The sequence below is a fragment of the Eleutherodactylus coqui genome, chromosome 6 (genome assembly GCF_035609145.1).
Source record: "Eleutherodactylus coqui strain aEleCoq1 chromosome 6, aEleCoq1.hap1, whole genome shotgun sequence".
In the NCBI taxonomy this organism is placed as follows: Eukaryota; Metazoa; Chordata; class Amphibia; order Anura; family Eleutherodactylidae; genus Eleutherodactylus; species Eleutherodactylus coqui.
In genome coordinates this window covers 22,463,665-22,535,753 of record NC_089842.1, presented here as the reverse complement: position 1 = coordinate 22,535,753, position 72,089 = coordinate 22,463,665, and the positions used below count along the sequence as shown (strand labels likewise).

The following is a 72,089-nucleotide window of genomic DNA, read 5'->3' as shown; positions in this document are numbered from 1 at the left end:
GTAACAGAGTGGAAGAACTTGAAAATTCATATACAGACATTATCATCAAAACAACCTTACAAACCATATTGCACAACAGAGGGACCAAATTGATAGAGCCCTAGTGCTAATAGAAGACCAGGAAAATAGGAGTCGGAGACGCAATATTAAAATAAAAGGCCTGCTGGAGACTCACGCACCAGACGAACTCCGAAACATAGCTCTAGCCATCTTCTCAGACCTGCTGGGAAAAGAGAGAGCAAATGCAATTACAATCGAAAGAATCCACAGAGCAGTACGCCCTAAACCAAAACAGGGGGAACCACCACGCGACAATCTGCGGCCTCCTTTCCTTCAACGATACCCACGCAATCTTATCTGCCTAGAGGGAAAGGGGACAGTCTACCTATCAAGACACTCCGATCCAACTCTACCAGGACATAGCCCCGTCTACTTTAGCAAAAAGAAGACAAATGAGACCCCTGCTAGAGGCCCTCAGATCCAAAAACTTACAATATTCCTGGCTGTTCCCCTTCGGCCTCCTGATCCATAAAGATGGAAAACGCGTTATTATCAACACCCCGGCTGACCTAGACAGAGCATGGCCTGTCCTGGACATTCCACCAATCCAAATCCCATCCTGGATGCCACTAGGGGGAAAAGAAATATTACCTAAAGGCAGCTGCCCTCACTCCATGGAATAAGGCCACCCGATCCAAATCCCCTAAAAATAGAAGATCATACAAGAGATTGGACTTCCCACAGAACCAGCCAGAACCTCAGGCAACTCCTCCTGAACCAAATTGAACTGCCACCCTAACTCGACGGTGGCGCCCCTGATCAATGTCCACATTTGGTCAGGGTTGGCCGACGTCCGGACGTGCTACCAACACCAGAACAGTTAAGAGACAAACTCTTTGAGTGCAACGTTTCTCGCTTTCCTCTTGTTTTAGTTATCTTGTAGCACTAGGATCCTGGTATGGAGTTAATCCGGTGGCGACGCGGACGTCAGGATGGACCCTATAAAGCCCTGGCTTCAGTCAGTGGGACGTGGAGAACTCTTTACCAATCGCCCTCTGATAGGACAATTACACCAATACTATAAGTATCCATTTATCTGTATATACATAATTGCCTATCTAGCCTGTGTTCGAGACCCTCCTGTTCTCACATACACTACCGTTCAAAAGTTTGGGGTCACATTGAAATGTCCTTATTTTTGAAGGAAAAGCACTGTACTTTTCAATGAAGATAACTTTAAACTAGTCCTAACTTTAAACAAATGCACTCTATACATTGCTAATGTGGTAAATGACTATTCTAGCTGCAAATGTCTGGTTTTTTGTGCAATATCTACAAAGGTGTATAGAGGCCCATTTCCAGCAACTATCACTCCAGTGTTCTAATGGTACAATGTGTTTGCTCATTGGCTCAGAAGGCTAATTGATGATTAGAAAACCCTTGTGCAATCATGTTCACACATCTGAAAACAGTCTAGCTCGTTACAGAAGCTACAAAACTGACCTTCCTGTGAGCAGATTGAGTTTCTGGAGCATCACATTTGTGGGGTCAATTAAACGCTCAAAATGGCCAGAAAAAGAGAACTTTCATCTGAAACTCGGCAGTCTATTCTTGTTCTTAGAAATGAAGGCTATTCCATGCGAGAAATTGCTAAGAAATTGAAGATTTCCTACAACGGTGTGTACTACTCCCTTCAGAGGACAGCACAAACAGGCTCTAACCAGAGTAGAAAAAGAAGTGGGAGGCCGCGTTGCACAACTAAGCAAGAAGATAAGCACATTAGAGTCTCTAGTTTGAGAAACAGACGCCTCACAGTTACCCAACTGGCATCTTCATTAAATAGTACCCGCAAAACACCAGTGTCAACATCTACAGTGAAGAGGCGGCTGCGGGATTTTGGGCTTCAGGGCAGAGTGGCAAAGAAAAAGCCATATCTGAGACTGGCCAATAAAAGAAAAAGATTAAGATGGGCAAAAGAACACAGACATTGGACAGAGGAAGACTGGAAAAAAGTGTTGTGGATGGATGAATCCAAGTTTGAGGTGTTTGGATCACAAAGAAGAACGTTTGTGAGACGCAGAACAAATGAAAAGATGCTGGAAGAATGCCTGACGCCATCTGTTAAGCATGGTGGAGGTAATGTGATGGTCTGGGGTTACTTTGGTGCTGGTAAGGTGGGAGATTTGTACAGGGTAAAAGGGATTCTGAATAAGGAAGGATTTCACTCCATTTTGCAACGCCATGCCATACCCAGTGGACAGCGCTTGATTGGAACCAATTTCATCCTACAACAGGACAATGACCCTAAACACACCTCCAAATTGTGCAAGAACTATTTACAGCAGAAGCAGGCAGCTGGTATTCTGTCGGTAATGGAGTGGCCAGCGCAGTCACCAGATCTGAACCCCATTGAGCTGTTGTGGGAGCAGCTTGACCGTATGGTACGCCAGAAGTGCCCATCCAACCAATCCAACTTGTGGGAGATGCTTCTAGAAGCGTGGGGTGCAATTTCACAAGCTTACCTCAACAAATTAACAGCTAGAATGTCAAAGGTGTGCAATGCTGTAATTGCTGCAAAAGGAGGATTCTTTGACGAAAGCAAAGTTTGATGTAAAAACAATGTTATTTCAAATACAAATCATTATTTCTAACCTTGTCAATGTCTTGACTCTATTTTCTATTCATTTCACAACGCATGGTGGTGAATAAGTGTGACTTTTCATGGAAAACACAAAATTGTTTGGGTGACCCCAAACTTTTGAACGGTAGTGTATATGGCGGGTCACGGGAGCCTGGCCTTTTTCATCTCCCTCCCCGCCCGCGGGTCTCCTCCCGGGGATCGTACTGTCCACCGGGCCCCATAGGGCTCGTTGGGGAATGTACCCCCTGGGGGGGAGCCGTGGGAGTGATGGGGCGATGGGGTGGGCTCTTCGTTGAAAACCATTTAAATGTTGGGTGTGGCCCCCATGCCTGTTTATCACTAATCACTCTTGGAGCTCATGCTAGATGAAGGGATGGGGAGACTCTCAGACAATAAGACACCCCGGAGCTCCTCTGGGGGTAGTAGTGTCCGGCTTGCAACACCTGCTGCTGTTTGGGGTTTCTTTGTTGTTTCGCGTTCCGGAACTACCCTGCCCTTTTTGGGCCCTCGCTGGCCGATTGCCTCTTGTGTTTCTGCCATTGTGTTCACTTTAATACAAATATGTTCAGCTAAGCGCACACCTGCACTATGTAGGTGCACAACAAGCTAATTTAAATCTAGTACTAGATAACTGTTGACTGTACTGCTGTACTGTTCTGTTGTACCCACTATCTGACCCGCTCCCTCACAGACCTAACCGTAGTCTATTGAGGTAGCAGACACCTAACCTCAACCCTTAAAACTTCAACTCTTAAAGCTTAATTTCTAACCCCGACCTCTAACTTCACCCCAACCTAAACAGGTACCTTACCCACTCTCCCTCCCCCTTTCTCCCCTATAAGAAACACCGAAAGATCTCTCGTTCTGATTCTCCAAAAATCACAAACTACCATTTAGATGAAACAAGACTCTAACAAAAATGACAAACAAACTCATCTTCACTTCTCTAAACACCAAAGGATTGAATACCCCTCAAAAAAGAAATAGAGTGATGTGGCTCCTGAAGAGACTTAAAACCTCTATTGCGTTTCTTCAGGAGACCCACTTTAAAGACGTGGCACCCCAGAGATTTCCCCCCAAAAATGTTTGACAGATGGTTCTTTAGCAACCACCCTAGGAGTGCTTCCAAAGGGGTAGCAATTGCACTGCACCCTTCAGTACCCTTTGTCGAGACAGGGAGACTCTCTGACCAAGAGGGTCACCTGTTATTTTTAAAGGGCAGGATTATGTCAGAAACCTTTACCCTAGCAAATCTCTACGTGCCAAATAATAACCAAGTGACCTGGCTGATAGAAGCACTAAATAAACTTTCACTTTTTGCAGAAGGCAAGGTAATTATAGGATCAGACCTAAATTTGACCCTAGACCCCATCTTAGATGCATCTTCAGGAAGATCTCAGATCTCTCAAAGAGCACGAAAAAGACTTCATAAGGCCCTGAGCGAGCTAAAAGTTTCTGACACCTGGAGGACTTTGCACCCTACAGGCAAGGACTATACCTTTTATTCTGCCCCCCACAAATCCTTTCAAAGAATCGACTACATTCTCATCTCCACTTCACTAATCCAACACCTAAAACATGCCCACATAGGAAGTATAACAGTCTCCGATCATGCCCCGGTCACAAGCTCCATCAACTTGGCCCCTCCTTTGCAGAAGTCCTGGAGCTGGAGACTAAATTAAACAATTTTAGAGAACCAAGAAGCGCTGGAGAATATCTCCACCCATTTGAAAAACTATTTTAAGGAAAATCAACTTAACCCAGAAAAATATCCCTTGGTGTGGGAAGCCCACAAGGCATATATAAGAGGTATCCTCATTTCCATTGGCTCCGCACAGAAAAAACAAATACTCAAGAATAAATGATATACTATCACAAATCTCCAAACTGGAACAGGCAGCCAAACAAAATAAAGTAATAGAAACCCATCCAGAACTAACAAGCTTAAGAGAACTTCTTAAAGATATACTAAATAGTAAATTCGCAAAATCCTTACTATATTATAAACATCAACTATTTGCCCACGGTAACAAGGGAGGCAGACTCATGTCCTCTTTAATAAAAAAAGCTAGGGGAAAAACACACATACATAAAATAACTGACTCAGAAGAAAAGACGCACAGCGAAACCCCACAGATAGCAAAAACTTTCCAAAAATTTTACTCTCAACTATATAACTTGAACCTAGAAGAAGATTAATCGAACGGAACAAAAAACAGGAAACTAAGCGAACTATTTGCCTCCATGGACCTTCCCAAATTAAAACAAGCAGAAGCAGACTCCCTAATTGCCCCAGTGACTTTGGAGGAAGCTACTTCTGTGTTGAATAGCTTCTCTCTTCACAAAAGCCCAGGCCCGGATAGATTACCCTTAATCTATTACAAAAAATTTCAAGACACACTCCTACCTCACCTAACCCTATCTTTCAATGCACTGGTAGCGGGTTCACATTTGCCGAGACAGACGCAAGAAGCCTATATTACACTTATATACAAGGAAGGTAAAGATCCACTATCATGTGGAAGCAATAGGCCAATCTCTCTTTTAAATCTAGATATCAAACTCTGGGCAAAAATCCTCTCCAAACGAATAAACAAATTTATCCCTAACCTAATAAATGAAGAGCAGTCCGGCTTTGTCACAGGAAGAGAAGGTAAGGATAATTCGTCTAAACTTCTTCACATAATTAGCTATGCCAAAAAACAAAAAAATCCCCTTAGTCTTTCTAGGTATAGATGCTGAAAAGGCTTGCGATAGGGTAAATTTAACTCCCCCCCCCCCCCCGCCTAAGCGAAGCGATTTTCACACTATATTCAAACCCCTATGCCAAAATCAAGGTAAACGACTCCTTTTCTCCACCCTTCTCTATCTCCAATGGAACTCGTCAAGGCTGCCCACTCTCCCCAACCCTCTTTATCCTCTCGCTAGAAATCGTGCTTCAATTGATACGTCTGAATGAAGACATCCAGGGAATTCATCTAAAACACCTTTCAATCAAATCTGTAGCCTTCGCCGACGATATCCTGTTTGTTCTCAGCAACCCAGAACAAGCCCTCCCAATATTAAAAAACATCCTCGACCTTTATGGATACATTTCCAACTTTAAAGTCAATGAAGCTAAGTCAACCATACTAAATGTGTCTATCTCCTGAAGTCGCCAAAAAACCTAAAAAGAACCTCAGGTTTCACTTGGTCTGAGACTTCTATCGAATATCTAGGTGTCAAAATAACAAAAAATCTAGATGACCTTTTCGATAGAAATTTTGTCCCACTCTTAGAAAATATCTATTCTTCCTTGCAAACATACGACCTACCAGTAATCTCTTGGTTTGGCCGGAGAAACCTCTTACAAACATACATAGTGCCTAAGATCTTATACAAAATGCAAATGCTCCCAATTTCCTCCCGGACTCCTCCTTTAAACAGATCAGAACAAAATTCTCCAAGTTTATATGGAAAAATAGGAGACCCCGTCTAACCCACAACTTACTGGCACAGAAGAGGGAGTTTGGGGGAATTAATTTGCCAGACATGTCTCGCCACTATAACTCAATTCAACTAACCAGATGGCTGGAACTTACCAACCCCTCAAAAAATAGAACAGTGAGAAACTTAGCGCAGGCCACCTATGGCAAATATTTTTTAAGAGACATGTGGCTTCCCAAACAAAATACTTACAAGACGACCACATTTGATCCGCTCCTAAAAGGTGCATGCAAGATGTGGGATACTCTCCGTGCCGACCTAGCGCCGCACCCATCTCCGGTGGCCCCTCTATCTCTGATACCAGACTATCTGGGATTAAAATTGGACCCCCACACAGAGAAATTATGGTTTGCCTTTGAGAAGCTTACTATCACTGACCTCTGGGTAGCTCGTATACCCAGAGGTAAACAATAGATAGAAAACTTGCTTTCCCAGACTACATTGCCACCACTCAACCCCTTAACTTACCACCATCTTTATATAACACTAGAGAAATTTAACCAGGCCTACCCATCCTCACGCTCGTACACAGAGCTGGAGCGAGTGAGGACAACTTGCAGCAACTCCAGCAGGAAACTTTCGCAAATCAAAAAGAAATTTATAACAGCGCAAATAACAAGCAAACCAGCTTACATTCTCTCCTGGGAGAAGGAGCTCAACATTAATCTCTCAGAGGAGGACCTGAGTCGTGCTGGGTAGCTCACATGGCCACTCCACGTGTGTTAGGCTGCAAGAAAATCATTTCAAGTTATTAACAAGATGGTACAGGACACCAGAGTGGCTCTTTGCCTATAAACTGGCTGACTCCAAACTTTGCTGGCGTGGATGTGGTCAGGTGGGCTCCTTATTACACATCTGGTGGACCTGTCCAGTAATAAAGCCCTTCTGGACCAAATAGAATTAAAGATCCAAGAAACCATAGCTAACTCCTTTCAACTCCTACCTGAACAAATCATATTAGCCAAACCTTCCTCAAGCTACAATCCCAGTAAGACTAACCTAACTACTCACCTCATAACAGCGGCCAAGGCACTGATACCTACAAAATGGCTAACACCTGACATTCCTACAATAAATCAATGGCTTTCCAAAGTAAACGAACTTTGCAGATTTGAGGAACTCACAAGTAAGACCTCCAGAACACACGACAACTTCCTACTAACCTGGAAACCATGGTTGTCAAAAAGACCTCTCAATCACAATTAATCTAGGGACCCCTGGTCCACTGAAGACTCAAAGAATCTTGTTCTCTCAGAGCCACACACAGTTATTGCTGCTCACACTTGAACACCTCCTTCTCAGAACGGAGATCCAAATTCTACTCCTTCCCACACCCTCCCCCTCCACCTTTCCCCCACTCATCCTATACCTCCTCTTCCTTTTTTTCTTCTTCTTACTATCTTTTTTCTCCTTTTTATTTCAATGTTCTGTTTTTTCCATGATTTTCTTTCATGATTGCTCAATTGCTCTTATATCTCTATGTTATTTGTTGTAAAAATTTAAAAATAAGTGACTATACTGATTTGCTTGCATTGTACATGCATAATAACCATCCTGATTACCATCCTATGCCATCTTAATGTATGTCAATCTTTCTTGAATGCGTTAATAAAAGAAAGTATTTACAAAAAAACAAAAAAAAAAAAACAAAAACAAAAAACAAACAGGAACACAAATATCTCAAAACCTGGTCAGGGTGTACATAAGAATGGAAAGTATCTAAACTCCATATGTCCAACTGCTTGGTCACCCGCCCCAACCTGTCTGCTTCTGTGGCCACCCCGGTTTGGAATGAATACGTTCTGAAATTGGATGCAACCAGACCTAAATGCAACCAACATGTTTTGGGTGATTGTTCCTAGCAAGAGAAGCCAGGTAATCTTGTCGATATGATACTTTTTAATGGCTAACAAAAATACATGATGTTATAGCGAATTTTTGAACCTCTCAGGATTCTTCCTCAGGCATAATGAAATAAATTCAAAACCATTAAAAAAGGTATCATATCTACAAGATTACTTGGTTTCTCTTGCTGGGAACAATCACATTTTGCTCTACCACCTAACACGATAAACTTTTCAGTAAACATATTTTGATAACGCATGAAATTGAAAATACGTCAGTGGCTGACCATCGAAATGAGCTGAAAGCTGAGAACCAAATGCTTGCCAATTTTATTAAACAAACGGGGCAAACTGATAACTAAAACTCCCTTCCGTCCTTGTCTTTGATTGATGGGTATACAACTTAATGCAGCCTTTCGACAACAAAGCATCTGAACACAATATACCAACTGACTTTTTTGAGCCTGAGATGATCAGTTTGCCCATGTGTAGTGCACCAAAAAAAAGTGAGGGCTAAATGCAGCCTTGAATAAAGAACAAAGAACATTCATAAGTGTTCATGCTGACCATTGGCATGACCTATAAGAGTCTGATTTGTAAGTCGAAGGACAATGGATGTCTCTCATCCTGCCCCTGGGCCTTTCTCTTCCAGCCTTTGAGGACCTGGTGCACCACAAACTTTGACATTATGGAAACCGCACAGTTTTAACAAACAAATTGTTTAACAGCTTGACCACTGAAGTCACCCCAGACTAACAAAAGGTAATAAACTTGGTAATCTAACGTAGCTTCAAGCTGCCAGGAGTCACCCACTGGGAAATCACTGTCTACTACAAAGTTTTTTAGCAGCTCTACAAGTTATTTTCAACAATGACCCATAAGTGCTCAGGACAAACATGCCTCTCCACATCCACTTCAGGATGTAGCTCCTGAAAGGTAGACATATAGAAATGAGACAAAGCATTAGCTGTTCCGTTGTGCAAACCTGGGGCATGCACCCCCCCTAAATGAGAAATTAAGCTGAAACATTTTATCAATAAATAGCACAACACCGCCAGCACTGGCAGAAAGCTGGAAGAAAGACTTTCATGACCTGCGCCGCTGCCATATTATCAGTCCAGAGATGGAACGCGTTTGTCTGTCATGAACTTGCCCCACCATTCTGCTGAGATGATGATCAGAAAAAATTCTAAGAAGGTTATGTTTTTGTAAAACCATGGTATAACCAAGACTCTGGTCAGGGTGCTCTGCACCAATGAATCTCAAAAATTAGAGCAAAATCAACAGTATCCACCGTATAAGTCATGATGTTGTAGCCCCTCTGTCTTGACAAACCGTTTGGCCATTGAAAGTCTCCCGGAAAACACGCCACACTTGCAGATCCTCTCGCATACTCCTGGTGACACGGATAAAATGCCCTGGATTTGGAACTTCCTTGGCTGCCAAGGACAGTCAACTAGAGAAAACCCGACCCATCAGCAAAACGCTAGTTGCAAAATTAACAAAGCCAATGAGGGATTGCAACTGTTTTGAAGTAACCTTTTTAGAACATGCAATTATTTCAACCTGTGTAAACAAATTGAGTTTTCCAAAAGCAGACAAAAAAATAATATCCAAAGGATCAATCTTGTTACCCAGAAAAGAGTTTTGTTACCGGCCCTTAAGTCTTCTCCTTCACAACTGAGACACCAAACCTAGACATAAATACGTTTAATAAAGTGCAACAACAAAGCATACATCCCATGGTCACGAAGGGCCGACGAACAAAAAAGTAATCTAAGTAGAGTATAACAGATGCCATGTCCGACTATGTATGAACCACCCACTCCAGCAAAGATGTGAAAACCTCAAAATAACAGGAAATAGAACATCCCATGAGTAAACATACAGTATGTCAAAGTAAAAAAAAACTTATCCAACATACACCCAAACAGGTGAAAACTGTCATGATTCACCGCGAGTAAACCAAAGGCTGACTCAATATTGGATTTCGATAACACACCAGGGCCTTTATGCCGTACCCATTCTATTTCCACATCGAAAGAAGTGTTGGATATGGCAGCTGCTTTCTTGCATATACAGTCATTGATAGATACCCCACAGGGAAAAGATAGATGATGAAATCAACCTAATTTTTCCTCACTCTTCTTGAGGACCAGGCCAAGAAGTGACACCCTCAAATTAGAGAAAGGAGGCTACAAAATGGGCCAGACTTCATAACCAATTCAACCTCCTTTGCGAGTTTTTCCCAGGATACTGCCAAATTTTTGTTTACCGATCTGCTAGGTATAAAACAGGTGAAGAATCACACAGGATGTGAAATCCCACCTTCACTTAGAACCTTTGCTTTTGATCTCCTGGGGCACATGGCAAACCAGAGACCCATCTCTTTGACACTCATAGATGTCCTCTGGAATGGCTATTCTAGGGGGCCGCTTGGATTTACGGAAACAACGGACACCAGATGAGAGTCAGAACAGATGGAGCACTCATGTCAAAACATGGAATTCATAAGGAATTAGCAAAGGCCATCATTGAATAGTCAGTAGGCACAGTTTGGTTGCTAGGCCACAGCTCCCTCACCTGTAGAATTTCTGGGAAAGGACTGAGCCTGCCTCAAGGTGGACATAGCAGATGTACGATTACTGCTTGCCTTATTGATCCTACCTAGATCAGGCAAAGAAGCCAATGCACAGCAAAATTCTTCATAATACCACCAAGCTAAATGAAATGGAAGTAGTGGGCAACCACATAGCATCAGGCCACATTGCAAGCCTTCTGTCGCAATCAGGCCACTTTTCAGGGCTGGGGCTGAGTCAGTCTAGTGGGTGGGCAAACCTGCCACTGTGGTCTACCTCGTGAGGGTATGGCTTGTTTCTTCTTGACTGCTGCTGACAGCTACTGACTAGAGGAAGTTCTGGATCTATGCCATCCTCTCCGCTCAGCCATTTAATGAAGTAGGTTAACTGCCATCTGCCAGAAAGAAGCTCTTTTTGTCGCTCAAGCATTTTCTCTTGGCTGGAGGCAAGAAGTGGAGGAGCGTACCAAGGGTAAGGCTCTTATTAGGCTACAAAACCCATCCCTAACCCTCTAGTAGTCCAATCTGGTTACTGGACCGCCACAAGCTTAGGAGATCATTTCAGCATCTCTCTCGCTATGCTTTGTTGGTTTGTATGTTGCCAGTGATGTTTGAAAGTGTGCAAAGGCTTGAAAATTACTGGTGGGGATAATCAGCATTAGCAGAGAAAGGAGTCTTGTGGCAAATTTCTCCTGCAGCCCACGGTTTCATGGCTTGCACACTGCACACTGGGCTCTCTGTGTTGTGGGATTTGTAGTATCCTGCCAGAGCAGATAACGCCATCTTTACTGCACAGCATGTGGGGGATTTCAAGTTTTGGCTGGTGGCCAAAAAAGAAAGACGCAGCTGGAATACCCCCTTAATAGACTTGAGCTCAAAGGCAGCAAGATCTAAGAAAAATACCATAAATAGCAGATGAGTTTTTATATTAGTCTTGAGCTGCTGACCAGAGGGGCAAATTAAAGACATTAAAGGTCCACATGGAACATTTTATATAAACTTCAGATCCATCTCAGAACATGTCAGTTTAAAATTTTATTATTCATCTCAAATATTTGCAATACTTCATCATCTTCAGTTTTATGCTACAGTCACACCTAAAGCGGTGTTTTGCCCCTCCAATGCTCCTACAATGAGGAACCGCAAATTCTCAACACAATTTGATCACAATCTTATTTACTTCATATAACGAATTACTACGCCAGATCTTCTGCTCGCCAGAACTCAAGAGAGAACTTCGAATTGTGGTTCCCAAAGACACAAGCACCGCACAGCTCTGTCAAAAGAGAAGCTGCCACCTCAATCTGTAGATCTCCTGCAGAGCTGAAAGAAATGTCCATAGTTCCAGGCTGACCGAGAACCACGAGGTCTGCAGCTTTAGAGATATACAGTTCCGGCTTCAGGGTCACAGGTAGTACCTCCAGCCGACCATTCACCTGGTGAGGACAAAAAACTCAAAAATTATAAAGAGTAGGACATAAGAACTCATCCCTCTCCATCCCTGATGTAGAGCATAGGTGCAGATAAAGGATCAAACACTTAAACCCCACTTACAAGCAAAGATGATCACTCAAAATTAATTCAAAAGATAGGGAGTTTGAGCGATCATTTTGCATATGCAGCCAATGGGCACTAATGCCCATTAGCAGCTTATTACCTTAATTTGCATGTAAATGAGCCTCCTGAGCTGTATGCAGAAAACAGCAGGTGGTCTGTTATCTACATACAGCCCCTTTGTTCTGCTGCAGGACTGCAGCTGAATCACAGTGTGTGATTTCTGCTATCAGCTCTCCGGACAAACATTGGATTTTAAACTCAACATAAAATCATTGTTTGGATGAAAAGCAAACGATTGTAGCATTTACACGCAACAATTATCACTCAAAAGACATCTTTTGAGCCAATTTTGAGTGATAATCGTGTAAATGGGGCTTTACTTGGATGGTACTTTACTGATCTAGGTAATGGGCCTTACAATTTTGCCATTAGTGTCCTTTTACATTGGCTGATTAGTTGCTTAGATTCGCGTATCCAGCAGCAATCTGAACAATGTGGCTCAATGTAAATGCATACCCGACTGAGAGTCAAACAAGAATTTGTTTGCTTCTCATAAGTCGTTCTGTTTCTGCATGCAGAAAATTGAACGATGAATCAGCCCGAGTAATCAGGTGGAAGTTCACTTATGAACAACTGCCTGTTTATTGTGAAGGTTTATTGTTTTGGGGTTTTTTTTGCCTTCTTCTGGAACATTGGTTAATAGGCTGAACTAGATGGATATAGTACGGTATGTAAGGCCGAAAAAAGACCTATGTTACTATGACCTGTTGGGCATCTGTGCCCGACAGGTCATCCCGTGTGAGAGGGCCCTTAGCCACTTGATGTAACATAAGCACTGAGACCCAGTTACCATTCTACCTGCAACCAGGTCCAGTGCTTATGGTGAGGCCATATAATGCTAATCTCTAACCTTTTACACATATCTTTAGATGTAAATGGAGACCTAGCAAAGCTTTTAGACTTCTTGTCCACATGTTCATCTGCACAGGATACAACATCCCCCTGCCACAATCCACTCACCCAGACGTCCAGCTGATAGTCGATGGTAACAAGGTTTTGCTCATAGAAGACGTAGAGCCTTGTGGGTTGAGGCTGTAGTTGTAGGGCCACCCTCAGCCATCGTGGAGCAAACTGGTCACACTTCCTTATTATATCATATACACCATCCCCTTCCAGGGGAATTGAAAGATTTCTAAATGTTAAAATTTGTTGGTCATTTAGTCTACAGACGTGACAGTCACTTTGAGATGGTGAATCAGGGTCACAGTTCAGGTACTTCGTTCCAAATGGATAAATGCTCTACAAAACAGGAAACAGAGTCACTTCAGCAGGACTTAGCAATTCATAGCATGGTTCATAGGAAGGTTGAACAGTTAAAACGACCCTCAGCCTGGAAAAACAAATATGGCCACACCAACTTCTCCAACCATCTGATGTAGACTGTGCATTAGTGCGCATCATTGGTATGAGACCCTATACCTGCTCTGATTAACCAGTGCTGCCACGTGAGCAGTGCTGCCCAGTTAGAGCAGCATGCAGTGTCCTGGACTACCAATGCATACTAATACACAGTGAGAATCAGGTAGTCAGAGAAGCCGTGCGGCCATCTTTGTTTGTCCAGAACTGAAGGGCCGCTTTAAGAGATCCCTAGTTTAGGATTTGCAGAGCAATGTCTGGGAATATGCACTTCTGAACAGCCTGGATCATTATTGGAAGTCACTACAGCTACAGGAGTAATCCCTACAATAATGGACAGCATCCATTGGCTGCCATTACAAGATAGTTCAAACAGAAAGGGCACAAATAAAATATCCCAATCTTCCTCTCTTTGAACCCCCTCTTTGGTCTCATTTTGACTCCTTAGAGAATTAAAACTTACAAATTGTTATAGACAAATGGGCAAACCATGATAAATGATAAATATAATTCTGTCTATTGTCCAGACTATCGATGTGACTCATTAGTAATATTTACAGTTGTCCAGATTGTAATTATCATATTACAGCTTAAGTTATTCCAGTTTATAGCAATATACAAATTTCCATTTGACACTGGAAATCGGCTGCTATTTTTACAGGTTGCCCAGGAATTTATGGTAACCCTGATCCTCTGGCTGAAAGATGGCTGCAGCCGGAGCCTCTCCCCTCCAGGGACAAAAACAAGAAAATCTATGGGCTTAAAATGAAGGGAAATTGAATGCTCACCTATCCCAAGAGCTATCCATACAGTGATGGCCACATTGCCTACTGCACAGTAAGAAGTGGCAGGCTGTAACAGGCCGCTCATTCTGCACGTGATCACTTATCCACTCACAGGCATGAAAGAATCAACGCTGAAGCCTGCGAGTGGTTAAGCAGTCACATGCACAATGAACATCACGTGACCGCCCACTCCTTCTGCAGCACTAGACGGAGGGCCACCGGGATAGGCAAGTATACAATTTTTCTTAACTTTTAGGCCATGTAGTTTTGTTCATGTCCCAAAAAATCCCTATAAAAAAAAGTAGTCACAACTGGATGGCTGCAAGGGCATGAATTGTGAACGACATGTATAGAGACGTGATTTATGCATACACAAAAAGTTGTGGTGTTAAAAGCAGAAGTTTCCCATGAAGTGTGCACATGGAGAGCACAAGTTATACAGAGTGGCTGCTGAATGGGCTTCTGGGAGGGCCTTCCACAAGCTACTGAGTGGGAAATGGCAAGATGGTTAATAATCCTTGAAAAAGAGCAGGTTGGCAGAGAATTAATCAGCCTCTTTGTCATGTTGCCAGGTAGGTCAGACTTTTTGGCAGTGTTGGGTTAGAAGACTTTGCCTGTATTATGTTGCCATATAAGAGTCGAGTGCCGATTTGACTAGTTGAAGAAAAATTTAGTTGGATGCAAATATGACCTTCTCCAAGTTCATCTCGCCATTTTCCTGTCTAAACTTTCCAGACTTGACAACAACCTCTGTATGTAGGTCGAAACCTTGCCAGTTAATCTTTTTACTATGGAGGAATAAAAGATTTTAAATTCATCTGATGTTGCCTGTCATTTTTCCTTCTGTGGATGGATCTGACCCAAGACCCACACCAAACTGGGACCCGACCCAAGGCCCACAGTTGCACTGGCTAAACCTGCCCCATTAAGTGAACCTCATCTCATTCTCTCAATACCACGGTTGGAAAAGTGGAACAGATCAGGGGCAAGGGTGTAACTATGGAGGATGCAGGGGATGCGGTTGCACCCGGGCCCAGGAGCCTTGGGGGGCCCATAAGGCCTCTCTTCTCCATATAGAGAGCCCAGTATTTTGAATAAAGCATTATAATTGGGGGCCCCGTTCCAGGTTTTGCATTGGGGCCCAGGAGCTTCCAGTTACACCTCTGATCAGGAGATTAACTTCCATGTTCTCTGTAGAATTCATCTACGATTCTGACAGCTTCCAGCACCTTCTGCATATTTCTGAAAACACAAAGCAAGGACCAGAGTACCCCCCGTTTACCTAATTATTCATTTCCAGGTTTAGCGTTTTAAGACTGCTCTCACACCAGCGTTGGGGTAAGTTCAGGCTTTCCGTTTCTCTGCTCAGTTTTTAGAGGAGAGAAAGTGAAATAAAACAAATCCAGTCTTTCCACATTAATTTCAATGGGGTTAAAAAAAAAAATAAAAAAAAAGTGAAGAGAAAGCACATGGAAAGGCCTCACGTTTGCTTCCATACCATCAGGTTTCCCTTCTTCTGTATGGGAATATTGCACAGTTTGTGTAGCGTTATATTCCTGTCCAAAACAATGGCAATGAAAACTTGATGGAAATGGAAGCCTGTTTGATTTCAATGAGGTTAGAAAAACAAGGGAAAACTGGAAAGCAAACAGAAGGCTTCTATTTGCCTTCATTCCTATAAACTGCACCATTTTCCCATTCAGAAAAATGGAAACCTAAATGGTATGGAAACAAACTGAAGCCTTTCAAAACATTGGCTTTCCTTTTTTTTTTCTAAACCTATTGAAATGAATGGGGGGGTGGGGGGGGGTCTGTTTTTTTCTGTTTTGTATTAGTTCCTCTCCTACAAAAATGGAGCAAAGGCACAGAAACCCTAAACTGAGGGTTTGTTCACACTTCTTGCATCAATTAGCTACTTTCATTGCTATGCTCTGTATAGGGAGCAGAGCAATGGAAAAAAAGGAGATTAACATTTGTTTTGTTCCCCATTGCTTTCAATTTAAAAAATAAATAAATAATTCCATTTATTTTATTTAATTCCTGTTACATCTTTCAAAAGCCAGAACTCAGAGACTCAGACAGATTATGGACACTGAGAAACAGACTTCACACTCACCAAGCGTCAAACTAAGACAGAACATGAAAATAGCAAAACAGACTTCACTGACGGACGGACTTTAATACTTGCCGACAGGCGAACTCAAGAGAACTCAAAACAGAACCACAGAAACAAGAGACAGACTACATACTTGCAGACAGCCAAGCGCACAAAACACTCACCTGCATACCTAGCCATATGGAATAAGTATAGCATGTACAAGGTATTCGTTTGTATTTTCAGCAAGATACTTAAGCCCGCAAGCTCACTTCCGGGTCCGTATTGTCTTTCTGGTCCCTATTCTAATGGGACAACAAAACCCATTAAACCTGCTTGAATGTGGGGTGATCATCCCGACAGGGACGACTCCGCGCTGAAACCTAGGGACCTATCGCGTTTTAGATGATAAAGGATCCACTGCAAGACACAGTTCACACTACATGAAAGGAGAACTGCACAGACACTGATCATGCCTGCTCACTCCTTATGTCCAGCCACATGCACAGACACTGTTCACACTGAACATACTGAACAAACAAAGAGAAGACCAGCAGCCACAGCAGAGGAGCTGGTGTATGTGAGCAGCAGACCTGTGGGATTGACTGACTGGAAAAACTCACACCCAGCCATCTAAACCAACTCCCACCTGTGGGGCTGAGCTGCCGAGAAAACATGTAGAACAGATCCCAGCAGAACACTAACAATTCCATTGCATTTGAAAAATGGAAATGAAACAGAACAGAATTGGAAGTACTTCCTTTTCTTCTTTTTCAAATCCATTGAAATCAATGGGGGAATAAAACTGAAACATTTATTTCCATTTTTATTTGTTTCTCCACACCTGAAGGGAAATAGAGAAATAAAAATGGTTAAAAGGGCTTAAATAATTGTAATAGCTAATTGGCAAGGGGCCCAGGCAATGGAGCCCCACCACTCTACTATTGATGACTTAAGGGACAACCCCTTTAACTGAGGGCAACGGGAGTGTGAACAAGCCCTGACATACTACATATAGAAGCTGCCAACTAGAGAAAGTCACCAATTATCTCGCATGCACTCCAGCATACTGGATGTGTAATGTATCATATTAGGTTGCTACTCACCTTAGAGCACTTATTAGAAGTAACACAAGTGGTTCCATTCCAGACGTTACCTTTCGTACATCTGCAGCCTTCTAGGCAAGGGCCTGTACACTTCATATTTAGGCAATGATCACATGTTCTTGTACAGAGCTCATATGTACCTTTTGGTGGACATGCAAATGCTAAAAGAGAAATGAACATTAGAAACCCCCTTCTGGTTAAGACATAACTGCCAATATTTGTCTACAGGTTCTCATCTATTGCCAATATGCAGAAGAATATACTGTCAGTCAACCAAAAGCCCAGTCATGATCATCACATGGCAGGTTACATTCTGATGTTACCCTTCATGAAAAGGATGGTTCGTCTGCCATTCCCTATCCAATTCAACCTTTTACTTTGCCCCTTTAAGACCTCCCTAGTTAGAAATAACTGCCACATCTTGTATCCTGATGAGAGATCACATGCATCGGCCATCAAGAATCCTTAAAGGGCATTTATCACCTACTTTTAGCCCTATAAGCTAAGCTTATTGGCTGAAAGTAGGTGACCTGCTGAGTGCAGAGACGCAAGTTTTATACCTACCTTCTCAGTCATTCCTCCAGTGTGAGCGCCAGAAGCCGCCGTGCAGTGTCCGAGCGGAGGGTGGCCGTTGCGGGTGAGACCACAGGGTACTTACGGGATCATGGGTAGCTCTGTGATCTCTCCCCAACAATGGCAGAACGTGGCCCAGCTCGGTCACGCACAGTGCATAAAGAACAGGTAGATGTAAACGATAGTAAACAGTCCTATCGATGTCACATGACGCCAGTTCCTCTTTCCAAGTAAACGGTTACTCGTTGCTAATTAAGAGTCCACAGGCAAAGTTTTCAAAACCGGGAGGTACAGTTTTCTTTCCTCACGGAATCCAACTTTGATTTTTCCCAAGGACACAGCAAATGGACAGTTTCAGACACAACACTTCTGGTAGGCTTCCTTCCGTTTCAACACACACACACACACACACACACACACACACACACACCTTCCCTATTCTAGGTGTCCTCAGTCCAAGTTATCTGATAGATGATCCATGGGAGTACACTCCTGACATGGTGGGTCAACACACAACTACACAACTCTTCCCTTTTCATGTTGGCTAATTACTCCTCTTGCGTTGGTGCTAGCAGGAGTCATCACTCTAAAACTTCACCCCGTGGAGGGGAAATATACTACGGTAAATGAGAAAGGCCCACGGCTCTGCGCAGGCAAAAGCAAAAACAGCTTCAGCCTCCTGCTGACATGTCCTCCACTACCGACTACATCTCTGCACACACCTCAGTTTTCTAGTCTCTGCCCCCCTCCCAACTACTCCTAAATTCCCAAGAAACCACAAACACCACACAAGTTAGGTGAGACAGAGTTACCACAACACAAGTACACACAAGATAGTTTACATGAAACGGGCCTATAGCTACTCTAAAGACACCAACTCTGGGCCACTACAGCCTCTCAATGCATTAAGTGGCTCACCAAGTAGACCACCTGTTCTTATTTTAGAATATGTGGACTCCTTTAGCAGTGCTGCTCAGTGTATTCAGAGGAAGAATCAGCGCTGAAACCAAGGAAACATCAGGGAAGACAAGACTTATATTCTCAGACTGTAGGGTACTTTTAGCCTATAAGCTTAGTTTACTAAGACAAGGTGACAGATTCCCTTTAATCTAGGCAATGTTGGCCAAAGTATACAGCATTCTTAAAGAAATACTGTACATGTAGCCTGCACCCATTTTAATTTCCACCCAAAAACACTGGTTTCAAAAGTGGAGCAAGTTGTTTAGCACATCAAAGCCAAATTTGGGTTGTATATGAATCACACTTTGTAAAAACCAAATACTCTCATGCTAGTGCTGATATTTATCGCATAACCTGATAAATGTGGTACAGATAAGAAAACTTACGACAGAAGCTTTCATTCCTCCATGGTTTGATCTTCGCATCCTGTAGCTGACACAAAGTCACATACTCCTCCAGATCATGACAGGCAGCGGTGTCACCATTTCCACCACTTTGAAGTTCCTGGCATACATGAATTTGGCACATATTGTAGAAAATATCAGGTTTGATAACTCTGTGACAATCACTAAATGGGCCATCATCCTCCAGAAACAGACTACAGTAGTCGGTGCTGTTAAAGTGGTCTTCGTTACTGGTCCACGACTCTTTGGCTACGCTAATAAGACATTGGTTTTCTGATTCATTTTTTGCAATTTCACCTGTGAACCTAATCCTGGTCTCGAGAGGCTCCATCTGAGCACATTGACCACATATCTGGCTTTGATAATTAGATGGGAACTGAATAAGAATAAATCCATCATAGTCGTAATTTATAACAAGTCCGGAGAGTGTGGCAAGGATTAATTTAGGGCCTTCAAGACGTATCTGAAGCTTACCAGGAATGACACTGGCAGGAAGACTAACTGGCATCCTGTTGACCTACAGAAGAGGCAAGAGATACAGAAAAGTTAAATCAAAGTCAGTAGGTCTGTAGCAGACATTGCGAAACATGGCATCCACGATTAGCATGTCAATGCTCTTTATATATTGAATACTAGTTAGTCGTACAGGGAGTCTCAAAAATATGGAAAAATCTATATAGAATTAAAATGGTTCGACAGATTGTGATTAGAGATGAGCGAACCTACTTGGCCACGCCGCTTTTTCGCCCAAGCGCCGCGATTTTCGAGTACTTCCGTACTCGGGTGAAAAGATTCGGGGGGCGCCGTAGGCGAGTGGGGGGTTGCAGCGGGGAGTGGGGGGGGGGGGGGGGGGGGGGAGGAAGAGAAAGAGGGCTCCCCTCTGTTCCTCGCTACTACCCCCCGCTCCGCCACGCCTCCCCCGCCCCCGAATCTTTTCACCCGAGTACGGAAGTACTCGAAAATCGCGGTGCTCGATCGAGTAATTACTCTAAACGAGTATGTCAGCTCATCTCTAATGGTGATGCAAGTTTGTATACAGTGTGTGTGGGACCGGGGGTAGGTGGTGGTACACCTCTGAGCCATGTCACCAACAAAAAGTTGCAAAAAAATAACAATGTGATGCCAGTCCACTAACGCTAAACCATTTGTAATGAATTGTGGCAATTAGATTAAGAATCTTATATGTACATAGGATAGGTGAAGCAAGATAGAAAGGAAAAAAAAAAATAGAGATCGATAAAAAGGAGGAATACAAAAAAAAAAAAAAAAAAAAAAAAGAAATCACTATACATCAGAATTAGAGCGAATACTTGAATTCAACATTGCGTATAATGCAATTTGGAGAGAACTGAGAGATCAAAATTCATTGCAAACTTAATTAAATATATGTTGCATACAGGATTTAATAAAATATCTTAAATATATTATATATATTTTTTAAACTGCATAAAATAAATTCACACCGTATAAAAAAAATAAAATAAATAAATCCCCACCTGCTGATAGATCAGGACTGCAGAGCTGTGGACAGCACAGAGAAGTCGCAGCTGAGTCCCGGCAGATGAAGGGAGGAGAGTATCAATTTTTTTGCATTTTTTTACACTAGTTTTTCAGGGAAGGACTTATAATAAAGCTGCGGTACGGAATTGAAGAATTCCTCTGCTGCATCTGTCACAGATGTGGCAGATGTAGCACCAGGGAATTCCTTTTACTAGCAGGGATAAAGGAAACATCTGTCTCATGTGCTCTTCATCCCTGTGGGGGTCACGGCAGTGGCGGAGGGTAAGGTTTTTTTTTTTTGTTTTTTTTTTAACACTAAAATTATTGTTTTTTCTGGGAAGGGCTTATATGTAAAGCCCTTCCATGAAAAACAATTCAGGGGTGCCGGCAGACCATGGTTTTCAGTGGAGCTGCCGGCAGTAACGGAAGCTCCATTGAAAACAATGCAAAGCATCGGGCACCTTGAAAAATGCTCGAGTCTCCCATTGATTTCAATGGGGTTCGTTGCTCAAGCCGAGCTCTCGAGCATTACAAAAAGCTCGGCTCGAGTAACAGGCACCCGAGTATTTTGGTGCTCACTCATCCCTAAAAAATAGATAAAAGACCAATTCTTTTGTCTAGTAAAAATTATACATTTGATGATGCAACGTTCGATCAGTGAGACATAATGCTGACAATAACGCAGATCATCAAACAGACACAAAGTACTTTATGAACAGTGGGCATTAGCTGAAAAACTAGAGTGGGAGTTTTTAAGCCGATGATATTGGTGTGAATTATGAAATAAACTGTTTTTTATTTACAGTTTATAAATGAATAGCATACATTTCAGTCTGACTAAACAGGTATTTCTTTTTGATTCCCAGTTATTCCAGCAAATAAAGGGTACTGCTATGGGCACGTGTTTCACGCCCAGTTTCATGAACTTCTATATGGATGAATTTGATAAAGAATGCTTAATGGCCCCACAAAAAAAACGTCATCTTGTATAAACACTATATGGAAGACTTTTATGTAGGCAGGTCCGTCTGACAAGTTTATAATGTTTTCTGATTATCTGAATACGAATGATCAGAACCGCACACAACTGAGTCATCCATTGAGGACCTTGACCTCACCTTAACTCATGAACAAGGTAGGATTTGCACTAAAACATCACCCCTGACACAATGTATCCTTCTCCCCACACAATTTATCAATCTTACACTTTAACATCTCTGCTCTAATGCTGGTCTCTGCAATTGAGGTGGTGTGTGCAGCAATGTTTTCTGCTCTGCACACATTGCATTGGGCCATACACATTGCAACATCTGTTCCACCATTCCTGACACCCCAACAGCAGTTGCAATGTGTGCAGCGGTGCCCACTCTATGCAGATCACATCATTCACTACACAAATAAATAAAGTGTTAATATACCTTATATCAGTTTCCACAATTGAGGTTAGGTGCGATTGTCAGCGTTGTGTCCCACTGATCCAGCGTTACATCAGGTCATTTTTACTAGACTAAATTAGTTTTTTTTTTCTCTTATAAATCAATTGATATCAGTGGGGATATATTGATGTATGGGAATTAATTTCTGTACATGAAGTTCACTACATAATATATATATTCTCCAATTACGAGCTATACATTTTATGCCCTGTGTCCCATTCAGACATTTTATATATGATACGTTAAGGTGTACTTGTGCTAATTTTTTTTTTTTTTGTATTTTTAGGATTCGTATGAACATCTTATAGTGATTAACTTTTGACTTTAGTGTGACTTTATTTTACGTAGTTTATAATTTTTTTTTAAACTATATTTTACTTACACACACACACACACACACACACACACACACACACACACACACACACACACACCTTCGCCTGAGTTATTTTGGTACTGGTGTTTAACTGGTCTTCACACAGAAAATCTTAAGTCGTGGTTACTTTAGAGATACCGGGAAAAACATATGTTCACCATTTTGCATAGTTCTTTGCATTACCCAGGAAACACCACGGGGAGGTCACCATGTGACGTTTCCTTTATATAAAATGACATCGGGAAGTGAGAGAATTAGATTACGCACATAAACTTTGGATGCTAATTCTTTTGCGCTAGAATTGAGTAATCGATTTGAGACCCATTAACTTTTCCTATTTTGGAGATAATCTATGCTTGTGCCAAATTTCATGTTTCTACGACATCGGGAAGTTGGAGAATTAGTGGCGAGTCAGGTCAGTCAGGGCTTTCATATATATAATAAATATAATATTTTAGGACAACCTATATAAATTTATATTAATTATCCATTTATTTATTCGATTTGCAATTAATTTTGTTGGCCAATTGTCTACATATTTTTTGAATGTAAGCTGTATTATGCACAATGCTGAATTCAAGTATACACAGTCAATGCCACCCAACCAGACTCCCCATTAACCAGTGTAGTTGCTAAACATCTTTTCAAATTCTGAGGGACAGGCTCTGTTGCTGATAAACCAAAAGCAGTTAGTGATGAAACATAAGTAACTACTGTTCTATCTTCAATCATCAGTATGGGTTTTAGTAGTCCAGATTTTTTGGAAGAAGCAGCACCCGTAGCCAGCTGAGTGATGTCACTAATAACCCAGGTGGTGCAGGAGTGCGAGAATACTACCAGCTGGAGCGGCACTCACTGTATAGCTCCTGTCCCTGCAATCTCTAGCTTGCATGCAAATTCCAGCTGTGTCTGGGAAGATTAGACCACAGGGGGAACGGACAATGATTGTTGGTGCATCTCTGTGAACATCGCAGGTAGACCTGTGGATATTGAGGCTTGCTACATGTAAGAGGTCATACTTCTAATAGGAACCTTTACTTTGTGGGGGACGGTGTTAGGGGAAGGCTTTAAATTGTACATTTTTTGCTGTGCTGGTCTGTTTCTAATGAAGTTTTGTTATATAGTTTGCACAATCGATGTGCACACTACTGAAGTAGATGGTAGATTTCACTTGTTCTATAGCAGCATTTTTAAATTAGCCCATGGCACATACGCGGCTAGGTTTTCAGATTGAAAATGCTCTGCCAGTTTGATATATCACACATCTACCTTCCCACTGGAAAAATCTAAGTTGAATCCAATATAGCAGCATTCAAAATGGCTGTTATGTTGGAGACATAATAACCTAACAGGTTTTCCCCTGAAGCTTGTTTGCAAAATTGCATCAGTTTGCCAAAAACTTTTAATTCTATATGGGTGTTTTCACAGTTTTGAGACAACCTGTGTATCAAAGAGCTTCAATAAATCTACTGTGTAGGAATGCATCAAATATGAGTGATTAATGCCCATGCTATGATGCAGATACTCAGCTTACCCATACACCATCTTTCCCTGATAAGACAATATTCAGCCCATACACCAGAACATGAAGACTTTCGGCAGTATGGTTTCCAAGAACCTCATAATGAACAGACACAGAAAAGGATTCCAATGAAGTCTTGTGGCTGCAGACTGTGGCCAAGGTCAAGCTACATTCTATGGAGGAAGACTGAAAATCCACTCCATCATACCAAGTAAAGTTTGTTGGAGCATAAAATAAACAGCTGGTTTTATCTGGTGACAGGCAGAAAGATGAGACGTTAAGATTACCGTCCATATCTATTACTGGAGCAAGTGTCATTGAAGAGGGTAGAGGAGCCGCTGGGGCCGAGCGTGAGGGCGCCGCTGGGGCCGAGCGTGAGGGCGCCGCTGGGGCCGAGCGTGAAGGCGCCGCTGGGGCCGAGCGTGAAGGCGCCGCTGGGGCCGAGCGTGAAGGCGCCGCTGGGGCCGAGCGTGAAGGCGCCGCTGGGGCCGAGCGTGAAGGCGCCGCTGGGGCCGAGCGTGAAGGCGCCGCTGGGGCCGAGCGTGAAGGCGCCGCTGGGGCCGAGCGTGAAGGCGCCGCTGGGGCCGAGCGTGAAGGCGCCGCTGGGGCCGAGCGTGAAGGCGCCGCTGGGGCCGAGCGTGAAGGCGCCGCTGCGGGGGAGGCTGAAGGCGCCGCTGCGGGGGAGGCTGAAGGCGCCGCTGCGGGGGAGGCTGAAGGCGCCGCTGCGGGGGAGGCTGAAGGCGCCGCTGAGGGGGAGGCTGAAGGCGCCGCTGAGGGGGAGGCTGAAGGAGCCGCTGAGGAGGAGGCTGAAGGAGCCGCTGAGGAGGAGGCTGAAGGAGCCGCTGAGGAGGAGGCTGAAGGAGCCGCTGAGGAGGAGGCTGAAGGAGCCGCTGAGGAGGAGGCTGAAGGAGCCGCTGAGGAGGAGGCTGAAGGAGCCGCTGAGGAGGAGGCTGAAGGAGCCGCTGAGGAGGAGGCTGAAGGAGCCGCTGAGGAGGAGGCTGAAGGAGCCGCTGAGGAGGAGGCTGAAGGAGCCGCTGAGGAGGAGGCTGAAGGAGCCGCTGAGGAGGAGGCTGAAGGAGCCGCTGAGGAGGAGGCTGAAGGAGCCGCTGAGGAGGAGGATGAAGGAGCCGCTGAGGAGGAGGATGAAGGAGCCGCTGAGGAGGAGGATGAAGGAGCCGCTGAGGAGGAGGATGAAGGAGCCGCTGAGGATAAGGGAGCCAAATCTAAGACCTTATCAACTGGAGTTCTTTCAGATTCTGTGAAGTAAATATGAAAGAGGTTAGCAAAATACCACACAAGCCAAGCATTAGACAATGCAATCTCATGTCAAGTGAACTCACCGCACAGAGACGTCTTCCATGCATGAACTGTTGCTCCAGCCCATTGACACTCATTGTCGTAATACTGTATACTTTGGCAGATTAACTGCAAGTAACCTTCATTCACAGCTGACAAGCAGTTATTATAGAAGCCTTGAGGATTTAGGATGGTATGACACTCCTGGAAAGGTCCTTCAGCTTCCATTAGCAGCTCACAGTAATGTGTCGCATTGAATGCAGGCATGGTGTTGGAGATGTGTTCCAAAGTTTCATTACAGAGGCTATATTCTACATGTGAGCTCCAAGATGACAGGAGTTTTTCAATGGGGAGATCAGCAGCGTCATCACTGGCCATTGCATCATTGCCACAGAGCCCACGAATGCTCCCTGCATAGTCTAAAGGTATTGTAAGCAAGACCACTGAAGGGTTGAAGGTCAGCTGGAGACCAAAGTCTGTTTCTAGCACTTTGTGTGAACCATTTGCATAACCAAATATCTGATTGTCTAAATTAAGTGGAAAGTTTGTCAGATTACCATTGACCTGCAGAAGAAAAACAATTGGACATTTATGTCGCATTAATCTATAAATCACATTTCATAAGTAAAATTGGAGATGAAGGCAGCAAGTTATAGCCAGGCTCATCAACACTTCAGACGTTCTTAATAAGATTGAGGCCATAATGTCAGAGTCTTATTTCCCATATGATGGGCAATAGAGTGTTTTCTTACCTCAAGCCCTTCATGGTGTAGATTTAAGACCATTGTATATCCATAAACTTTTAGAATGACCTTTTGAACATTTGTCAAGTCACCATTGCTTAAAACATTCCTTCTCAAATGGACATCAAAGCTGACCACTTTCTTGGTGCTTATTACCATTGCCATCACTAATAGACAGTTTTTATCGACCGGGTAATTTAAACCATTCAAGGTTTGATACGATTGGTCTGACACAGAGCATGTCAATGAGAGAGGATAGCAAGCTCTGACACCCATAACAACAGTACAACGCTCTTCTGAAGTGCAATTATGGCTCTCGCAGACAATCCCACCATCCAAGCAGGAACATTGGTTTTGGCATTGCTCATCATAGAAAAGGTCACCACGTTTCCAGTACCGGCCATCCACATAACATCCACAGTCCTCAGGAAGAACACAACTGTCACCACTGAGGATTAAGCCAGAATCACATTGACAACCTTCTTGACATTCAATATCACACGTTAAGGGTAAGGCGATACCACAAGTAGGGTGACAGCTGGAGGCACAACTACTGGAATTAGTATAAGTGGAGTTGGGTGGACATGCATAACCTGGAAAAAAAAAAAAAAGAATAGTCCTATTAGCAAAAGGTGCAATTAAACCTTGAAGAGGAGCTCTGTCTTGATACAAATTGGAGTACGTTTTTTTAAAGAATATTTCCCAAGCAGCTTTCAGCAGGACACTTGTCATACTAATCTTATTAGCTTCTATGAGGAGTGAAGTTCTAGATTGGACCAGAGCAGGACTAGTCCCAGAGCATTTGATACTGTGCCGCATAAGAGGTTGGTATGTAAAATGAGAATGCTTGGTCTCAGTGATCAAAAGAAGAGGGTAGTTATTAATGGTACATACTTTGATTGGGTCACAGAAGCTAGTGGGGTACCTCAGGGGTCAGTATTGGGTCCTATTATTTTCAATATATTTACTAATGACATTGTAGAAGGATTGCACAGTAAAATAGCAAAATTTGCAGATGATGCAAACCTGTATAAAGTAATTAATACAAAGAACAGAATGTGGTTGCTAGCGGATCTAGATAAGTTTAGGGCTTGAGCAGAAAAGTGGCAAATTAGGTTTAACACTGATGAAATTTTGAGTTTAGTAAAGCATTTGACAAAGTATCTCATACCATACTTATTGAAAAAAATGACCAAACATGGGATTGACAAGGCAACTGTTAGGTGGATTCACAACTGGCTGAGTGATTGTACTCAAAGAGTGGTCATAAATGGCTGCACATCCAAGTGGAAGAATGTATCAAGTGGGGAACCACAAGGCTCTGTCCTAGGCCCAGTGTTGGCCAAAATTGTTATAAATGATCTGGAGGAGGGAATTGATGAGAAACTGATCAAATTTTCCAACGACACAAAGCTAGAAGGGATAGCTAAAGGCTGATTTAGACAACGATTTTCGCTCAAAAAAAATAATTCACTCAGAGTTATCTTTTGAGCGATAATTGTTGTGTCTAACTGCACTGACCTTGTGCAGTTTTCATTAAGCTGTCGCTCATTGTTGTCTTTCAGCATGCTAAAAGATCAGTGATCAGTTATCAGGAATTCACAGCAGGATAAGGCTGATACGATTGTTTCAGCTGTATCCAGCTGCCCGAAGATATGCAGGGTATGAACACAGCTGTCCAGCTGTGTTCTTCATCCACTTCTCAGAGCGCTTTGCTGTTGGGTACTCCGAGCAGAGAACAGCTGGTTGCAGAAGACAAGCGAGTCACCCCACTTGTCTTCTGCATCCTCCACTTGGAGAGCTCGGCTGTATAACAGCCTGACACTCCGAGCAGAGAACAGTTGGATGCAGAAGACAAGCAGCCATGTCTGCCTTGTCTTCTGCACCCCCCGCTCAAAGCGCAAGGTTATCGCTCAACTAGTAAAGAGAGGGAGGAGTATTCAAAAAGATCTAGAAAAGCTTGAGCAGTGGGAGGTGACTAACAGAATGGTATTTAACAAGGGGAAATGCAAAGTCCTACATCTGGACAATAAAAGTGAAAAAAAAAAAAAAAAAAAGCACATACAAAATGGGAGGAATTGGGCTAAGCAGCACATGTGAAAAAGACGGGTATACTAATAGATCATAGACTGAACATGAGTCAACAATGTGATGCAGCAGCCAAAAAGGCAAACGCAATTCTGGGATGTATTAAGAGAAGCATAGAGTCTAGATCACGTGAGGTAATTATCCCCTCCACTCTTCCTTAGTCAGACCTCATCTGGAATACTGTATCCAATTCTAGGCACCCCACTTTAAAAAAAGACAGACACACTGGAGCAAGTTCAGAGTAGAGTTACCAAGATGGGGAGTGGTCTGCAAATCATGTCCTATGAAGAACAGTTAAAGGATCTGGGAATGTTTAGCTTGCAAAAAAAAAAAAAAAAAGGGGTGAGAGGAGACTTAATAGCTGCCTACAAATATCTGAAGGGTTGTCACAGTGCAGAGGGATCAGCCCTATTCTCATCTGCACACGGAAAGACTAGAAGCAGTGGGATGAAACTGAAAGGGAGGAGACACTAATTAGATATTAGAAAAAAAAATTCTGACAGTGAGGGTGATCAATGAGTGGAACAGGTTGCCACGGAAGGTGGTGAGTTCTCCTTCAATGGAAGTGTTCAAACAAAAGCTGGACAAATATCTGTCTGGGATGATTTAGTGAATCCTGCACTGAGCAGGGGCTTGAACCCGATGACCCTGGAGGTCCCTTCCAACTCTACCATTCTATGATTCTATGACTGCATATGGGTGGGAAAAATACACGTCACCATTACACTAAATGGGAAACCACTGGGCAAAACTGATATGGAAAAGGACTTACGGATTTTAGTCAACTGTAAATATAACTGGGACAACTAGTATCAGGCAGCTGCTTCCAAGACAAATATAATCATGAGGTACATCAAAAGAGGCCAAAAGGCACAAGGTGAGAACATTGTTCTTCCTCCTACAAGTCACTGGTCAAACTACTCATGAAATATTGTGTACAGTTTTGAGGAGCGATACCCTAGAAGGACATATCAGAGCTTTAGTGGTTTCAAAGGCGTACAACTAAAATAAAAAATGGAATGGATGGACTGCAATACCAGGGAGGTTATCAAAATTGGAGTTATTTAGTTAAAAACAAAAAAAAAAAAACAACTGACCGAGGGGTGACTTAATATTTATGTGTAAATATAACAAAAGAGAGATCTCTACCATCATCTACTTATACCAAAGACTGATTGTAACAACGGGGCGCCCTCTACATCTAGAAGAAAAAAAGGTTTCTACACCAACATAGGAGGTTCTTTATTGTAAGAGCAGTGAGAGTATGAAACTCTCTGAGGATGTGGTGATGGCAAATCTAAGTAAAGTATTTAAGAGGAGCCTGGACACCATTCTTGGGCATTACAATATCACGTTATATTCACTAATCATTTTAGAAGGGCTGGTGATCTGGGGGTTATTCAGATTGCCATACTTGGAGTTGGTAAGGAATTTTTTTCCCCCTTAAATGAGGAAACTTAGCTTCTACCTAAATGGATATTTTGTTGCCTTCCTCTGGATCAACGTTGGGGGAGAGGGGGTAATAGGCTGAACTAGATGGAAATATGGCTTTGTTCAATCTAACATACTATGTTAAAATGCCATACCCTGCCTTCAAAAGACATGCATATTGTAGTGCTAGTTCCATTCTTAAGGCGGCTTATGATGGCAATGACATTACTAGTGAGGAATACCCTTTTGTTGGGGTACTTCGATACAGGCACGAGGCAGAAAAGTAACTCTTTGCACTGGGTAGTGGGAATAAAACTTTGCAAAAAAAGAAAAGAAAAAAATTAAAGTCTAGTTGGAAGCCAAATACCAATAAGCAAACCTTAGCACATCCCTAGATGCTTCACTTGACATTTGTGACTGCTTGTCACCATATAGAACCTGTTTAAGGTTACCCAGTATCCATGCAAGTGTTAAGAAGCAATGTTGTGCCAGTGTGTTCATGCAATAGGCTTATTTAAGAGTACTGAATTTGGGTGGCTTGCAAGGTCAAGCCTACATCCAGTTACCCTACTCCTAGGAACAAAAACTAGAAAACTTCTAGATCAGGAAAAAAAAACAAAAAACATAAATGACTGCTTCTTACCACAGTCTGCTTCTTGTCTCCACTGGTAAGTCTCAGCTCCAGCTTCCCGACATGCAGCAGCATAGGCATAAAGAGTTGGACACCAAGAGGAACCAGAACACACATCATTAACACATGCCTCAAAATAAGGGTACGGGTTAATTGTTCCATAGCAATCTCTGAAGGCTCCCTGAGGAGCGATGATTAAACCGCAATACGTTGTTGCCTCATTATGATAAAGCTCATTAGAACAATTGGTACAGACTCCTTGACAATACTGTCCGCACAAAGATGTGTCTGACACCAAGTTGATTGTGGAAGCACATAGTCCACAAACTGACCCCAAATAAGAGTCTGGAACCTTAATCAGAAGGCGCTTCATCCGGTCAAATGAAACCACCAACCCAAAGTCAGTCTGCAGGACATCAGCACCGAGGTTACTCTTATAGATCTGAAGATGGTCGTCAACTACATATGGAGTATAAACCAGGATACCATCTACCTAGAAATAGAAAAAAGAGGGGAAAACTGAGGTTTAAGGCAGTGGTTTTCTGAAGGCAATAGGTTTATAATGGTCCACAACGTGGTCATAAATCTAATGTAGAAGTGATAGAAATGTAGGACTTACATTTACTTTCCCAGTATAATCTGGGCTGAATGTTATAGATTTTCCATATACGGTGATGTTAACTGCTTTAATTATTGTTCCCAATGCAATTTCTTGGATGACGTGGACCTCAAACATTTCCAGACCAGAATAGTTGGAACAGATGCCTGCCATTCTTGAACCACACAAGCGATTGAAGGTGTAGGCTTGATCATCAAATGTTACGAAGTGAGAGTCACTGTACAGAGTGCATGACACGTAGTTTATTGGATGGCAGGACCACAAGCCACTATCCAACTCACATAAGCTGCCTACATCACAGCCATTTATTTGGTGGCACTCCATATTGGATTCAAAACAGTTACATCTTGACTTGCAGTCTTTACCAAGAGATACTCCTTTAGGATAATAGCTATCTTGCCAATAGCAGCCGCATTTGTCGCTCGTTACACAGCTCTCAGCACTGATTTTAAAGCCCTCGTCACAAAAACAACCATCATAGCACAAGCTGGTAGTACATTGGGAAGTTTGGGCCTCCACACAAGTTGCGTGGCATGTTGTAGGGCAGTTTCTGTAGTGACTGTGGCGGGGACATTGTAGACCTGCAAAAAGTTGTAAAATTAGTGGTGATATGTCCTGAAAAATCTACATTTACTCATATATGCAGTAACTTACCACAGTTACTGACATTTCTCCATCCTATTAGGTTGGCATTATTAATACTACATGCCAGAGCATATGACTCTATGGCTGAGCATGAAGAGCGCCCGGCACAGACTTCAGATTCACAGCTCCTAATGAATGGTTTTGGATCCAGTTTCATGTGGCAAGACTGAAAAATCTCAGACGTCAACATAATTTTGCAGTTTGAGAATCCTGCAGTAGTGCTTGCACGGTCACATGGTTTCAGATCTTCTGTGGCGGTGAGCTCACAGATCAGCGATGAATCGAACAATTTGGGTCTGATTGAGTTTACCATTTTCTTGGAACTTTGGGCAATGCAGTCTCCAGACAGACCTTTATATAAGGCCTGAGATATTTGAATATAGAGGAAGCCATGGTCTCCAATGACGATACGTAGACCGAAGGTGACATTTATAATGGTGGCCAAGAATCCATAGCGTGTGACATTTATGCTTCCATCATGAACACTTATTGGAGCATACAGCTTTTCATTGTTAATCTGGAAGAAAGGGGAGGGGAGGGGGAATAAGACCTTTAATGTCGGGGTCAGATACAAGATTTGACCCTTTACAAAAGGTCTACAATGGCAATTTAAAAACCTCCAATTACAAGTCAACAATATACACTGTTAAAGTAAAATTGAGTGAACACCAACATCAGATCTCAAGGATATACACAAGCTCACTGTGAAGAAAATGAGATGCCAATAGCAGAGCGGTCAATTCTGGTGTTCACTGGCGAATACCAATCAAGCTACATGGTGCTGGGCTGTGAGTGCAGGTCCCACTACAGGATGTTGGGCCTGCTGGAGATCATTCGTAGGCCTCCAGCAGTGATCCACTGTTCCTCAGGTCCTAAAGCTGGGTTGATGCCCTTCTACAGCCTAGTCCAGCTCTCCTTGCACACGGGTATCTACTCCATGGTCTTGAGACTATGTAGAAGACACAGCAAACCCTTCTGTGAAGGCACATATGAATATGCCATCCTGGAGGAGCAGGACTACCTGTTCAACTGGATTAGGTTAAAAAAAAAAAAATTAAAAATCTTGTTATTTGTATAGTGCCCACTCATTCTACAGCACTTTCAGGTAATTATTTATTGCTCCCCCTTCCCCACCAAGCTGCCTATCATTTTACCGACCTCAGAAGGATGGAAGGCTGAGTCAACCTTGAGCCGGCTACCTGTGGTCATGAGCGAGAGCTTAGGACTGCATTTCTGGTGCCTAAACACTCTGTGCCACACAAGGTTGCAGGTTGTGACTCATGCTATCAGTAGTGACAAGTACACTAGGGAAAAACAATCAAAACGCAGAACTAGAGAATAATCAACTCCATTCCTTTTTTTGGGTTTCTTACTGTCGCCTCTTTGGTGCTCCTGTTGCTTTCATATGTACCAAAGCAAGTGAAATGGATTCACAACTGATTTCTGCTTCCGACTGATATCCCTGAAGTGTGACTTTGTATTAGGGCAGATTCACATGGCCAAGCGCTAGTCGAACCCCTCTATGTCCTGTGCGATGTGCGCGAGACATCACATCTGTGTGTTCTATTTTCAGGCAAAACCCACATGAAAATAGAACATGCTGTGATCTTTCCATCATACAGTACCACTGTGAGAAAAATCGCCATGTAAATAGACCCATTAAGAAGTAGGAGTTCTATTTTCATGCAAGTTTTGTGCATCTTGCTCAAAGCGCGCAAGATTTTCCTCGCCCGTGAGAACGAGTCCTTACTGTGGAACTTAAGTGCTCACATTTTTTGAGCACTGTACATGCATAGTGTAAAAATAAAATACTGTCTAATTATCCACTTATTTCTAAGTAAACCTGATCGGGGTTAATTTAGGATTAAGTTTGAGACATTGTATCAACTCACATAAACAACTCCGGGGTGTCCATTGGAGACTTCCAGGATTAGGTCATACAGCTTTATTTGCACTATTAAGTCAGAACTGGGCTGTATTTCCACACTAAATGGCTGTAGACTCAAGTCAACTCCTTGGGAATGAAGGAGGACATGTGGACAAAGCTCAGAGAGAAGCATGTGGGCTTTATAGAAGGTCAGCAAATGCGTTTTCCCCCACATCATGCACGTTGGAGACGTCAACGAAGCACAGCTGGACGTCTTCCCCAGGTCACTGCAGACAGGGCTTGTGCATGCAAACCCACAGAGAAGATATTCTGAAATAGAAAGGGGATTAAAAAGAGGAAATGACAGCGGTTCACCAAAAATAGAATACATCTAGAAGACATATATACAAAACTACAGCATGATCGAGCTGGTCACACACTGTATATACAACTTTTTCTTCTTCCTTTTGTGGGATTGGAACCCACCTTCTACAGATTTGTACAGTCCAATGGTCAGCCTCCACACCTCTAGGGGTAGTCTTCCATCTGTGAACCCACAAGAATTGCAGAAGACAGGCACCAGTGCTCAGGATTTTAAAGGGGCTCATGAATAATGGCTCACTGAAGACCTCCCGGACAATATTTCTTCACATTCTTATTACAAGTTTCTATACTGAAATAGTCGTTTTGGGGTTTATACGTCAAAAGAGCAATTACATACTGAACTTAACTTTTCAGATGCTACTACCTCATTACATGGGATAGGCAACTGTGACTGACTTAAAAGGGGTTATTTAGATAAGCATGCTTGAGAACAGGCCATAGTGCTGTAAAAGCAAGACAACGTACTCCTTTACCCGATCCTCCTCTGCTTCTGCTCCACTGGTGCCCAGTCCCCCACTGTGCTTTACTTCCAACTGTAGTAAGCCAGAGATGATATTGTAAGAACGGAGCCCAGATTTGAATTTGTGCTGTAATAATTATGGTTCCTATAATTATGTAATTTGGATGGTACAAGGGCGACCTCTACTGGTTGTCATACATTACTGCAGTTTATGCATTTCTCTAACGGAGTGTAGTATGACTTCTCATTGGCTGCAAATATCAAGTGGGAGATCTGGAGGGCTTGAGATCATAGAGAGCTGTAAACTGGAGAGCAATTCCAATAGAACTGAGCCTTAAGAGAGACTGCATTGCTGGGAGTGGAGTCGGCTTTGGGAGCTGTGGAAGACGTGTCCTGGAGAGTCTGTGCATATTAGAGTGGGACAGTGGCACAAGAGAGGAGACTGCTGGCGTTTGAGAAGCACAGCTGTATAATGCGCCAGAACAGACATCACTGAGAGAACAAAGCTGCAGGGACTCCAGCTAGAGAGACTGCTACAAAGTATTCACACCATCCTGCAGCTCTTTAAATCGAATTAACCCCAACAGATTTCCAAAGACGTCATCACCTACATTACAATACCAAACATGCTGGAAATATGTAAGTTAGGTTGGCCCTCAGAAAAAGGCTGGATGTGTGCACACGGGTAGTGACTTAGATGTAGGCTTGCCAGTTAAAATAGGTGAGCTGCAGCCAACACAAGAGGAACACATAACATGCCCGCAACACGCAGATGACTATTTGACAACACTTGCATTACTTTCAGATTGCGACAACAGCACCAACAAGAGAATTAAGTGACCGCTGCAGGCAGTCGCCAACTTAATTTAGCCAGCGATCCCCTGCACCAGTTATATTCCTTTGTGTCAGATCATCATCTGTGTTGTGCTGAACTTGAAAAGCATTTTTAGGACTGGCAAGAATGTGGCTTTAATAAATAATAAATCTTTATTTGTATAGTGCCAACTTATTCCTCACAGCTTTTGAGCTACATAGGGAACACAAACAATATAAAAATTACGGAAGTTACAAAAGTTACATGTGGTATTGAATTATTTGGAAACAAAGGGGGTGGGGGAACAAGAGGAAACAGCAATTTGATGATAACCTGTGATATACAGTTTTTAGGACACAAACGGGGTGTAGTACAGGAGGTATGGGGCAGGAAGTGTACATGATAGGCAAAAGTGGAAAGCCATAGGGAGGGACAGGGGGCGGGGGACTAGATCAGATGGTTTGGTATGCTTCTTTGAAGAGATGCATCTGAAGTTCCGTGCATCGGGGATTCTCTGAATGTTTTGGGGTAGAGCGTTCCAGAGGACCGGTGCAGCTCTAGAGAAGTCCTGTAGGTGAGCATGTGATGTTCGTATTAGAAGGGTGTTAAGTCTGAGTGTGTTAGCAAGTGAAGCGCGCGAGTTGGATGATATATGGACAGGATGAAAGTCATACATTGACACGGGACTGTGGAGAGCATTGTGGGTGAGGGTGATGAGTTTGAATTGAGTTCTGAAGTGCATGGGCATTGGGCAGCCAATGCAGTGACTGACATGGTGCAGATGTGTCTGAAGGTGGCAGGATAGGAACATGAGCCTAGCTGTCGTATTTAGTATGGATTGGAGAGGGGCGAGTCTGTTGCAGGGAAGGCCAATAAACAGCAAGTTGCAGTAGTCGAGCCGGGAATGGATGAGAGCAACGAGTGTCTTAAGTGTGTCCATGATGAGGAATGGCCAGATTTTAGCAATATTTTTGAGGTGCAGGCGGCATGTTTGGGCCAGAGATTGTATTTGGGGGGTAAAGGAGAGGTCAGAATCCAGTGTTACCCCAAGGCAGTGGGTGTGCCGTCAGGGGGTTATGATAGTGCCAGATACGGATTTGGAGATGTTGGGGGGGATGTCGGCTTGTTGAGGGTGGAAAGACAAGATGGTCAGTTTTTGAGAGCACAAGTCTAATAAAAAGGGAGGACATGGTGTTCGAGACAGAAGACAGTCGGTGATGTTTTGAAGGAAAGGTGCAGTGATTTTGCGAAGAGGCGTGTAACTGGGTGTCGTCAGAGTAGAGGTGTTATTGGAGGCCGAATCTGCGGATGGTTTGTCCGATTGGGGCCATGTAGATAGAGGAAGTGGCGGAGGACCGAGCCCTGGGGGACCCCAACAGCGAGGGGGAGCGGAGAGGAGATCGAGGCAGTAAAGGAGACGCTGAAAGCGCGGTCAGAAAAGGAAGGAGGAGAACCAGGAGAGAGCAGTGTCCTTTGGGCTGATGGAGTGAAGCAAAGCAAGAAGATGGTCATGGTCAACAGTGTCAAACACAGAGGAGAGATCAAGGAGGATTAACAGGCAGTAGTTGCCCCTGTCATAAGGTCATTTGTTACTTTTTTAGGGCAGTTTCAATTGAATACAGGGAGGGGAAGAACTTTTAGGTTTTTGCAGCACTATGACCTGTTCCTAAAAAGGTTTACTTCCTTGGATAACCCCTTTAAGCCACTTTGGTAGATTTACATGCTTTTTCTAAAGAAATTATAGAACTCAGTCCATGTGATGACAAACTCTAGGTTCTGTAATCTGCTTGTGCCACGTTTCCTGCAGTTCCACAGTGACTGCCAATAGTGTCCATTGCTTACTGAGAAGTGAAAGAAAATAAAATCTAAGGCCATTACAAAAGGGGATGAGAATGCTCATAGAAACCTGCAATAAGTTTTAGAAGTGCACCTTGTAAGAAAGAGGGCCAGTGAAGTGGACACATGGTGTTGTATCATAAAAGGTTCCTGCAGTAGTGAAGGCTCTCCTATGGACTAATGCTCTCGTCCAAGTGACCATAAAGAAAAAGAAAGCTAGTATGGTAGAGTGTTCCCATTTACCTGAACTAGTACTACTAGCCCAAATTACATTTTTTTTAACAGACATGGCCCCCGTGCAAACAGCAGATTTCACATCACTAGCTGCTATACAGTACCATACCGGAGAATAACAGTTATCCAATAGAACATAGGATACAGAAACCAAACAAACAAACTCAATATAAAAAGGCATCTATGGCTGCCAGTTTATGCCTTTGTACAATACAATTAGACACATGAGGCCTCACACAGGGCAGAATTGCCATGGAATGTCTGTGCGGACTCTTTGCACGGAAATCCCGCCCGCATTTTAAATCCTGGAAAAAGCCAACAAAGCGGACGAGATTTGCAAAAATCTCGTCCACACACTGCGGCCAAGCCACACTGAAAATGACATGCGGCGCGGAAATCAAAGACGCAGCATGTCAAGTCTTTCTCAGTTTCCACAGTGGCCTCTCTCCTCTATAGGGAGAAATGGCCGCAGCGGAATGTAGGCGGCGAAGCAGCTCTAAAATCTGCAGATTTTAAAGCTGCGCTTATTTAGCTGAAATCTTGCGGCTTTACAGTCATTTCGCAAGATTTCTGCGGGATTTTGGTCCCGTGTGAACCCAGCCTTAGGCCTCATGTCCACGGGGAAAATCAGGCCCGCTCCGGATTCTCCATGGAGAATCCGTAGCGGGTCCCTCCTGCCCCGCGGACATGAGCGCTGAAAATAAGAATTAACTTACCTTTCCCCCCCCTCTGGATCTTCCCTTCGCCGCGGCGTCATGTTCTCTGCGTCGCGGCCGGACCTTCTTTCTTCGGCCCGGTGGATGCGCAGGGCACGTCGGAGCACGTTGGTAACGTGCCCCGCGCATGCGCCGGCCCGAAGCAAAAAGATCCGGCCGCGACGGAGAGAAGATGGAGCCACGGCGAAGGGAAGAACCGGAGCAGGTGAGTAAATTCCGAATTTTGTCTCCCGCGGATCCGGACTGCTTCCATAGGCTTCAATAGAAGCCTGCGGGAGCTGTCCCCGCGGGAGACCTGCACGAAAATGGAGCATTGTCCGGATTTTTTCATGCTCCATTTTTAAAAAAATCCCTTTTATTGACCATCCGCGGGTATTTATCTACCCGCGGGTGGTCAATGCATCCCTATGGGGTGTGGATCCGCGTGCAGGAGAAGAGTTAAAATCCGTTGCGGATTTTAATTCTTCTTTTGCCCGTGGACATGAGGCCTTAGGGCGCTTTCAGACTAATAAAATATTTACACAAGATGCTCTAAAAGACATGGAACATTCTGCACCAAAATCTGCAGCTGTAGATTAGGCTGCATCTTTCAGTGTACCTTGCGGAAATATTCCACTTGTCTGAAAACACTCTAAAGGAGCTGTCAAAGAATAGAGCATGGCTGTCCTATTCACAAACTGCACCGCACCTGTCTACATGTTGTTATAGTCACTCAGCCCCATTTGAGGTTATGGAATCATTTTTAGTTTCTCAGTTTGTGCGATGTGCTTGCATAGATTTACCACAGAAACTGCCTACAGGGACACACAGGCATTCTTATCACAGTTACTGCTGATGATCACACAGCCCCTGTCTCACAGGTATAATAGAGGAGATCACAGTTCATCCTCCTGACTGTATACATATGGTCTAACTTATTTAGAAGATTATAGGACCTAATAATAATTAATTTGTCCACCGAGCAGACAAAAATAGTATTGCCTCATCTAATGCTTTGCTGATGTATCATGGGATTGATGTGAAAGTGGAAGTAAAAAAAAAAAAAAATCTCACCCTCAAGATGGTGCCTGATGAGTATCAGACAGAAGGCTGCATGGCATGAAAGTGGCTTGAATAGACAGAGGTGACCTCCAAAGTGTGACAGGCAATCATGTGAGGGAGGCAGGCATGGAAAAGTGTGCTTTCACCGGAGTGGCCCTTTAGTTCACTGGGGCTGAGTGACAATACCACACATAACCTGTAAACTGGTGTGGCACTATTTCTAGAAGAAAGCAGATATGCTTTTCTAATTGTGGAACACCTCACTGCCACTTTTTTCTTTAGCCAAACAATATTAAGATTACAGAAGTTAACTCCTACCTTTATCCAAGCATATTCCAGGTATTGCATATACACTTGAGTTTCCTATACCAATTGTGGCCAATCCAAAGTCATGTCCAGGATTCGATATGAAGTGGTAGCGCTTCTCATCTTGTAGAGGAAGATTTGAATAAACCAGTTTAGTTGTACCGATACTTTTCCATGGTGATCCAAGTAAAGGTTTATGATCAAGCTCCAACCCTGTCCAAACATCTTCCTGGCCAATCAGAAGAACACTGTTGTCGAAGCCGGGTAGGGAAATGATCGCATATGCCACACAAGAATTCTCTATTGATGGAACATTGTAAAAAATTCCAGAAATAACCAAGTGGTCTTTTGAAAAAACATTGAGTAAAACCATGATTCTTTCAAGACTTCCAATGAGTAGAGAGGTTGTTTCATCAACCTCAGTCTCTTGAATCATCCCAGGAATCACTATCACATTCGTGGTCTTATTTCCATGGACCAATTTCACTAGGGTGTCACTAGCTGTTAGGATAGTTATTTTACCAAGACTTGGAAGTAACAGAGGTGGAATCACAAAGTTTGAACCCCAGGCGCTTGTCGCCGGAAGTTGTAAGTATAAATGAGTACACAAGCCATTGATTCCAACACAACCAAGTCCAGCAAACACCGCCACAGGATCCTCTGACACAAGGTAACTAGCAGTTAAGCTTTGATTGGTCTGGAGCTGTACAGATTCCCAAGGGCCGAGCGTTAGATTGAGCTGCTGACCGGGTAAGTAAGTTGTTTTCTCAAATTGGACCAAACCCATCAACAGGACAGATATAAAATTTGGTTTTGGACCATTTACTATGGCTATTTGACCAAGAGCACCTTCTAGTTCAACATCTGGGGTCATTAGGTAATATTCACTTCCCCAATCAGATATCGGAGACACAACTGCTGCACCAGTAGAAGGTGGCCTGCTATTGATGGCCACTACAGATATAGGCTTGTCAGAGGTGATGTGGACAGTCATGTTTGATCGGACAGAACTCAGAAGCTCAACGTTCTTTGGTAGTTCAATTGACGTAGGAATTCCAGGAGTTAAAAAAACCACCTTAGTGAAATGCTGTCTCGGCAGACTGATGTTCACTTTTGTAGCAGGGAAGAAAGATGTGAGGAGCAGCTCTAGCTTACCACCACTGGAGAGAACATTCTGCATGAATACTAAAGCAAAGTCCGTGCCTGGCTGATGAGATAATGCAAAGCCTAGGAGGAGAAAAAGCAACGATCAATACCTTTAAATAGGGATGTAACATGTAGTTAACACACCAAATTATGGAAAGTTATGTCCGATCCCATGATGTATTTTTTATTTTAGGCTGGAAGTTGATAACAGGGAAGTATTCATGGGTTAAAGACTATTCCAAAGGATAGACGATAGTACTATAGTTGGGTCTGGCCATCAGTGGGAGTTCCAGTGGCTGGACATTCAATGATATACCATTTATACTGTGAATAGGTGATAAATGGGTAGTCGACCAGCCACCAATGAAGGGGTGTTGTGCCATGATGCACAGCCCAAGGCGAATAGCTGATTCCACTACCAGTAACCAACTGATTTTGCTGGAAAATGCTACAGCAAACTACATATTTACCCTGCAGCAGTCATTGCTGGGTGATGTAGTATTACAGAATGGCCATTCATATGAAGGTCAGTCCTGTAATACTGGGATAGCAGAAGGTCTGCCAGGATGGAAGTCACTCTTGTTGACCAACTCCCCCTTTTGGGTTATAGAGGAGGTTCTGAATGGGAGACCCTGCTCTATGTCATTCATGTACATGTACGTCTCCTGGGTGTAGGATTTGTATGAAGCAGGACTGGGATTGGAGCCCGCAGCTTACATGGCTGGTGCTATCTGTCTTTGACAGCTGACACCTGCCTGCAACAGCCTCGATCAGAGATAATGCTGATCACAGCTGTTCATCCTTTAAATACCGAGATCAGCATTTGGGAGTCCTGAACAGCCCACTAGCTATGAGATTACGATGTGCTGTTCAGTTGTCATGGCAGTCCAGGGCCGTCTGAAGGCGCCTAGGGCTGTCATGAATGATTGCTTATCAAGGTGTGCCCTAATAGATTGCTTGTCAGAATACAACAGTATAATGAACTATGTTATTACATTATACCATATAAGCTATCAAACTATTGCAAGTTCAAATTCCCTTAGGGGATTAAAATTAAAAAAAAAAAAAAAAAGTTTTATAATTGAAAAATAAATTAAAGGATATTAAATGCTTAAAAAAAAAACAAACACAAAACACTAAGCATCATTGCATCCATGAAAGTGTGGTCTATCAAAATAACGCATTATTTATCAAGAACAGTGAATGTGGTCCGTAAAATTAACAAACACCAGAATTGCACTTTTTTGGGCACCTTGTCTCTAAGAAAAAAATTAATTACAAGTCATCAAAAAGTCGTATGTACTCCAAGATGGTACCAACAAAAACCACAGATACCACAAAAACAAGCCTGCACACAGCATCAGATAGAAACATAAGTTATGCCAGTCAGAAGATGGCGACAGAAAATATATATTTAAAAACACTTTCTAAATATAATACAGCCAGAAAAACTAAGTCAATTTGTTATCTTTGTAATCATACTGAACAACAGAATGAAGTTACGTCATTTTTGCCGTAGCGTGTACGTCATAAAGACAATACTTACCCCAAAGATGGTGGAATTGCTTTTTTCCCCTTCTTCTAAGCAATTTCATCCGCTTAGAAATTGTAAAAATGTTTTCAGTACGTCATATGATACATTAAATAGTACATTAAAAAGCCCACGACCTTGAAGGGGTTGTCAGGTTATCGGACAAGCCCTCTTCAATTGAGCTGCAGGGGTTAGAATAATAAACCACCGGGATCCAACACTGCAACCTCACTGTGGTCCCAATAGTTGTTGTGATTGCCAAGGTCACAGGAACTCAGGTGAAGACTGTAGCCAATGAGAGGCTGCAGTGTCACCACCCATTCTTCTGGCATCAGTGCTCATAACCTGAGTGCCATGATGCCAGTAGTTCAGGAAACTGACGCTGCAACAGTCACCCGAGTTCCTGTGATGGTCATGATCACAACCACCACTGGGACCACAGCAAAGTTAAAGCTCTGGATCCCAGCGGCCTTGGAGAGGCAAGTATGTTACAATTTATTACTTTAACCACTTCAACCTAATTGAAGCTGGTTGTCTAGTAACACGCTAAAACATTTACCATTTTAGCATTGAGGCTAGAAAAAATGGAAGTTCTAAGACTTGTAATGAGGGATACAACACTCAATGATCTGTTATGGTTGCCAAGTGCCCCATCAATACTCACACAATAAGATAATTGGTCATTGTAAGTACACTTACCTCTTAGGCACAGAAAGGCCCAGACACACAGAAGTAGCTTGACATCCATTACTGCAAACTAAAAATACAAGTCAATAGAAGAGGTTAGGAAAGTAGCTTATGCAGACAAAGCAACATGCAAAGGGTTAACTAGATAACCACCATTATGGCTGCACAGTAGGATCACATACAGAGGCGTAACTTGAAGCTCCTGGGCCCCAATGCAAAACCTGGAACGGGGCTCCCAACTATAATGCTTTAGTCATAGTACTGGGCTTCCTATATGGAGAAGAGAGGCCTTATGGGCCCCCCAAGGCTCCTGGGCCCGAGTGCAACCGCATCCCCTGCATCCTCTATAGTTACGCCCCTAATCACATAGATGCCAGTGGTCTTCCAAACATCATACAATTCACATTGGCTTTAACTGACATTTAAAGGTGTTGTCCAGGGTTAGAAAAACATGGCTTCTTTCTACCAAACACAGTGCCACCCCTGCCCATGGGGATGTGTGTGGTATTGCAGCTCAGCAACATTGAAGTGAATGGGAGCTGAGTTGCAATACTAGACACAAACCATGGGCAATGGTGGCAGTGTAGTATGGAAAAAAACAAAACAGCCATGATTTCCTAACACTGGACCACCCCTTCAATGATCAATACACAAATCTTATAGCAAATGGCTCCCCCATAATAAGCCAATCCAAGGATTCCTTAGTACAGGCCATTAATGTACGAGTCGCCCACAAATCAGCAGAAACAAAACTGAGCAGCACCTACTCGAGCATCACTGATCCTTTACTATAATACCTGGCACAGTGACCTCACACACACGTGGTCACGTTTGGTACTGCAGCTCATTCCTTTATTCAGCCAGCTGATCGATGAAGGTCTTTGGAGGTCAGAGCCACATTATTCCTTGGTGGCCTATTCTACAGTTGGCCATGAATGCTATAACTAGGAAACTTGTGTATAAAGTGATAAGAAGGGAATAAGATTTCTCTTTGTGGAAAGCATCATGAGAGTGTAGGGAGTCTTAACGGCCATGCAATGCTCCCTGGTAAAAAGTTATACAAATGGGTGATTAAATAATCTTCCACATTGCACCTATTGGAAAGCAGCTACCTTAGCAGTCAATATCTGACCTTTTAACAGGCCTTGTAACATGACTAGTGATGAGTCAAACAGGAATACCCATATACAGACAGCTGGGTACTGATGTACCCCAAAACATGGATAATCTGGTTTGGCTCCCATCTCTATCTCTATTACAAGGCCTCTTAAAATGTGGGATATTGACTCATAGGGAAGTCACCTTCCAGTTGGTGTTATTTCAGGACATTTCCATAATACACCCCTAGAAGGAGTTGTTTTGCTGCAAAACTCAGCATGCGGTTCCATCTAAGGCAGATATGTGAATGATGAGAGTTGTGGTTATTAGATAGACTGTCTTGTCACCTGAGGCCCTAAAGGTGGTTCCCCCCTTGGCCTACAAAAGGCTCTCGGAGGCTCCTTGTGTGTAGTGACCTCTTCTTCCACTTGTGTAGAGCTTATTGACCACTAGACGCCTCTACAACGCAGAGAACAGATTTCACCCCATTACCGGAGTCTGAGAGGGGAGCATTATTGGGATGTGAGAAGCTGGATGGTCATATTGATGAATTGTCACCCACCAGGCTGTTATGTCCAGACTGTTAGGAGGTGTTGGGACCAGTGGATGTGTGAGGGCACACAAGGTGACCGGGCTCAGGACGCCCCCTACAGACCACCAGTAGAGAGGAGCATCTGACCAGACTGTTAGGGGGTGTTGGGACCAGTGGGTGCACGAGGACACAAGGCGACTGAGTTCAAAATGCCCTTGACAGACCACCAGTAGACAGGATTGTCGGATCATGCGACAAGTATGAGAAGCCTCAACTGTTTTGTTGTCTGCCATCCATAGTCAGTGGCACTATCGTTACAGGCCCGTGTCTGTCTGAGCCATTGCCAAGTACTTGGCTGAAGGACATTTGACCTCACAATGTCCATTAAGTGTATTGCCTTGGACTCCCACCCATAATCGACTCAGTTTGCAGTGGTGTCAAGAAGAATGAAACTGGACTGCTATGGAGTGGAACCAGGATGTATTCAGCAACAAATTCGGGTTATTTTTGGCACTGACGGTGGCCATGTTTGTGTCTGGAGACCTCAAAGTGAGTGCCTCAATCGTGCCTTTGCTATGGGGTGGCACACTGCCCCCTACTAGTGTGATGGTTTAGAAGGGCCATTGCATATGACAGTTGGTCACCCCTAGTAGTGGTACAAGGGACAATGATAGCTCAGCTGTTCCTCTCATGGCGGCTTCCAAGAGGCTGCAGGCTAATGTTCGGCCGCACACACAAGGGGGCCACAGTAATGTCCCCGCAACATTGTCACACTTGCATGGCCGCTGGGTCGCCAGATTTATCACCAATAGAACATGTATGGGACCATCTGGGATGCCAACTTCCACAACCTACGAGTTTGCATAATTTAGAAGTACAGTTACAGCAGACATGGAGCTATATGCTGTAGATTACCATATGGAACCTGTATGCCTCAATGTCCAACCGTATCGCATCTTGTATCCAAGCTAGAGGTGGTACAACAGGGTACTAGAGCCTCCATGCCCACCTGTACCAAATCTTGTATCCAAGCTAGAGGCAGCCCAACAGGGTACTGTAGCCTCCATGCCCCCATATCACATCTTATATCCAAGCTAGAGGCATCAAAACCGGGTACTAGAGCCTCCATGGCTGCCCATATCATATCTTGTATTCGAGCTAGAGGTGGTACAACAGGGTACTGGAGCCTCCATGCCTGCCCATATCACATCTTGTATCCAAGCTAGAGGTGGTAAAACAAGGTACTAGAGCCTCCCTTCAAATGTTCAGTTCGACAATAAATGACCCTTTTGCTCTTATATTGTAATTACATCCAATAACCTCTGGGGAAGGGTTGTTACTGACAATGAGTATAACATATATTCTATTCCTTCTTTGGGAGGGATTGTTTTGGACAGTGAAGGGCACAGCATCAGCCTCACACGTCAGGGTTTTATCACAGTTTTGAGAAAGCAGTATATGATCGCGACCATAAAGGAGGGGGTCAGAGTTTTTTTTTTTGTGGAAAAACAGCTTCCCCATGCCCCAAAATAATGAAATGAGCGGATATTCACCTCTCCTGCTCCCTGCAAGCCCCCCTGGCGGCTCCAGGTATCCCCATGACGTATTGCAGTCAGCCTGTGCTGTCCCATTAATAAGCTGCTGCAGCCAATCACAGGTCAGTGATGGAATAATGTTGGTGGGAGCCACCGGCAGGGGGACTTCCTGGAGAAGACGAGTATCACTTCCTTTATTATTGTGGGTCATGTGGAAGCTATTAGAAAAAAAAAAATTCTACTCGGACAACCCCATAAGCCGTATTTACACGGGTGAGCGCGATATCGAGCCATCAATCTCAGACTAATGTTGCGCTTATGAAAATGTGATTTACACTGCTAGCGTAATGCGATTTGTGGAAAAAAACGGTATCAAAGAAGATGCAATTGTAAAGCACATTAAAGACATCTTTTCAATAAGAACATTTTTTCAAAATTGCATCGCACTGACAGATACTAGCGGATGTGATGTTTAACCTGCCTACTGCAATAATCGGCGAGATTTCTGCGATCTCACAGAAAAAGAGGAAACGCTGCACTTTGGGGTTCTATTTTCATGCGAGTTTTGTCTCACAAGGTAGAAAACTCCCGTGATTTACTCTCAATGCGTAATTAAAGCCCAAGGGCAAAGAACACACAAGAGTGTGGGCCCTTACGGAGCACAGTGGCACATGAGCGTGTTTTTTTTCCTCTACTTTTCAAACTCCGCACTAGTACGCGCGAATGTGAAAAGAACATTGGGAAGATAGGTGACGCTTTATCCTTTCTCGCCCGTACTATTAATGGTTGGAATACCGCTAGTGAAAATAAAACAATTTCAGTAGTTTCGCTCCCTCCTGTAATCACGGCTACAGAATGGGACTAAGACACGCCCATGTGAAGAAGCAGAATGGGCGACTTTAGACGATCGTGATACGAAATAAGCTCGATCCTGTGCAATTCTTTTACTGAGCGTTTTTGCGCAGGCACCACTCATTCACATGCATGGGAGAATCACCCCTGCCCTGATTTAAAAAGCTAATTAGCCTAAAAGATGCAGTTATGTGCAGTATTTCGTGTATACCCGCACTTGCAGACTTGCGTGTCTGCGCACCTGCCCTAGATCTCTGTGGAGGTCTCTGGGGCGCAAAACGCCCAAAGATAGCACAGGACCTACTTTTTTGGGTTCTATTCTCTGCGTTTTGTGGGGAAGGAAGGGGGGGGGGGGGGTGGGAATGGAAATTTCTTGCGCACAATGTCGCAGCTTAACACGCTCGTCTGAACTGCCCCAAGGCCAGATTCACATGGCAGCGTTTAGATAGCATATTACACATGAAAAATGTGCGCACACAATCAGTTCGCTTACATAGGCAAAGTTCGTATGCACAAAAAAAAAGGGGGCCACATGGTCTGTTTACCTGCGCATATTTAAATAATTACACTATTGGCTATTTCAATGAATGAGGGCGTGGTCGCGCGGGTTTTTGTCATACAAAAACATACAGTAAAGGTGAAAACACCTGAATGTTTTGTTTTCACTAGCTCTTTTCCCGGCCATTAATACTTCGTGCAGAAAAGATACGGGAGCACCTATCCTCCCGCTTTTTATTCAAACCCGTGCGCTATGGGGCACAGTTTGAATGGCCAGAGAAAGGGAAGAAATTAACCTCATTCATGCGCAACTACGCTTCGCACTGGCAAGCGCAATTTTGAATATGGCAACATATATGCAACACCGATTGCACAAATACGTGGCTCAAATGCGCTTACACCCATGTGGCACCTATAAACGCTCATTCAACAGGCGTATGCAGATTTCAGTCCCTGATTATGTTGCAAAACACTGCAGATTTTGTGCACATAATCCCTGCATGTTTACTAGCCAGCCACATGGGCTAGAGAGCCTCAGGGCTCCCCCACACGGGCGCCTGGGCCAGAGAGCCTCAGGGCTCCCCCACACGGGCGCCTGGGCCAGAGAGCCTCAGGGCTCCCCCACACGGGCGCCTGGGCCAGAGAGCCTCAGGGCTCCCCCACACGGGCGCCTGGGCCAGAGAGCCTCAGGGCTCCCCCACACGGGCGCCTGGGCCAGAGAGCCTCAGGGCTCCCCCACACGGGCGCCTGGGCCAGAGAGCCTCAGGGCTCCCCCACACGGGCGCCTGGGCCAGAGAGCCTCAGGGCTCCCCCACACGGGCGCCTGGGCCAGAGAGCCTCAGGGCTCCCCCACACGGGCGCCTGGGCCAGAGAGCCTCCGGACTTCCCCACACGGGCGCATATCGGCGGCATATGTGTGTATTTTTAACACGCGTAATATGTGTTGCTAAAAGACCATTGGACTTCTCACACCTGCATATCAGGGCTTAAACAGACACACATTTGCGCATGTGTAAATATGCTTGCCGCTATGTAGCATATTTGCGAATGAACCTGTGAATTTTTTTTTTACTGTTTTAACTCCTCGCTATTGCGTGCAAGTTTAAAAGAAAGCAGAACGCCAGATACTACCCCATCTCTTCTCGCACGACGGAAAACTACATGCAAGAAAGTTAGGTCGAGGCTTCTCTCACGTAGTAATATCGCACGAGAATCACACTAGGGAAAGGTAAACTATAGGAATCAATGGTTTTGTTTTGTCCCGTATTGCGGCTGTGATTCTCATGCCCGCAAAACAGGACAAAAATCACGTTTGCCTGTTTTAGCCCTTCTACGCATGATAAAAAACACAGCAGGTCCTATTTTATCACTTCATATACAACAGCAGAGGCTATGGGGATCCAACATGCGTATTTTCTGTGTACTGCGTATTTCAGGCCTCTTTCACACGGGCAACAGTGACATTGGCGCTACAAGATCAGTGTGATATCACAGCTTTGTAAACTTGATTTTGTAGCGCTAGTGATGCTTTTACTTGTGAAAAAAAATCTCACATAGGAACCTAATGGAATGCACGGGCGGCACGTGTGCGACTTTGTAGCGCTGTCGCATCGCGAGAAAAATCACATGATTTTCTACCCCGTGTGAAAGCGGCCGCAGGCTTTAGTCACGCAGACGTTTTTATGTCGGCCAAACATTGCGACCGTCTGAAGCGTTGGCTTCCAATGTATTCGCTCAGATGAGAGATTTTTTTACACTGCGGGAAAAGAATCGGTCTTGCTTTATCTTTCGACCAATATTCGCTGGCGGCTGCCATAGACTCCTATGGGGGCTGCAGAAAAAGGGAGGGGAGAGCGTTTTGCAGCGGCCAGCGCAGGGAAGAGCTTACAGCTGCCTTTATTTAGGCAATAGAAGTCATTCCGAGGATTTACGCTGACCGACAGATTTCAAAGCTGCAGCATATTTTTTCGCTAATGCGCCGCACCCGGTCATGTAAATGGACAAGAAACATTAAACTCGAACTTGATCACATCTTTTCTTCATTCACGCAATTTAACGGCGCATGCAGGCAACCATAAAAACGCATACGCCCGTGTGAAGGCGCCTCATGAACATAATACACGGGACACATACACCCATGAGCCCTTAACCATCTAATGCCATTACACATCACAGACCTGACCTCCGTGCCATCCACAACCCTCTCCAACTGCAGGGCGGGTCACACAGCCAATAAAGCCCCTCCAATCAATGCTAATTCATAGGTTAACCCTAACACTGCCAGGCACTATTAAATGCATCAGTCAACGCTTTCTACAGTCCCATGCAGATGAATGGAGTAGCAGGTTCACGGCTCCATTCTCACAGGGTGTACAGGACCCCCGCTCTCACGATTCCCAACAATTATTCAATAGCCTGTGGATAGTCAACATGTTTAAAGCTTGATAAAACACCTTTAACCCCTTAAGGACCATCCCCCCCCCCCCTTTTTTTTAAATTTTCTTTTATTCCTCCTGACTTTCAAAAATGAAAAAGGCGTTTTATTCATGGCAGCCCTGGGAGCCTTCAGAACTGAATGGCCATTGTGATCCTGCTCTGTATAAACCCTGCAAACGCAAGACGTAAATGTACGCCCTGTGCTGTTAAAGGGTCTTCTTCATATGGGCGCAAAATTGGCAGCTCATTCTCCTGGCAACGCCACTCTCACATTCTGAGTGCTATGATGCCAGGAGTTCAAGAAAGTCATGCTGGATTTCCTTCATCTGTCACAACAATCACTGGGACCACAGCGGGCTGCAGCGCTTGATCCTGGCAGCCCCGCAGGGGACGTATACTTCTGTTTATGGTTTTCATGCAGGCAGTGCTACTTTACAGGGGTTGTTCAGTAACTGGTTAAACCTTTTACATCTGTGTCCCCACACGGTGTTTGAAATGCAGTTGTACTAGATTTGTAGATTGTTCCTACTGCATATTTAATATGCATGTTAATTGCACATCAAAAAGGCTGACTGAGAACTGTGTGCATTTTACCATGAAATCCCATGGTTTTTGGAGGACAGTTTACGGTTGCAAATGGATCTGGATAAGTTTGGGGCAGAAAAGTAGCAAATGAGGTGTAACACTGATAAATGTAAGGTTCTGCACACGGGCAGGAAATACATGTCACCATTACACACCAAATGGGAAACCACTGGGGAACACGGATATGGAGAAGGACTTGGGGGTTTTAGTTAACTGTAAGCCTAACTAGAGTAACCAGTGTCAGGCAGCTGCTGCCAAGGCAAATAAGATCATGGGGTTCATCAAAAGAGGTCTAGGGGCGCATGATGAAAACATTGTTCTTCCTCTTTACAAGTCACTGGTCAGACCACATATGGAATATTGTGGACAGTTTTGGGCACCGGTACTCAAGAAGGACATATCAGAGCTTAAGCGGGTATAAAAGCGGCAACTAAAGTAATAAATGGAATGGGTGGACTACAATACCCAGAGAAGTTAACAAAAATTAGGGTAATTTACTTTAGAAAAAAGATGTCTGAGGGGCGACCCAATAACTATGTATGAATATATCAGGGGACAATACAGAGATTTCTCCCATCATCTATTTATACCCAGGAGTGTAACAAGGGGGCGCTCTAATGACTATGTATAGATATATCAGGGGACCATACAGAGATCTCCCATCATCTATTTATACTCAGGACTGTGACTATGAAAAGGAGGCGCCCTCTTCAGCTAGAGGTAAGAAGGTTTCTACACCGACATAGAAGGGGGTTCTTTACTGTAAGAGCAGTGAGACTATGGAACTCTCTGCCTGAGGACATGGTGATGGAGAACTCACTAAAAGAGTATAAGAGGAGTCTGGAAGCCTTTCTTTAGCATTACAATATTACAGGTTATATTACTGATTACTTCTGAAGGGTCAGGGATTATTTCGATTGCCACACTAGGGAAGGATATATTGGGGAATATTTTTTGTTGAAATGAGGAAAATTGGCTTCTACCTCATTGCGGCTTTTGCCTTCCTCTGGATCAACATTGGGGCGTGGGGGTTTATAGGCTGAACTGGTTGGACATTTTCTTTTTTCAGCCTAAAATACTATGTTATTATGAGATGTAGTTTTCAGCCAATCAGCTCATGATCACTTAACTCTTTTATGGAGGCTGTAGTACTCCCGGCCATCTATAGCTGGGATACAAGATGTGATACAGGAGAGGGAGGGGCAAGACTGTACCCTGTTGTACCTCCACTAGCTTGAATACAAGATTTGATACAGGCAGGCATGGAGGCTCTAGTACCTTAGGGAACCGCCTCTAGCTTGGATACAAAATGTGATATTGGTGGGCATGGAAGCTCTAGTATCTTGTTGGACCACCTCAAGCTTGGATATAAGATGTGATACGAGCAGGAATAGAAGCTCTAGTACCTTGTTGGGCTGCCTCAAGCTTGGATAGAAGATGTGATACAGGCAGACTTTAGTACCCTGTTGGGCCACTTCTAGCTTGGAGATGCGATATGGGTGGGCATGGAGACTGTAGGACTCTATTGTACCCCCTTTAGCTTGCATACAAAATGTGATACAGTTGGGCAGGGAGGCATACAGGTTCCATATGGCATCCTGCGGCATATCGCTCCACATTTGCTGTAGCTGAGCCTCTACCAGATCTAATGGCCCCCTAGACCATCACACCAACAGTGGGTTCAGTGTGCCACTCCACAGCAAAGACAGGATTGAGGTGCTCACTAGAGAACTCGAGTACCAAGAATGCTTGGTACTCGAGTTGAACTTTTCTTAATACTCGAGAGCTCATTTCCAGTAACAAACCCCATTGAAGTCAATGGGGTCTCAAGCATTTTTGTATGGGACCGATGCTCCGCATGGGGGAGGTTGTGTGAAACACCTAAAAACATGAGAAAGTCATGGAAACACCACAGAAACGGATAGAGAATGGCAGGGACAGCATGCATGGGTGCATCTGAGGCTCATAGGTCGCACTATGAAGCCAAATTGGGGGCAAGAGCCTGGCGGTCCCCCGCCCAACAATTTACTTGGGACAGACCATAAGCAGCAAGGCACACGCGCTGGCACATCTTAGCTAAGCACCACACTCGCTGCAACCAAGGACAATCACTGCCTGGGGGTGACACTGCTGCCTCTTCTCCTGGGTTACATGCTGGCATTGCTGTCCAATCCCCCCCAGGATGAGCCTGCGTCCACAGTGCACACAAAATTTTCCCTGCACAGCGTTCAGCTTCCCTTATGCCACACACTCGCTTAATAGCCACACCACCCTCATGTCGATTTATACGTGCGTCTGCGATGAGGAGTAACCGGAAACAGACAATGCAGAGGGTTGGCAGGGCCAGGCAGCGACCCCCTTTGAAAGTGTGGGCGATAGCCCACAATGCTGATGAGAATTGATGATAAATTGACGTACGATCATAATTCCAATCCCATGCCAGCTCCGTCACAAAATTGTCAGGAGCTGCAAACGTGGGCATAAAGGGGACTCAGGTGCCAGTACTTCTACACTTCTCCACAATGCAGCAGCGCATACTAACAACAAAGATTGGTTTGATACAGGAGGTGTCTCAAAAGTAGCCACCACAGGTATACAATGACCCTGTGAAAGTCTCATTAAATCACTAACGCTTCCTGTGAATGCTCCAATCCAGTATCTCAGATAACTGTGGTAATTTGTAGCATGGGAGATAATACATGTCGCCCAGCGCTGATCCCCAGACCCCAAGCAGGAGGAGGACGTGGCATAATAAGCCCAGAGAAACCATGACCGAGGTAGGACGTGTAATACTCTGTGTAGGAAGCACGTGAGCGCGCCCAGGGTCAGGCTCGGTCCCAGCCTCCACCTTGTGTGACCCAAGGTGCCGTGAGTTAAATAGCTATGGGAAATCCATGTGTCCCCACACACTTCATTCTGTGTAGGTGTCAGACAGCTGAACAATGCAATGGGAAAGCCGTCTGCACCCTACCCAAGTCATTCAGTGTATTTGTACCAGACAGCTGGACACCGCCCAGGGAAACCCTTGTGCACCCACAGCATAGGCGAGACCATGAAACCCAAGGAAAGTATTAAATATGAAGCAATTACAGTCTCAAAGCATGGCAGAGTTTCACCCTGCCAGGACCTCAGCCCACAGTTCCGCCCTAGTCATTCAGTGTATTTGTGCCAGATAGGTAAAACACCACAATCGGAAGTCGTTGTGCACCCACAGCATAGGTGAGCCCAGGAAACTCAAAGACAGTATTACACATGAAGAAATCAGAGTGCCCAAGCATGGAAGAGTTTCACCCCACCAAGGACCTCGGCCCACACTTCTGCCCTAGTCATTCAGTGTATTTGTGCCAGATAGGTAAAACAACGCAATGGGAAAGCCGCCTGCACCCTACCCAAGTCAGTAAGTGTATTAGTGTCAGATAAGTAAAACACCGCAATGGGAAGTCTTTGTGCACCCACAGCATAGGTGAGCCCATGAAACTCAAAGACAGTATTACACATGAAGAAATTAGAGTGCCCACACATGGCAGAATTTCACCCCACCAAGGACCTCGGCCCACACTTCTGCACAAGTCATTCAGTGTTTTTGTGCCAGACAGCTGAACACCACTATGGGAAGTCTTTGTGCACCCACAGTATAGGCGGATCCCTGAAACATTTCTGTAGCAAGAGTATAGGTGAACCGCTGAAACTTTTTTGTAGCAAGAGAATAGGCAAACCCCTCAAACCTTTTAGTAGCAAGTGTATAGGCGGACCCCTGAAACATTTCTGTAGCAAGAGTATAGGCGAACCCCCAAAACATTTCTGTAGCAAGAGTATAGGCGAACCCCCGAAACATTTCTGTAGCAAGAGTATAGGCGAACCCCAGAAACTTTTCTGTTGCAAGAGTATAGGCGAACTGCTCAAACATTGGTGTACCAAGGGTATAGGCGAACACCTGAAAAAATTTGTTTGCCAAGAGTATAGACGAGGGCCTGTAAAATTGGTGTACCAAGAGTACAAGTGTACCCCAGAAAAATTGCTTAACCCCGAGGGCAGGTGAAAGCCATAGACATTTTTTAAAGATACAGCTCGTTGTTAATTTATTTGTAACAGAACCTGGAGGCAATCCTTCAAAAATATTGGTTTTAACAGAGCCTTTTGACCCGCAGAAAAATTGGCGGTTCAGCGTGATGACATGCTGTTTAGGAGGAGGAGGAGTAAGATCTGAAAGGTATAGACCAAGCTACTTCTCCCCTTTTTTGGGGTTAGAGAGAGGATGCACATTTCTCCTGTTGCAGCTAAAAGAATCTTTAGCATCCGCTGCTTTCCACTGGTGGAGAAGAGAAGTCTGGGGAAATCCAGCCTTTGTTCATCTTTATGAGTGTAAGCATGTCGGTGCTGACAGTTGACAGGCGGGTACGCTTATCCTCCCAGCTGCACTAAACACCCTCTCTGAGAAGACGCTAGCAGCAGGGCAGGCCGGCACCTCCAGGGCGTACAGCGCAAGTTCATGCCACGTGTCCAGCTTTGACACCCAATAGTTATATGGAGCAGAGGCATCACGGAGGACGGTGGTACGATCAGCTATGTACTCCCTCACCATCTTTTTACAGTGCTGGGGAGTGGTGACATAGTCTTGCTGGGGAGCCATAAAGCTGGCAAAGGCTATCGAGAGTGTTCCCTTGCCTGCGCTGGACATACTGCCTGATCCCCGCGCCTCCCCTGCTAGTTGACCCTCTGAACTGCGTCTTCTGCCACTAGTGCTGTCAGATGGGAACTTTAGCATCACTTTTCCACCAGGGCCCTGTGACATTGCATCACTCTCGTACCCCTTTCCCCTTCGGGAATGAGAGTGGAAAGGTTCTCCTTATACCATGGGTCTAGAAGGGTATACACCCAGTAATCTGTGTTAGCCAGAATGCATCTAATGCGAGGGTCACGGGAAAGGCAGCCTAACATGAAGTCAGCCCTGTGTGCCAGGGACACATCGCTGTCCTCACTAGGAGGATGACTTTCAGGATCCTCTTCCTCCTCTTCAGCCCATACACGCTGAACAGATGAGAAGCAAGCAGCATGGGTACCCTCTGCAATGTGGCCAGCAGTCTCTTCCCCCTCCTCCTCCTCATCCCCCTCCTCCTCCTCATCCCCCTCCTCCTCCTCCTCCAAAACGCGCTAAGATATAGACATGAGGGTGGTCTGGCTATCAAGCAACATACTGTCATCCCCCGCCTCCTGTTCTAACCGCAAAACATTGGCCTTTGTGCTTTGCAGCAAACTTCTCAACAGGCAAAGCAGCGGGAAGGTAACGCTAATGATGGCCGCATGGCCGCTCACCATTTGGTAAGACTCCTCAAAGTTTCCGAGGACCAGACAGATATCTGCCATCCATGCCTACTCCTCAGTAAAAAAGTGCGGAGGCTGACTACCACTCCGCTGCCTATGTTGCAGCTGGTATTCCACAATTGCTCTACGCTGCTCGTACAGCCTGGCCAACATATGCAGCATAGAATTTCACTGCATGGGCACATCGCACAGCAGTCGTTGCTCTGGCAGCTGAAACCGATGTTGCAGTGTCCTGAGGGTGGCAGCATCTGTGGTGGACTTGCGGCGCACCTTGCCAAGCAGGTCAGACAAGTCGGGGTAGTTTTTCAGAAACCGCTGAACCACCAGATTGAAGACGTGGGCCAGGCATGGCAGGTGTGTGAGGTTACCAAGCTGCAGAGCAGCCACCAAATTACGGCCGTTGTCACATACGACCATGCCCAGTTGGAGGCTCAGCGGCGAAAGCCAGAGGTCGGTCTGCTCTGTCAGAGCCTGTAACAGCTCTGGGGCCGTGTGCCTCTTGTCACCCAAGCTGATTCGTTTCAGTGCTGCCATGCCGCATGCAACCGACTGCTGGCGATGTGCTCACACTTCCTAATTGAGAAGTAGAGGTGGAGGGGGGGGGGGGGATTTTGGAGGAGGTGGCATAATTCGCCACAGATACCAGCACCGAGGAAGGACCCACTATTCTTGGTGTTCGTCGGTTGTCCGCGCTCTCACTAAAAAACATCCACACCTTCGAACACCTAGCCCTCTGCATGGAGGCTTGCAGCGAGGGGTGCTTTGGGAAACAGTTGGGGGATTCTTTGTGCTGGCCCTGCCTCTCACCCTGGAACCCCCTTCTTCCTCTTCCAACCTGTCCTGCTGCTGCACTTGCCTCCCCCTCTGAAGCCATGTCTTCAGTAGGCTTAGCAAGCCAGGTGGTGTCAGTCACCTCATCGTCCAGCAGCTCCTCCTCTGAATCCTCTGTGCGCTCCTCCCTTGGACCTACTGCTCTTACTACTTCCTCAGTGACAGACAACTGTGTCTCATCATGCTCATGCACAAAAAGCTCTTGAGACAGTTGCCGGAAGTCCACAGCCTCATCACCCAGACTTCGGGAACTGTCCAGATGTTGGGCATCGGTCACGATGAACTCCTCAAGTGAGAGAGGAACACTTTTTTCCTACTCAGGGCAGGGACCCGAGAACAGTTCCTGGGAGTCTGCCTGCTCAGAATATGTCATTTTCATGGAGTAAGGAGGCTGGGAGGAAGGAGGAGCAGCCAGAGGATTCAGAGTTGCAGTTCTTAGGCCGGGAGTAGTGGACTGCGTAGAAGATTGGGTGTTCGAAACATTGCTGGATGCGTTATCTGCCATCCACGACAGGACCTACTCGCACTGCTCTGCTTGCAATAAAGGTCTACCACGCGGAACCACAAATTGTGATATGAACCTTGGGAGCCTAGAAACTTGCCTCTCTCCTAATCCGTCCGCAGCCATCTGTGATTCACCCCGCCCAGGAACTCGGCCTGTGCCCACACCCTCACTTGGACGCCCGCGTCCACGTCCTCGACCCTTACCCCTACTCCTCATCAAGCCTGGCCTCACCACTGCCTGCTCAGTGCACAAGCACACATGCATGGCAAATAGCTGATAGGCAGGGGGTCCCATGCAATGGACCCTCCCCAATCCACTATTGATGAATTATCCTGAGGGTAGACCATCAGTTTACAACTGGACAATCCTTTTAAATTGGCAACCCCACTAAGTTGAACCTTAAAAAGTCAGGCACGCTGCACTTTCTACACTGAAAAAAAAAGATATTTTGTCTAAAATCTGCTGAATAAAATAATAGACACAAAGGGATAGCTAGCAGGCGTGGTCCGGGTCCTCCTGCTGCTGTCCGGAGCTCCGATGGGCATCCTGCAGTCCTCATTCGCCCACAGAAGATCACTTTCTGGTTGAGGGATTCAAAATTCGTTCAAAAATTTGAACAAATTTTGTGCCATATTCGTCCAGTGTAAATGGCCCTAAAACCATTATAGGCTATGGACGACAATATGTGGCATGGTGCAATAGGGACCTCCTTTCTGTGCAATGTATGTCCCATATATTGCACAAGGAGTCATAGGGGCCGTATACGTCCTGAGTGCCACTAAGGTATTTACACTCTCCACATGAATATACTGCCTGGACATACACATGGCTAATACACGTACATACATACCTATAAATACATACTGCATGCACACATCTGTAGAACTATACTAAATACAACATACAGTGATTTGTTTGGTAAATACCTGCTTCCTACAGACTCTCCTCGCTGTTGCCTGGACTTCACTCAGTCCCTGCTCCCAATTCCCATTTGTAGAAGCAGGCTGTGCCCCTTGTAGCTGTGACCTGTCAGAGGGCGAGGCTTCTTATAGATGGACCAGGGAGATTTAGTGGCCGCTCTGGGCTGCGGCTTCTCATACAGAGTGTAACACAGCTTCCTGACCTTCCCCAGGACTCTTAGGGACCTTTCACATGGAACGGAGTTATGCCCCAGGACGCAGCTAAATCCACAGGTCTGACTGCAAATTTTGATGCAAAATTCCAAGCAGGTTTTAAGACATTTTCCATTCCACATCAAAATGTGCAAGTAGACTGGTGCATCGTGCAGCCTATTCCATCCTGTGTGAAAGGTACTTTATATGACTACATGGATGGCACAGGGCACTGATATTCATCACTGTGCGGCATAAATACCATGATGGGGGTGGGTATTGTTTCTCCTTAGGGAGAGCACCTACAAGATCCAATGAGGCCTATAACACCATCCATGCTCTTCTGGGAAATATGCAAATGTGAAGATAGAACAACGCCCCTGCAGCGCCACCTATTGGAAGGCAGCATTCCTGCAAGTCAACGTCAGACGTTTTACCATGCCTTGTAACAATGACTGGGAAATGTGAACCACAGGAAGCAGCACTGAACATAACTTACAAATTGTGCGCGCACTGGATGGATCTTCATCAAACTTTGTTCAAAAATGACGTTTACACTATGAACAGACCGGTAGACATGAAAATCAAGGTCACAAAATTCTCTTCTGTCTTCGTTGGCAGCAAATTTGTCTTATATCCCCATAGCGACGACTACGGCAGAGAAAAACTTTTTGGGCCCCATTTTGCAACCAATCACAGTACAGCTTTAATTTTTGCTAAGCAGCTTGAGAAATGAAAGCTGCGCTGTGATTGGCGATATGGACAACAAGGGCGTCTTACTGTTAGATAGTTTTGTTAAATTACATGTTTTGCGTTTCTGTTTTCATTGATATCAAATTAAACTTGAAATCCAAAAAAGCTCTATTTTCTATTTGCACTTCTGCTGGAAAATTCGAATTCAAATTGTTGCGATTCAGGTACTCAATAAAACGTGGTACAACCGCCGTGTTGGCACGCCAAACCATGATGAGTTCATTATTTTAATGGTCTTGCCAGAACAGAAACCCAGAAAACCATACTGGCTTTAAGTTTGTTTCTGGCATCAAGGAGGGTGCCAAAATTGGAGGATCTTAGCCCATTTTATGAGCAAGCTGAAGTTCTTGACTTTGGAAAGGTAATTCGGAATTTACGCGTTTTGAGTTACATGCTGTGATAAATCATCATAATCAGTAGTTAATAGATGTGGGTTCGCCACTCAGGACCCCGTTTGACAGCGGCACTGGACAGCGGACTTACACAGAAGAAAGTGCAGATGGAGGCTTCAATCAATTGAAGAGCCGCTCTGCTTCTCTCTTTGTCAGGATTTTACATACAGTCCTAAGCATCACTGGCTATCATAGCAACCACTGGCCCTCTGTGATCATATCGCCGTGGGGCCAGAAGGCTGAGGAAGGGGACTCCAAACTGCCTAGATGTCAGCCAGCATCTAGCATGGTAACAGCCTAAGGCTGGGTTCACATGGGTTGGAATTGCCGTAGAATTTCTTTGCGGACTTTCCGCACAGAAATTCCGCCTGCAATCTTAAGCCAGAGCCTAAGCAGCAAAGTGGACGAGATCTGCCAAGCCGCACTGAAACTGCCATGCCGTGTGGAATTCAAAGCCACCGCATGTCAATTGTATCACCGTTTCTGCTGTGGGCTCTTTTCTCTTTATGGGGAGAGATAGCCACAGCAGAATTAGCCGGTTTCAAAACCGCCACCAAATGTCTCGGGACTTCAGCTGCAGAAATCTTGCAGAATTTCCCGCTGCGGATATTCCACTAGACTTCCGCCCCATGTGAACCTAACCTTAGGCATCAGGACTGCATGGCGCTGCAAACGTCTTCTGAGGTGAAGCCACTCATCAAGAGACGTACCCCAAACGACCGCCATAAAAAGTCTATAGAGCTAACTTGAAGGCAAAGAAAATATCCAAATAATCTGCAGATGAAGAAGATGAATGGGATTGAGTGCATTACCTGCCATTCAATTGCTATGAGGTCCAGTAGCCAGGATCCCCAACAAGGACAGGTAGCACGTTGTACTGAGCTTTGGGGTATTTTGGCACAGGTTTACCCCTTCTGCTTTTGCAAAAAAAAAATCTTTCCACAATTTCCCTAAATTTAAAGAGCATCTTGTTAAAATTTTTGCAATACTCCCTCAAGTTCAACTATTTTTAGTTTGGGGTTACAATATGATTCAGCAGGTCTCAATTCACAGTGTAAGGTATGTGCAAAGTTTTATGCATGATAACCTTAACTGGATCAGGCCAGGTCTATTCTAACAAAAAGTATCACCAGGGCCATGGGCAAATATAAAGTAAAGCTCCCCATAGCAAAGATTATAATAAGGCCCTACTGGGGCTGGTTGACACCAATGCACTTCTAACACCTGGGATATGAGGATTCTTGCCCACCATCATCTTTTCATGACCCTTGGGTTGATTTCCACCCTTCTTTGGTGATGCGGTGGAGCCTATGGAGAGGACACCCCTGCATCCCTGCTAAATGTTGCTGATAGATATTACCGGCACCCAATCATTTAAATCATAGGATAAGAGGAGGAATTGATCTAACCACAAAGCATAAACCTAAATACAGAATACATTTTCTCTTGGTTTCGAATGTAATTGCCCTTCAAATGAATTTCTCACATAACCTACTTGAGAAGAACAGGTTCATCTTTAACCTTGTGGACAGACCGGTGCTGCTGGTTCTTCTAAATGTCCATTACTACAGGGAAAAAGAACAGGTGAAAAAGAGCTTCAAGGTATCTGAATCTGATGGTACCTTATAATACGACAGCCTGAGGGCATAACCTGTGTAGGTGCCAGCTAAACATCAATAATAACTTAATTGGGGTCACCTATAGCCATGGGCAGTCAAAACAGGAAAGGACAGATTTCTAAGGGATGATGGATAAGAAAAGAATCAGACAAGTGCCTCAGAACTGTATATAGTTGCAACAAAAAGTGAATGAACCCTTGAATGTAATAACCTTTAGATCCCCTTTACCAGCAATCAGCCCCACTAATCATTACTAATAAGTTTTGCAGAAGATTGAGGAAACATTTGGATCTTTCCTCCCTGCAAGTATGTTTCAGTTCATCAATCTTTCTTGGACAACCCTCTTTAGGTTATACCACAGTATCTCCATGGGGTTCAAGTTTAGGGCTAATGCCCATGGACGGATTATCGCTGCCCAATCCGTTGGCAGACATCCGCCGTGAATCCCGCAGAAATAGCCATCCATAGACATGCTATTTTAATGGATTCTCGCCTGCCCATGAGCGGGAATCAACTCCGATTTTCCGCTTGGGGGGGGGGGGGGGGGAGAATTGCAGCATGTTCTATTTTCCACGGAGAAACGTGTGGACGGCTTCCATTGCAGTCAATGAAAGCAGTCTGTCCCGCTATAATTCCGCAGTGAGCATTGCAGAAGTAGGATGGGAATACGCATCACTGCCCAGCGCTGGCTTGTTGTGCGCTGTGCTGCACATATGCGCCGGCTTGCCTGATGGGACACTTGCAGCAGATCCGGAGAGATGAGGATGGGGTTTCTGAAGGGCACCGTGTCGGATTCTGCTGCGATATTCCGCAGGCGGAATCCGATATGGCCGTGGGCATGAGGCCTAAGACTCTGACTGGTCCATTCTAAAACACAAATCTATTTCTTTTTCAAGCATTTTTTTTTTGTGTACTTTGGTTTACTGCCTTGATGAATCACCCAACGTCTCTTCAACTTGATGTCTTGGACAGCAGCCCTTACTTCTAATGTAAGATGTTTTGATCCACCTTAAAATTCATTGTTCCTTTCAGTGATTGCAAGGCACCCAGGCCCTGAAGTAGCAAAACAGCCCCAAACTATGGTGCTCCCTCCACAAGATTTCTCAGTTGGATGAAGTTTTGGTGTTGGTATGCATTTGCTTGCATCTGGTCTGTTAAAGATCTAAGGATGTAGATGAAGTGGGCTGTCATTCTCACCAGGCTCTTCGTTCAACGCAATAGACTTAATGGGTTCCTTATGAGTTTTAGGTCCAACAGAAACGCGTCGAACCACCTTATACCTCATCATTTAGTTTGCATGCCTGAGTCCCCCTGAATTTTGGAGAAACTGGCAAATCTGCTGTGAAGTCTGACACATTGTTTTCAGAGCTCTACCAAGTTTTATTATCTCCTGCTCTGACTGGAGGATTATGCTACTTGGCCACTCCAGCAGGGTGAATCCATCAAACAGGCAAGATTAGCATTAGTCGTAGCTCTAGTTCTATTCTAGGCTCTGGCAGTAGAATCTGGCATTACTCTGCTCCACACTATAGGTGGGATTGAGGTGCAGGATCTAAAATCAACCAGCCAGGATCACATTGAAGGATCTCTGGCTATGCTGGTGGTCATTACCCATATATTTTTGAGTGGCAGATGACCGATACTTACGTCTTTCTGGATTGCTCTACCTATTCTGGAAAGACCACAGTATAGCCTATGTTGATGCACAACTGTGGCATCTTGTTTGTCTAATAGTCCATAGCCCAGAGCTTTTAAGGATAAATCAATAAAGGTTTAGTTTTAGGGAACTTTTTCTGTGAATTGGCTTTCTATTAAAGTTCACTGGGGCAGAGGGATTTTTTTTTTAAAGGCTACAGTCACTACCTCCAATGGAAACAGAATGGCTCAGAATCAGGAAAGGTGTAGGACAAGGCTGCATCTTGTCTCCTCCATTGTTCAACCTGTATGCAGAGGCGATCTTGAGCTAGAGATAGGTATGGAGGTGTCACCAACCAGAATGATGCCTATTGGGGTAAGGCGTAGGACTAATGGAGAGAAGTAGGTAAAATTACTAGTATAAGGTGCAACACTATAAATCTTTTGAAGCACAAATAAAGTTAACAATGGCTTTTATTGGATAAAGTTAGAAGCCAGCAAAAATGTGTTTCAAGGCAATTTAGCTGAATCCAACATTGGAGTCAAGATCAGTGGAAGAAACATCAACAATCTCAGATATGCAAATGATACAACTTCGCTGGCGGAAAGTCAGGAAGATCCCGAATAATTGATACTAAAAGTTAAAGAAGGAAGTAAAGAAGTTGGCCTGTACTAGAACATCATCAATGGTACAGAACAAAGCAAAATGAGCAATGAAGAAACTGAAGCAGTTCGAGACTTCATCTTCCTTGGATGAAAAATCCTCCACAATGGAGAATCAGGACCGAAAATGAAACAACGAATCGCGCTTGGTCATAGCACAATGTCAACTATAGCTAAGATCTAGAAAAACATAGACATAACCATTGTCATGCTAGATAGTCAACGCAATCATCTTTCCAATCAAATTTATGACTGCGAAAGTTGTACACTGAAGAAAACAGACCAGAAAAAGATTGATGCCTTGAACTTTGGTTCTGGCATAAACTCCTACGAATTCCTTGGACCACAAAAATTATGAACAAAACAGTCCTAGACTGCATCAAACTAACGTTTTCATTGGAAGGTAAAGTTACGAAACAGACTCTCATACTTCAGCTAATACATAATACAAGCTAATTCATAAGAAAGATTGATAATGCTTGGAATGGTCAGTGGAAAAAGAGGACCTGGCCGACAAAGAACGTGCTAGCTTAAAACTATCAAAGCCAACATCAACATGCAAATCATTGAACTGAAAGAAGCCATACAAAACAGAACCATGTGGAGAGGGCTGATCTATTAAGTGTCCGAGAGTCGGCCCGACTAAATGGATAAAAAGGAAGTGGATTTGTGTTAAAAAATTCCACTTTTCTACCATCTGTCCATAGAATGAAGCATTATAGAATATGCCGTAAGCTCAAGCAAACTTGAAACAGGCCACAATATTTTTTGGACAGCATCAGATTCCTTCGTGGTGTCCTTACATGATCATCATGTTTTTCAGTGTCAGTGTTTTTCCAATAGCAGATACATGAACAGAGGTTTTTCAGCGCTCCCCAGCTTTCGATTCCCAGCAGCCTGTAGTGACCTGACCAGGATCAACTGACCAGCGGTGTTGCACCTGACCAGACTGCTGGGAACCAGAAGCTGGAAAGCACCGACAGCAGGAAACCTTCGGAGGAGGCCACATAGTATGAAATCAGCTTGAGGTGCACAGTGGAAATTTCTGCTGTGGACATTCTGCAGCATTTCCGCCTTATGTAAACATCTCTTAAATCAGCTTGAGGTATGCTGCCATGTGCAGAGCCTCAGTAGTAATAGTGTCCCCTATACCAGCCACAGTAGTAATGTGGTGGAAGTCCAGTATTCCTATATTTTGGGCCTTGGCAGTAGACAGTTATCAATTTAACATTCTGTATACATACTTCTATCTTGCTACAAATATAGTTCATGACAGTTGTGCAATAAGTACTTCCTACATATGAAAGTATCTGTTTTTCATAACTCTGCTGACAAAGATGGAATTTAGCCCGTAACCAACATGTATAAATATATTTGACTGTCCAGCTGCATGCACTAATACGGAACTAGGAATCAGACATGGACAACCGCAGAAATTACCCAAGCAATTTTACTGGAAACGTATGCAAATAACATGGGAGGTTTGTGCAATTTATAGTTCATGATGTAACATCCAATCATATCGAAGGAACCCCACGTGGCTCCAAGACAACCCACTCATTTCATCCTGACCCTGATGGCCAATCACAGATGACCGGAGGATGGAAGAATTGCAAGATGCTTATCCAATAATTAAACAATACGTTGTATGCATGTAATCTTTGGACTGCCCAGATGGGCGGATTTGTTAAACTCTTAAAATAGGCTACACGCCGATCATTAAAGTTAGAATTGAGGAAGCTAGGCATGCTGAACCCCGTGTCAGTGTGAAAAACTTCTTATGCGCATTATCAATTCAGAATTAATATGGAGGGCTGTAAACATTCCAAATTGAGTAAGGCGTGGTTCCGCAAAGGAAGGTTCCTCGTCAGCTGGTGGCCCGTACGGGGAGTGATCGATAGGTTCCATAGAATTCGGACAGAAGACACGGACATATGCGACCTTGGACTTGGTGGGCCCAAAATATCATCAGAACACGGTGAGATAAATTAATTATCTATACCTGTGTGGCTAAGTTCAGGCTCGCCTATGTGCCGTGCCAGGCCGAATTATTTGGATCCGCACGACGACAGGTACTTCTTTAAGTCTCGATCACTCGATAAGAACCTGTCATAAGATATAAAGGAATGTTTACATGCCTGTCGTTTTGAGAGTACTGGTTGGTTGGCAAGGTCAGTGAATTGCTTTAAGGGAGAGGAAGTCCCCGCGGGGGCCCCCTGCTCGGGTCAGGTTTGGAGATAAAGCCTCAGAGTCAGGGGGGCCTGTCGGGGTAGTTTGACTAGGTGGTCCTGCTCTGGTCAGGTTTGCAGTCTACAGCCTTGGAGTCAGGAAACGGTCAAACGTCTGGACAGGCAACGCTGCTCCGTTAGAGTCTGGTAATAGACCTAGGAGGGGGGCCTGCCAGACAGTATCCCGAGGGGCAGTTTAGACCAAACCAGCCGTACTGGTGCTCCGTCTATTTGTCTGTCTTGCCACCCATGTCTTGAGAGTACTGGTCGAGTGGCGATATCAATAGCTGCCTCGAGGGAGGACCTGTACGGGGTGTTTCCACTCCTGAGGGAGGAGGGAGCCGTTCAGGTGGCCTGTTGCAGAGACCCATCAGTGGGAGACTGCCAGAGATAAGTCTGATATGGGATTTCCGCTCCTGCTAGGCCTGCTTGTAGGGTCCGGGAGAAGGGAGCTATCAGACAGTATCCCGAGGGGCAGTGAGACTAAGCCAGTTGTACTGGTGCTCTGTCTATTTGAGTGTGTCTACAAATATTTGTTTATTGTTTGAACGTTCATGAGTAGATCCCTCCATCTGAGGGTAGATCAATAAACTGTGTATTGACAGAAATGCTAGAGACTCTAGGGCGGGGCATACTGTGTCCGGCGTCTGAGGAGACTTCTGTAATCATAAATCTGGCAGCCATGATTGAAATTGAAAGGCAGCAAACAATGTACCAAGGTTAATTCTTACACCCTCCAGGAAAGTGTGGAAGGGGTGGAGAGTCAAGTTATCATTGATTAATCAAGCAATCTTTCTGTGTGTCCTACCTATATAAAGTTAGTGTGCTTGTTTGTTGTGTAGAGCTAATCCTGCTGAGTTGTTATATAGGAATAGTTTGTTTGTTGGTCATATAGAATTAGCATCAGTAACTGTAGGAAGGGATTGTTAGCAATGAGAATGCATTGGCTGGGTTATAGCCAAGATAATGCACCGTACACAGCGGCGCGCTGTGGGTTTGGACTTTATAGGTTAGGTTGCGTTATTGGATCCCTTCTAGTAAAAGACAGACTACTAAACTATATTGCTTTCGAATTGTTAAACGTTAATAATAGCATAGAAGCATAGGCTTGTGCCCGTAAGTGTGTTTGGAGAAAGGAAAAAAAAAAGAGCTGCTAACTACATTTAAAAAGAGGAAGTGGAACTCTCAATAGAAGCGGAACAATTATTGTGCTGTTACATTTGTTAGTTATTTAACTAATATTGGATGTTGAAACTACTAGTATATCTTGTTATGGAATCTAATCTTTGTGACAGAAGTTACAACATAATATATGTGATTTATGCATTAGACGTTAGAATTTCTCTAAGTGTCAGAAAAGAGGAAGTGAAGGTGGGCTGCAATGGCGTCTGTATTAATATACAAAGACACCAGCTTAGTGAATAGAGAGAATTGCAGTACATTACCAATCAGATGGAGATGCCCGGCATCTAATACTGCATCTGCCCGGTCGCCGGAAGTCTGACAAAAATTGTTGTAAAAGTGAAAATTAGCCACGTACTCCCGTTATCTCCCTTATAATCCTGTCGCTGGGCTGTCACATGAGTAAGAGACCTAAAAAGAGGAAGTTACTTGCCCGGTAGTCCCAGCACAAGTAACGTATATTCACAGACAATATAGAATAAATAAACTACAGGGAGAAAGAGAGACGGTAGAGAAGCCAAGGAATAGGAAACAAGCAGGTAACGATAAGGCCAGGTATCCACAGGAGGAACGGGGCAGATTGACCCGTAATTTGTAAAATGTAAATTGTGTGATGCATAAGACTTTATCTTTATTGAGTTGTGATGTGTACCCAAGGACTGCCAAACATTGAATGAGGGAATAAGGAAGTAAGTGATTAGCCACACTCAGAAGGGTGGAACTTGATGATGCAAGAACACGTCTCTAATCCAAGGAGGGGGTAAGAATCATAGATAGCCAGAAGGAAAAGTTTTGTTTTTTCTCCTGTCCCAAACTCAGCTTTCCACGGATCCTGACAAATTATGGGACACCTACAAGACAGGCATAGGGAAATTGAATGTATCGACCATGATAATATATACGAGACCCAGATACACACCCCTGGGTCAAGCAGTATCCCCCTAGATGGAAAAAAAAAAAAGGGTGAAGGGTCAGCCACACATGTTAGGTGCTGTGTGCTGATGCTTTGGAAAAAACTGCCAACCGGCCACAATTTCACTGTTAATTTCTCTTGCAGAAGGCTGTAAGGCCTGGAGGCCTCCAAAGACTAACCAAGTTCTGCAGGCCATACCTGTACTTACACCCGTTGCCAAATTCCGCACCTTTCTGGGCCTTGTTTCATACTGCCGCCTATATGACAGTATTGACACAAAAGCACGAAGGACAACCACAGCCATGAGGGTGGATCCAGTGACTTGAGGAGCTCCCTCATCTGCTTTTGCGGTGGCAGCAGTACAGGCAATGGTTGACAAATCTTCTAAGTTGGTATTGGACTACCCCCTAGTGGTCCACACCCCAAATGACACCCAGAACATACTCATGCAAGTGCAACCCAAGCACTTATCTCTGGCCTATTAGATCCGACTACAATGTGCTCTTTCCTATGCCTCCCCCAATATTGCTCTGGGCTTCCCAATGTTGTAATACCTTGAATCCGGCCACTCTTCTTTTAATCAGGTATTCAGGTTCAAACGGGGGAGGGGAGGCATAGGTGATCTGAGTATGGCAGATCAGCTATTTTTTTAAATAGCATTATTGTAGTGATGTACACACTGTTAATGATGCATATTTTGAGTTTTCTTTTGTAGATGGTATCAGGGTGAGGATTGATGATTCCGAACCAGATATGCAGAGGTCACACAACAAGATGTCCTAAACGCAGAAGCTCTGCCTCCGCATGTCTCAGGGCAAGAAGCGGAACCGGAGGCCCTCACTGGGGCGTGTGGAGTGGTAGAAGGTAAGTCGGCAATTTTTTACACTGACTCCTGGAATGCATTTGGCATAGCTCATGATTATGGCCCAATATGGAAGGCCAGACAGCTTGTTATCTCAGTAGGACAGCCAATTAAGAATGGTGCAGCGGTGCAGGGTCTCATGGAAACCCTACTACTACTACCTGGCAATGGAGAATCCACACCGATTTCTACAACGGAGAAGCGAGAGATGACTCCCTCGCCGACAACACAGCAAAGGCAGCGGCCCTCAAGCCGTGGAAGAAAGAAGAATAGATACTGACAGCATGAGTCAGTGATAAGACTTTGGACTTTGATAAAACCTTTGGACTTTGATAAAACCTTTGGACTTTGATAAAACCTTTGGACTTTGATAAAAACTTTGAACTTTGATAAAAACTTTGGACTTTGATATGTCAAGGACTTTACAGTTACAAGTCAACGAGGAAAGAAAGCAGATGGGCTAAAATACGGGAGCGACAGCACAGGACGGCGTATGGCGAACAATCAACAGAACTTGCCTACAGAGGTCCCTGTTCCCCATGATGGCCCAGCTGGTATACAGAATCAAAAGCAGCGATGACAGCGACACTGAACAAGAATGGGTGACACCTGGGTTCTCTGTAGCTGCTGCATCATTTGTCCAGTTAGCATGATCTTTGCCATATGCGAGTCCGGACAGAAGTAAGGTGGCCATATAACACTTGCCTTGACCACTCTACCCATTTCAGAGATTGCCAATTTGACCACATTCAGCTCACACCTGTTGGGGAGTATGAATATGTGCTTGTTGTTGCTCGAGTCTTTTTCAGGTTGGAGGCCCACCCGGATACTAAGGTAAATGAGCAGATAACCACACAGAAATTCATGAATGAGGTAATCTGCAGATATGGGGTACCAGAAGTAATTGAGTCGAACAAAGGTACACACTTCACAGGTGAAATAATGCAACACATCATGTCTGTTTTGGGGTATATTCCAGGCTTTTCACACACCCTACCATCCACGGAGTAGGGGGAAAGTAGATACGAAAGGCAATAGAGAAAATGGGTAAATTTTGAATTGAGTGTCTTTCATTACTTTTTCTTTTTCTTAGGAGGATACATGCCACAGAAGCTGAATTTGGGGAATGATTTTCTTGTTAATTTTGTCATAGGCCTCTCCAAAGGAATTGTTAGTAATGCATTCTGCAGTCTCTGCTTTCCCCAGGTCCTACAGATGAGTGTCTACAGATTAATTTAATTCTAGAGATCAGGTTAAAGCAGGTTTTGATTCCTCATTTGCTTTTGTCACTGTTAATAATAATGTAGATTGGATGAATTATATCTCTTACAATGAGCAGAGGTTTGTAAACTACACCAGAGATGCTTTGCAAGGGTTAGCTGACCAGTTAGGGCCCACTGCATCCATGGCGTTCCAAAATAGAGTGGCCGTGGATATGATTTTGTGTGCTGATGCTTTGGAAAAAACTGCCAACCGGCCACAATTTCACTGTTAATTTCTCTTGCAGAAGGCTGTAAGGCCTGGAGGCCTCCAAAGACTAACCAAGTTCTGCAGGCCATACCTGTACTTACACCCGTTGCCAAATTCCGCACCTTTCTGGGCCTTGTTTCATACTGCCGCCTATATGACAGTATTGACACAAAAGCACGAAGGACAACCACAGCCATGAGGGTGGATCCAGTGACTTGAGGAGCTCCCTCATCTGCTTTTGCGGTGGCAGCAGTACAGGCAATGGTTGACAAATCTTCTAAGTTGGTATTGGACTACCCCCTAGTGGTCCACACCCCAAATGACACCCAGAACATACTCATGCAAGTGCAACCCAAGCACTTATCTCTGGCCTATTAGATCCGACTACAATGTGCTCTTTCCTATGCCTCCCCCAATATTGCTCTGGGCTTCCCAATGTTGTAATACCTTGAATCCGGCCACTCTTCTTTTAATCAGGTATTCAGGTTCAAACGGGGGAGGGGAGGCATAGGTGATCTGAGTATGGCAGATCAGCTATTTTTTTAAATAGCATTATTGTAGTGATGTACACACTGTTAATGATGCATATTTTGAGTTTTCTTTTGTAGATGGTATCAGGGTGAGGATTGATGATTCCGAACCAGATATGCAGAGGTCACACAACAAGATGTCCTAAACGCAGAAGCTCTGCCTCCGCATGTCTCAGGGCAAGAAGCGGAACCGGAGGCCCTCACTGGGGCGTGTGGAGTGGTAGAAGGTAAGTCGGCAATTTTTTACACTGACTCCTGGAATGCATTTGGCATAGCTCATGATTATGGCCCAATATGGAAGGCCAGACAGCTTGTTATCTCAGTAGGACAGCCAATTAAGAATGGTGCAGCGGTGCAGGGTCTCATGGAAACCCTACTACTACTACCTGGCAATGGAGAATCCACACCGATTTCTACAACGGAGAAGCGAGAGATGACTCCCTCGCCGACAACACAGCAAAGGCAGCGGCCCTCAAGCCGTGGAAGAAAGAAGAATAGATACTGACAGCATGAGTCAGTGATAAGACTTTGGACTTTGATAAAACCTTTGGACTTTGATAAAACCTTTGGACTTTGATAAAAACTTTGAACTTTGATAAAAACTTTGGACTTTGATATGTCAAGGACTTTACAGTTACAAGTCAACGAGGAAAGAAAGCAGATGGGCTAAAATACGGGAGCGACAGCACAGGACGGCGTATGGCGAACAATCAACAGAACTTGCCTACAGAGGTCCCTGTTCCCCATGATGGCCCAGCTGGTATACAGAATCAAAAGCAGCGATGACAGCGACACTGAACAAGAATGGGTGACACCTGGGTTCTCTGTAGCTGCTGCATCATTTGTCCAGTTAGCATGATCTTTGCCATATGCGAGTCCGGACAGAAGTAAGGTGGCCATATAACACTTGCCTTGACCACTCTACCCATTTCAGAGATTGCCAATTTGACCACATTCAGCTCACACCTGTTGGGGAGTATGAATATGTGCTTGTTGTTGCTCGAGTCTTTTTCAGGTTGGAGGCCCACCCGGATACTAAGGTAAATGAGCAGATAACCACACAGAAATTCATGAATGAGGTAATCTGCAGATATGGGGTACCAGAAGTAATTGAGTCGAACAAAGGTACACACTTCACAGGTGAAATAATGCAACACATCATGTCTGTTTTGGGGTATATTCCAGGCTTTTCACACACCCTACCATCCACGGAGTAGGGGGAAAGTAGATACGAAAGGCAATAGAGAAAATGGGTAAATTTTGAATTGAGTGTCTTTCATTACTTTTTCTTTTTCTTAGGAGGATACATGCCACAGAAGCTGAATTTGGGGAATGATTTTCTTGTTAATTTTGTCATAGGCCTCTCCAAAGGAATTGTTAGTAATGCATTCTGCAGTCTCTGCTTTCCCCAGGTCCTACAGATGAGTGTCTACAGATTAATTTAATTCTAGAGATCAGGTTAAAGCAGGTTTTGATTCCTCATTTGCTTTTGTCACTGTTAATAATAATGTAGATTGGATGAATTATATCTCTTACAATGAGCAGAGGTTTGTAAACTACACCAGAGATGCTTTGCAAGGGTTAGCTGACCAGTTAGGGCCCACTGCATCCATGGCGTTCCAAAATAGAGTGGCCGTGGATATGATTTTCGCAGGAAGAGGTGGGGTATGTAATTTCCTGTACGTGTATTCTCCCTTTAATGTGACCAATGTTTCCCTTGTTTGAAAAAGATGAAGAGCCAGTTCCGATAATGCCAACCAGGTACGTTACCAGAAGAATGGA

The 72,089-nt window shown here is 44.3% G+C and overlaps 2 protein-coding genes across 2 annotated transcripts; both read right to left on the bottom strand.

Annotated features, from left to right (window-relative positions):
- Window positions 1–11,571: 11,571 nt before the first annotated feature.
- LOC136572008 (zonadhesin-like) lies at window positions 11,572–24,704 on the bottom strand. The gene is made up of 5 exons (XM_066572631.1): window positions 24,292–24,704; window positions 19,428–19,962; window positions 17,509–17,669; window positions 13,127–13,405; window positions 11,572–11,985 (listed from the first exon to the last, which is right to left on the bottom strand). The coding sequence occupies exons 1-5, from the start codon at window positions 24,595–24,597 to the stop codon at window positions 11,746–11,748; spliced, it is 1,521 nt and encodes a 506-aa protein (XP_066428728.1). The 5' UTR covers window positions 24,598–24,704; the 3' UTR covers window positions 11,572–11,745.
- Window positions 24,705–24,918: 214 nt separating this feature from the next.
- LOC136633506 (IgGFc-binding protein-like) lies at window positions 24,919–57,972 on the bottom strand (the record flags this gene model as incomplete). Its single annotated transcript, XM_066609266.1, has 10 exons — window positions 57,875–57,972; window positions 42,767–42,824; window positions 39,403–40,617; window positions 33,625–33,929; window positions 31,742–32,249; window positions 31,088–31,668; window positions 30,481–30,961; window positions 26,328–26,911; window positions 25,620–26,139; window positions 24,919–25,535 (listed from the first exon to the last, which is right to left on the bottom strand). Coding segments are annotated over exons 2-10 (4,860 nt in total), but the record flags the coding sequence as incomplete, so codon positions are not given.
- Window positions 57,973–72,089: the final 14,117 nt, after the last annotated feature.

Coding starts and splice junctions, on each gene's coding strand:
- LOC136572008 (XM_066572631.1), bottom strand. CDS start 24,597: ATGACACTTGCTCCAGTAATAGATATGGACGGTAATCTTAACGTCTCA. Junction 17,670..19,427: donor GAGGAATGAAAGCTTCTGTC/GTAAGTTTTCTT, acceptor TTTCTCTTTTAG/CATTTGCATGTCCACCAAAA. Junction 13,406..17,508: donor CTTCTAATAAGTGCTCTAAG/GTGAGTAGCAAC, acceptor CCTGTTTTGTAG/AGCATTTATCCATTTGGAAC.